Source organism: Cydia splendana, chromosome Z, assembly GCF_910591565.1.
Source record: "Cydia splendana chromosome Z, ilCydSple1.2, whole genome shotgun sequence".
Taxonomy (NCBI): domain Eukaryota; kingdom Metazoa; phylum Arthropoda; class Insecta; order Lepidoptera; family Tortricidae; genus Cydia; species Cydia splendana.
The window spans coordinates 36,042,089-36,103,036 of record NC_085987.1 but is presented as its reverse complement, the minus strand read 5'-3'; the positions used below and the strand labels follow the sequence as shown (position 1 = coordinate 36,103,036).

General features: G+C 37.6%; 2 protein-coding genes across 3 annotated transcripts; one reads left to right on the top strand and one right to left on the bottom strand.

The window, feature by feature from the left end:
• Positions 1–249: 249 nt before the first annotated feature.
• On the bottom strand, positions 250–36,000 carry LOC134804615 (leucine-rich repeat-containing G-protein coupled receptor 4). Of its 2 annotated transcripts, XR_010146158.1 has the most exons (9): positions 35,592–36,000; positions 6,035–6,199; positions 5,392–5,598; positions 5,036–5,224; positions 4,714–4,944; positions 4,400–4,621; positions 4,094–4,292; positions 1,462–2,883; positions 250–1,033 (listed from the first exon to the last, which is right to left on the bottom strand). XR_010146158.1 is itself a non-coding variant. In XM_063777717.1 (8 exons), the coding sequence occupies exons 1-8, from the start codon at positions 35,925–35,927 to the stop codon at positions 2,477–2,479; spliced, it is 1,956 nt and encodes a 651-aa protein (XP_063633787.1). In that variant the 5' UTR covers positions 35,928–36,000; the 3' UTR covers positions 250–2,476. The 2 variants fall into 2 exon arrangements, 1 of the variants encoding a protein (XP_063633787.1); XM_063777717.1 differs by having other exon boundaries at positions 250–2,883.
• A 13,744-nt stretch (positions 36,001–49,744) lies between these two features.
• LOC134805207 (uncharacterized) lies at positions 49,745–60,206 on the top strand. The gene is made up of 2 exons (XM_063778515.1): positions 49,745–49,840; positions 58,821–60,206. Exons 1-2 carry the CDS (start codon positions 49,826–49,828, stop codon positions 60,171–60,173), a joined length of 1,368 nt encoding a protein of 455 aa, XP_063634585.1. The 5' UTR covers positions 49,745–49,825; the 3' UTR covers positions 60,174–60,206.
• Positions 60,207–60,948: the final 742 nt, after the last annotated feature.

Genomic DNA, 60,948 nt, shown 5'->3' with positions numbered 1-60,948 from the left:
CAATATATTCTAGGCTCCGAAGTGCCACTTTTGAAAAAAAAAACATGTTTTTAAATACGTCTACGTCCCAGCCGCTCCTAGTCGCTGCCGCCGCTACTGAAAGTACGTGGCATGCCTGGCGGTCGCTCGCGTTTGCCGCGCCGCCAGCCGAGCCGTCCCGCCAGTCGCCTTAGACCAATCTCGTGGCCAGGCCGTAAATGCCAGTGTGCCTAGGTTCCAACTAGAGGTGAGGAGGGTAGAATAAATTGAGCATTTTGAACTTTTATTTATTCGAAACAACAACTAGTAGATACAAGGTTAATAATTATATTTTGGAGTAATGAGTTCCGGACCACGGTTTTGATTTTTATTAATAGATAAGTTACATTTTAAGATACAAAACTTTAGAATTTTCAGATTAGGTACATGTATAGGTATTTGATTAATAGGTATACATATATCGTTTTATATATCTATCATCAATTATTCCGGCGTTGGCGGTATCGTATCTAATTACTCTCTTAAAGCTATTGTTAATCGACAGTATAAATAACACTAATAAAATATTTAAGCTTAAACTAAGTAATAATATTTGTTACATAAATTACTTTTATTCCCCTTCAAGAAAATTCGACAATGTCAACTACAAGTTACTTACCATATTACCGTAACGCATTACTTCGTTTAATGTTCTCATAATTTACATAATAGAATTCTTGTTGGGAAACGCATGAGAATTAAATCTTTGGTTTTTCTTCTATCCTTGCAAGCCTTTGGTGTCTCATAGGAAAATATACTAAGACGCATTTGTATATTATTCTCGAGCAAAAATAACAAATAAATTTGTCGTAGAATTAGGTTATTTCCTGTACTTGACTAAAATACTTTTCTGTACTAATTTCCTAATATTTGAGTAGCAATGTAACCCTACAAATTTTAGCACAAGCCTAAAGTATTTACATCCATCCATCCAGAGCCAAATGCTAGGCTCCCAGGGCCTTTAACGTTCGTGAGAGGGTAGATACATTTTTCAGTCAGTTAATGGTCATGGTACCTTAGATAGGTATAGATGGTCAAGCAAATCTTGTCAGTAGAAAAAGGCGGGAAATTCATATTTTCTATGAGACGATATCAGGGGTGCGAAACTCCTGACTTCGGTCAAACTCGGCTCCGCTCGGCTCAGCATTGCTCCGAGCAATTATTAGGGTTGGCACCACTTGAGTCCCTTTTGCGTGCACGACCACAGATAAGATAATCACTTGATTTTTGACAACCCTAAATAACCGAAAGGGATAGTGCCATATATTAGAAAGGAACAGCATGACCGACCCTGAACCGCTGTCAAACTTCGTTTTTGTAGGAAGTTTCCTTTCTGTACGGTAGTACTATTAATTATTCTGTGACGATATCCCTTCGCGCCTACATTTTTCAAATTTGCCGCCTTTTTCTACTGACAAGATCTGCTTGACCAGCTATAGGTACATGGTCAATAACTTGTACATCTGCATTCCTATATTACTGACCTGCTTAGTATTAACTTGTATGTAAAATGTAAAAAATAATTTAAATTCCTATAATTTTGTGCAAGTAGGTGTGCTGACCTGACAGTAGTCGCTGGTCTTATTTCGTAGATAGTTGTAGGTTTTCTAAAGTCTAGTTCTTTTTAATGAAGCTGGTATGAAGTTTTTCACTTACACGCTTTTACTTCAATTCTTATACGTATTTTTGATTATATATTTTAATTCAAATCTAAAAGGCTAGCCTAAATTTTGTAACACATCCGGTATCAGATTTTCTGAATTTTGTTTGTTTAGCTGATGATTATCCAAATGGAGCAGATCTAATAATAATTCAGTTGAACGGTAGCAAAAGAAACTCCGCTACGAAAAAACACAACCCCATGAAGTTTGGGCAAAATATTTCTACTAAAGTTTGCTGTATAATATTTTACAAGGATTTTTTTTTCTGAGACGTGGAGTCTTGCAGGGTCTGACTAGACTTGGTTAATTTTCCCTAAAGATGCTCTTAGTACAACTTTTTTTAAATTTTGATATAATTATAGCTCTAGTGAGTCCACTTTGGCTGTACGCCGGACGTAAATGAAAGGCAAGGCTCTATCTATCCTTCAAGAGCTAGCAAGGCACCTAGCTGGCGGCTGTAGTCCGAGTGGCGCTACTAGAAAACGGTTCTTCACGAACCGCCCTGCGTACAGTATTCATGTTGTTACACTTATTATTACTTACGTGCTCGCACATTACAGCCACTTAATTGACGCTACGTAAATACCTAAATCAGTAGAACGCATCATCAGTGGTTATACAAATACTACTACTTATATACATCTCAGCTGTAAAAATGTAGGAAGTAGCTACTTTTGGTAGTTATATAATAATTAGTGCACTCGGCCGAGTTAGAGTCACTGCCCTGTTCGGGCCGGGGTCGGTTATCAGTACGTTTTGTTAGGGCGCAGCACTGAGTTCCCGGAGGCGGGCGCGGTTCACTGCGCGGGCGCGTTGAGGTCGCGCAAGCGCAGATCCGCGAGCGGGTGCGGGTGCTGGTCGTCGGGCCACTTGACAACGACGTTGGTGGTGGGCGGCAGCGTGACGGGCGGCTCCACCACCACGGGCAGCCCGCCCTCGTGCTCGGGGAGCACGTGGCCGATGAGGGCGCCGACGCGCCGGTACGCGGGCGGCAGCGGGCGCTGGTCGTCGTGCGGCAGCAGGTGCGCCACCACAATGACGGCGGCGTCCTGCCGCGGCGCCAAGTCGTTCAGCGCGCGCATGTTCAGCACCGGCGCCGCCATCTGCGTGCCTAGGCACGTCGACGACCCGCTCACACGAGCGTTCAGGTTCTCCAGCATCATCACCATCTCATTCATCCGTTCGTCGCATAACACCGGATTATCTGTAATGATAACGACAATATTTTTTTGGGTATAATTATGTACATTTTTTAAATATAATTTATTGCATTTAACGAAGCATTGCCAAAGCTCGAAAGGAATACAAAATAGTTCAGTCATCATCAAAAAGTAACGGATCAGACTACGCGTCAAAAGTATCTATTCGTACCCAATTCTCTATAAATGTATAATATTTAACTTAACAAAGAGACATGTCTCTATATGTACAACAATTAGACTGTGACAAATACTTTTCAACGCGAAATGATAATTATTAAAATCAGAAAACACGGGGCAAGGCGCAGCTAGCGTATAAGTACATAATTTTAAATAGTTATGTATATTGATCTTTAGATCGCCACTTACGGCTCGGCCACGACATCGAGCGACTTGCGACGGCGGCAGCGATAACCATAGGTTGGAGCGTGACACAGCGATCGGACTTTTCGCTCCAACCCATGGTTATCGCTGCCGCCGTCGCAAGACGCTCGATGTCGTGGCCGACCCGTTATTTTGAATGTATATATCACGCACACGCCATCATATTTGAAAGCTAGCAAATATAAACCATACTTGAAAGTACCAGGGTGCTTTGACAGCGTACGTTGACGCTATGAGCACGTTAACTCACGACACCTTTGAGTTCGTTGCATTCAAAGCGTTAATATATACTTAACACAAATATAAAATTAGATCACTTTAGCGTCACTTGCACCATTCCACTAACCCGGAGTTAACCGGTTAAACCTGGAGTTATCATGGTTACTAGTACAATTTGACACTGGATTAACGGTTTAACCGCATAACCCCGGGTTAGTGGGATGGTGCAAGTGGCGCTGAGCAGATTCAAATCTAATCAAGTCGCGAAATGAAGCGGGTATAAAACACATATATGTAGGTACCTACATATTTAACTAGTTAATCGGGTCGCCAATGCATTTTATAATTATAAAGTGACATGCCAATTCGCGAAGCTTTTGCAGATTGAAAAATTGAACATGAAATAGAATAACGTTAAAAGTGTTTATAAATACGAGAACATGTTAAGTATTACATATTATTATAAGTAGTACCGGCACAAAATTGGAGGGATTAATCTGAAAGCTTAGTTAAACAATTACACTGGCAAATAGAATCTCATGGATTCGTGCTTTATTGTTTATTTCAATCGTAGTGTAAATAATGTCGCTCAATCTCAACGTGTGAACTTACCTTGAAGGTATATCTTCAGTTTACTGGGGACACCGTTTATGGTACACCGCGTTTTGGACACGAGATCGTAATTGATGGAGCGAATCTTGTTGTACGCAAGATCTGCCATGCACAACGACGGCAGCCCGTGGAAATCTTTGTCGAGGGTACTAATGTTGTTGTGGTGTGCGATTAGCTCCTCTAGAGATGGCAAAAATGACTGAAACGTAAAAATAAGGGAATTACACGAAGGCATTAATTTCGCATTCGCTCGCTTAGCATTCTGGTTTACTACATAGTTATATTTTATTCTATGAGCCAACAAACCTTTGAGGTTTCTTCCAGCGTGGCGATGTCGTTGAACGATAAATCGAGAACTTTCAAGTCCTCCAGGCCATTGAGGTCGTCTGATGATATCTGCTGCAGCTGGTTGTTGCTTAGGTTCAGTCTCATGAGGCCATGGAATCCGATTAAAGCGCCCCCGAGGGTTACGAGATGGTTGTGGTCCAAGCGCAACTCCAGCACTTTCGTTTCAACGTCAACTAAGTTCTGAAAAACAAGGAAGTTAATACGTTACCTATTAGATAATGACCATTAACCGAGTACATCATATTACAAAATTAACATATCATTACAGTTACCTCCATGTTTCCAGTGATGTGATTAATTTTGTTGTGCGAAAAATCGATTACATCTAATTTCTTTAAGCCTTTAATTTCTTGCAGAGAAAACTCTGTTAAAGAGTTATGCGTTAGGTTCAAATAGCGCAACGACTTAAGGCTTCTCAACGAACCATTGAGTGACTTAATTTGATTGTACGAAATGTCGAGATATGCCAAAACTTCAGCTTCCGCAAATTCATCTTCGGCCAACTGAAAAAATAAGAAATTCGATAAGAATGCTTATACGTCAGGTAAGAATGCCAACTCATGTCCATGGCATTTGAATATGTCGCATACTTACGCTTTCAATTTCATTAAATGAGAGATTGATCTTTGTTAGCTTTCGAGATTTTTGCAGAGCCCCATCCAACAGTTTAATGTTATTGTCGTAGAAAAATAGGGAGTCCAGCGTAGGCATTTGCCTTAGGTCCTTGGGCAAACTTTGCAGCTCGTTTTGTGCGGCATGTATGAAGGATATCTTTCTTGATTTCTGTAAAAATTATGAGCACAAGCAACAAGAAGTGAGTATTAGTTCATACAAATTGAATATTCCACTAAGTAGATGACATAAGTAGCGTTAGAAAATTCATATTATTCGGGTTAATATGGTTTCCCGTAAGTTTCGTCTAATAATACCTACTTAATTATTATACTTACGATTGGTAATTCGTTATCGAGGGATTTCAGGTTGTTAGCGTTAATGAATATCCACTCCAACTCGTCTAGGTCTCTGAGCGCGCCGTTTAGGCTGTTCAGGCTGTTGATTCCAAGATGAACGTGCTTCAGAGCTTTCGGTAAAGCGTGCCTCTCGATCTTTGATATCTCGTTGTTGGCTATTAACAAGTGTTCGAGTTCTTGTAAGTCCTGGAACATATTTTCTTAAATGAAATATTATTTAGGTACTTATCCTCTCGAATTGCTTATTTACGATTTCACCCGCAATAATAATCTGTTAATCACAATTAATTGAAGGTCCTTCTTTCTTAGGGGAAAAAATTAAATGATAAGGTATATGTTAATCGGGATTTGTTTCGTGAAGGCAAAACATCGTGAGTAAACCGGACTAATCCCAATAAGGCCCAGTTTCTGCTTTGGGTTGGAAGACCTGATGACAGTAACTTTCGTAAAAACACAAGTTTTACAGCACAAGCCTACGCCATTTCTGGGGATTAGTTGCCGGACCCCAGGACCCCATGAGCCGTGGCAAAAAGCCAGGAAAACGCGAGGAAGACGATGATTCGGGATTTCTTTCGTGTAAATATAATCAGTTTCAATTCTCATAAATAGTAGAAATAGATACTTTAAAGTCGTCCTCGGTGAGCTTGGAGATTTTGTTGCGGCAGAGGTCCAGGGTCTTGGCGTGCGGCAGGTGCCGTACCACGTGGCGCGGGATCTCGGCTAGCGCGTTGTCCGACACACTGAAGTAGTCCACCAGGTCTAGCCTTGTAAACGCGTTCTCTGGCAGCTCACTGGAAATACCAAACACTGCATTCATTTATTGAATAACCCGATAATCCTAAAATGACTGTATTCTATGTAGGTATCTCAAATTCAGGTTAAGGCCTTGATCCCGATTGAAGACAATACACAGTACAGACACTAACTTACTAACTTATTCCAGTCCAGCTTAAGCCTGGCCTGTTAAGGCCCCGTGGGTTCAGGTTCTTCTTTCACTCTCACTGAGTGTAAGCGTGAGCGAGATGGCTGTACGTGCGAGTGTGCGTGCCACCATGCTCTTGAATTATAAGTTTTTGTAAGTTTATTAAAAGGTAATCAATGAGTTCGATCAAAAATAAAATATCGCATTTTTATTAGAAGCAAGTTTCATAGTTATTTTTAGCTATTGTGCAAAAAGATTTCCGAGTGCGAGTTAAGTGCAGTTGAACATGAGCAGAGTGAGGCTAAAAGTATTGTTAAGCAATGCAAAAGAGAAAAGCTTATGAACTTTTAACATTTGCATTTTTGAAATAAAATATTCCACCAGTGGCTACTAGTGTCGTGTTCTCAACAAGCCTTATGCTGGTACCAAATTAATTGTTGAATATATCATATCTGTAATTACTGCTACATCATTTGATGGCTCAGAACAGAGAACGATTATATTATAATCTTTAATAGATAAAAACCGACTTCACAAAACAGTTTAAAATGCCAATTAAATTATTTACAACCATAGTCACATAATAGGAATTACAATTAGCCCGGTAATCATTGGGAGCATGCGATGATGCTACTCGGTACGGAGTAAACCCGAGAGTGAAACATGTCGAGCAATTTTCGACTTAAAATATGTGAGTGATCCGTTTTATTATACATATTTAATATGGCTGTCTCACAGTCTCATGGTAGTTTTGTTATTAAAATTGTTTGATATCTTGATGAAAATACCTAGGTACAATAAAACACTATACGTTAAATATGTAAGGACGGATTTCCCACGATCCCTGGGAACTCCTAATATCTTATAGACATAAGTACATATATGCTTTCAATCAAATAAATAAAATTCAAAATCGGTTGACTAATGAAATGACTGAGTTCTGAGGTAGCAAACAAAAAATACCGGCCAAGTGCGAGTCGGACTCGCGCACGAAGGGTTCCGTACCATTACGCAAAAACTGGCAAAAAAATCACGTTTGTTGTATGGGAGCCCCACTTAAATATTTACTATATAGGTACTGTTTTTAGCATTTATTGTTATCGCGGCAATAGAAATACATCATCTGTGAAAATTTCAACTGCCTAGCTATTATCACGGTTCATGAGATACAGCCTGGTGACAGACAGACGGACGGACAGACGGACAGCGGAGTCTTAGTAATAGAGTCCCGTTTTACCCTTTGGGTACGGAACTCTAAAAACATACAACCGAATTAAGAACTTCCTCCTTTTGGAATTTTGAAGTCAGTTAAAATTAATGTTATTATGGTACCTACAACGAAATCGAATAATTAATTGTATCGTCCTTTTACGTACTAGCTATTTGATATGTAGTTGTAGATACTCGTTAAATCAATTATACCTACAGACATGTCGTGATAGTAGCTATCAGTTGCATTGCTTTGAACTCGAAAAGATGCAAATCAAAGTTTATTTACCCTAATCATCATCTAATGATGATTTGTCAAAAATATTTGTTTTGACACAGGAAGTATATGGACTTTATGGACTTATAAAAATACTCGGGAGCAGTTAATTGGTTATTTAAGAACGTTCTGGTTCTATGTACTAAACAGATAAGCTAAGGTACGTACCTAAATCGACGTCTAGCCATCGGTATCGTTATGAGCCACAACTATCTATTTATGATCACAGACATTTAACTCACTTGTATAACGTGAATACATTTAATCCGTCAACCGTGAGATAAATAGCAACTGCATATCAGTGAGCGTCACCGGGCTCAATAAAAGTCCAGGGTAAAAATAATTCTTGTGACAAATATAACTTTTATATCGCTCTGACCTGTGCCCTCAAAGTCTAGTAGAAATTAATTACTATAATGGATACTTTTCTATGGCTACGCGCAGACTGTACTGCATCTCTTTTACGAGTATCACGTGACTCTTTGCTTCGACATCGAAAGCAGAAGAGCGATAATATTAGAATTTGTGTTTTAAATGTGTAAATACATATGTAGGTAGTAGGTACTTACCTACTTCGTGACAGTCACTTGTCGTTTTATTGTGCTTCTAGATCATCTCACTGCACATGGCGAGTCGTGTGCTAGATATTACCAGTGCGTTAGATACTGAAAATGCCATGTCGCGCGACGATGTATTGACTTAACAGGTAATACTCTGGTTATGCTGGCCCTGCATTGCATGTCAGCCTGAGGCTAATAAGGAAGAGTAATAAATATTATTTTTTTAAGTGCGTATACCTACTGTGTAGGTAAATTGTGTCTTGTTTTGGGCATATATAATTTGCGATTCGTCTTAAATGTTTTAGATAGGGTACGCTGTAGATTGTTTTTAACTTGTGATAATGGCACTTTTTTGGCGGTTCCAGTTTAGGTGTTGACTATGTAGTTTAATTGTTTCTAATCTGTAGCTAAGTGGGTACATAAAGGGCGCGAAGCATGTAAGTGCGTTCAGTAAACACTAATGTGAAGGGGTCAACGTTCCGGGGTTATCGGTGCAGGGGCGGCGCCAAACGGCCGCATGGTCGTTCGTCGGCGTCAGCGCCGCGCCGGCCTGTACGTATGTAGGGTCACCAGATACCTACTAATTTCAAAAGTCCTGGCATAATTCCTACTTTTCGATCATAAGTTCAGGTAAGTCATTGTAGTCGTATGGTCGTGTGTGTCTTGTATGTGTCTCTCATCACGTTTTTTCCGTATTTTGGCCAAAGTTGTGACAGTCAAACAATTGACGAAATTCCTAAAATGTCAAGATCACTCCTATCGTCTGATAACCCTACGCGTGTGTCCTCATCCTACGGCCAGTATAACCATCCACTGTCTCTCGTCGCTCAATTCCGCATCATTTAAAATGGGAACTCTACAAACTAAGGCCATCATTCATTAGTACAAACGACATTCATGATATCCGGGAGTCGAAGTGTTTTGGTAGGATAACAGCCTGAGTTGGAATACATATTTAAAACACTATACTTACCGCGCCACTACATGCGCGAAATGACGGATAGTAATGGCTAAATTAAGGTTGACTCACGCTAGACCGGGCCGCGGCCGGGCCAGAGCTTCCTGCGCGTCGTTTTCTATGGAAAGCTCCACGTGATCACCGATCAGCCGTCATAGAAAATGACATGTCGGACGCCTCGTCCCGGGCACGGTCCAAAACACTTATTATAAAATAATATTAATGTTATGTACATACTCGTAATATCAACGTGACGGACTAGTAGGTATATCAACGTGACCGACTGGTAACAACGGAACCCTACTAAGCATGTCCTGAGTCCTGACATACTTTTGGCCAGATTTTTATATTTTTGACCGTGCGAGCACGACGCTTCTCTTTCAGCTTGGGCAAAAATGCTTTTGTATTCCGGTTGTTGTCCTCTACAATATATCTCTTGAAATTTTGTGATCAATAATTATAAGAGTCTCTGCGGAAAGAGAAGAGTCATAAAATGTATTGGTTTCCTTTATTCCACGACTTTTCCGCACAGACTATGGGTTATTTTCAATATGTCGGAGCCATAGGCTAGGCTATCGTATTATTCGTGTTATTGGGGCCGCCCCGTATTAAATGCCTACAATTACTTTATTATTACAATCGATAGAAGCAAAATACCTACTTGGAATGAAGCAAAGAGGACTTATAACTAATATTTGCGAGTGCTAAAGCAGGCTTATTTGAGCCACGCAGACTCTTTAGCCACGATTAATTATTACCTACAGTTAAATAAGTTTATCTACACACATATCATGAAGCCTCTATGATGCATTCAAGAACTGGAAATTACGTCCAGCATAAAGATAAACTGTTTTGTAAGAAATTTCTTATCTGTAAAAATGTTATTATATTGCATAATATAACATCTATATCCTCGTCTCTTCCCGTTACACTGGGTTAGCTTAAGTGGCGCCACTTTGTTCGCTGATAGGCGTCGTCACTGGACAGGCCCAACTGCTTCAATGTCCCTCCGGACATTCGTCAGCAAGGTAGTAAGTGGTCTCCCTCCCTCCCTTTTTGTTGCAGCTATGGCTTTTTTCACAACGTGATTTTTGGGTCATCACACACGTAGGTATGTCCGAACAACCTTAGTCAACAAAGCCACTTTAAAAGTGCCCCGAATGAACGAGAGCTTTCACGTAAAAAATTACGCATCGAAATAGCACCATCCGTCGGAGACCTACGATGCCACAGACAAACAGACAGACATTGGCGTCAAACATATAACATCCCTGTTTTTGCGTCGGGAGTTAAAAAGCGAGCTAAGTGAGGAACGGAGAAAAGGAGTTCAAATTATCATAGATCTATTGTCAAGGGTAGTCGATCTCGTAGTCTGAAATTAAAATTAATACGACGTAATTTTGTAAGTTACATAAGTACCTATTGAACATGGCCGAGAAAATTCAGCAATATAAAATCCGCTTGTATAGGTAGAGGACAGTAGCCGAGATGGTAGTTAAAGCGAACGATGCATAATTGACGTACCCGCTTAGGCCAAAGGGTAATTAAATTACAAAACGAGACCAGCAAATACAATGAAGCGAACCGCGCTAGGAGGCGGAGGAGAACTGGGCGTGATTGCATGCTATATCATTTCCTCCAACCGAAAACGAGGCAGAGGCACATACATTATATTTCACTTTAGAATTTACTCTAATAATAAAGTTGTTTTATCTTTATTTTCTAGTAGGTACTCTAGGTAGGTAGGTAGGTACTCACCTTCAGATATATCGGAGCACTCTAGCGCCTTGACAATAGAGCCGTGTTCAGATATTTGTGAGCATCTTGGCCGCTCCGATATGGGAACACCCAAATATTCCGTAATATGTTTTTCCGACTTTCATAACCTCGATTTTCATAATCACGATTTTTTATACGTCCGAAATATCGAAATTACGACTTTGAAAACCACGAAAGAAGAAAATCACGACTGCGCTATTTCCGAATATTTAAAATCCGATTGTCATATGAACGAAAGCTTAAAGTTCCGATTAAAAAAAAATCCGAAATATTTTTTTCCGAATTTGTCTATTCCGAAAAATCATTGATCGGCATTCAGAAATTCGATCTTTTGTAAACTCGGAATAATGAAATTCGTGATTTTCAAAAGGGAAGTAGTAATTAAATGGTCTACCGTTTTAAAAATTGATCTGCAAAAAAAATGCATTTAAATCATTTGGACGTGCTAGAACTGCTACCTTTACAGAAACCAACTGCTACTAGAAAAGTAGGTTAGGTTAGAACTGCAACCTTTACAGAAGCCAACTGCTACTAGAAGAGTGGGTTAGGTTAGAACTTCGACCTTCACAGAAGTCAGTTGCTACTAGAAAAGTGGGTTAGGTTAGGTTAGAACTGCGACCTTCACAGAAGCCAACTGCTACTAGAAAAGTGGGTTAGGTTAGAACTGCGACCTTTACAGAAACTAACTGCTACTAGAAAAGTGGGTTAAGTTAGGTTAGAACTGCGACCTTCACAGAAACTAACTGCTGCTAGAAAAATGGGTTTGGTTAGGTTAGAACTGCGACCTTTACAGAAACCAACTGCTACTAGAAAAGCGGGTTAGGTTAGGTTAGAACTGCGACCTTCACAGAAACCAAAAGCTACTAGAAAAGTGAGTTAGGTTAGGTTAGAACTGCGACCTTTACAGAAACCAACTGCTACTAGAAAAGTGGGTTAGGTTAGGCTAGAACTGCGACCTTCACAGAAACCAACTGCTACTAGAAAAGTGGGTTAGGTTAGGTTAGAACTGCGACCTTTACAGAAACCAACTGCTACTAGAAAAGTGGGTTAGGTTAGGTTAGAACTGCGACCTTTACAGAAACCAACTGCTACTAAAAAAGAGGGTTAAGTTAGAACTGCGACCTTCACAGAAGCCAACTGCTACTAGAAAAGTAGGTTTGGTTAGGTTAGAACTGTGACCTTTACAGAAACCAACTGCTACTAGAATAATGGGTTAGGTTAGGTTAGAACTGCGACCTTTACAGAAACCAACTGCTACTAGAAAAGTAGGTGTAGATTAGGTTAGAATTGCGACCCCCCCTCCCCTAGAAACTTACTGCTTACAGAAAAGTAGGTATAGGTTAGGTTAGAACTGCGACCCCTACAGTAAATAACTGTTTTTAGAAAAGTAGGTTTAGGTTACGTTAGAACTGCTACCCCCCGTAGAAACGTAGGTACCTTTATTTATTACCAACAAATTCGAAATATCGTTATTCGGCATTTAAAAAAAATGGCATATTAATAATAGGAATCGCGTCAAATCGGAATACAAAATTTCGGAATAATGATAATTCGGAATTCGTGATTTCAAAAATCGTAAATGTTAAATTAGGAGTTTCTCACTATCGGAATTGTTATATTCGGAATTATGTGGTTCGGAATTTAAAAATATCGTCGGTTTTGCTATTCGGAAATATAAAACTTCATGATTTTCATCGTTCGGTAATTACGACAATCGGAATTTTAATGGGACATTTAAAAATCGGAATAATAAAATTCGGCATGAAATATTTCGGAATTATGTAGTGTACCCCTCCGATATATGTGATGGCGACTGTGCTAATTCTACCTATCAAGTCATACAACACTTAAGGTCGATGCATATTTGGATCTAAATAAGATAATTCTGTTATTTAAACATTAATAGAGGCACCTGGTCTATTACATTATCTTCCTCTTATTAAGAAAACTCAAATAGTAAAATTCTATTATCTTTCTTTTCTACTAGGTACTACTTCTACCAGGTTCTACCTATTTAAGTAAGTCATAAAATACGTATTTACGTTAGAGCACAGAACACCGCCTCTAGAAACCTAATATTGGCCATTTTGTTCCCGACGCAAATCACCAAACTGTGAGGTGCGGGAGGGGTGCTCACGGCGTTGCGATTGGTCGTTTTAAACATGGCGCGCTGACACGTGTAAATGTAGGGATGGGACATGTTCATTACAGGTAGTGGGTACTGCTACCAGTGACATCGAAATTTATTGTGGTAAAATTGTTACCAATTTAGTATACTTAGAGTAAAGTTACTTAATAATTATACTTATTGATTAATTTAATATTTTCTATTATTAGAGGATTCTAAAAAACCCATACAACATATGTCTATCACAAACCAACACCGAGTTCCCGCGCACTTCTTTGAAGTTCATCATCAGGTCCATCTCGTGACATGAGACCTAAGTGCTCACCTAGAGGATTCTAAAAAACCCATACAACATATGTCTATCACAAACCAACACCGAGTTCCCTCGCACTTCTTTGGAGTTCATCATCAGGACCATCTCGTGACATGAGACCTAACTGCTCACCTAGAGGATTCTAAATAACCCATACAACATATGTCTATCACAAACCAACACCGAGTTCCCTCGCACTTCTTTGAAGTTCATCATCAGGTCCATCTCGTGACATGAGACCTAACTGCTCACCTAGAGGATTCTAAATAACCCATACAACATATTTCTATCACAAACCAACACCGAGTTCCCTCGCACTTCTTTGAAGTTCATCATCAGGTCCATCTCGTGACATGCGGCCTAACGGCTCGGCTGGCCTAGAGGATTCTAAAAAAACTTACACAACATGTTACCTATATATTATGTCTAAAATGGTACAATACGGTATGACGAAGCACGAAGTTTTCGCAACTGAAAAACCATCATCGTCTCATCACTAGTCGAAAGGGAAAGGGATAGCGCATTGCATTTTCAAGTTGACGAAAAGGGACGGACATACTTCGCCTCTGCTTACCGACCAGTATAAAATGAACCCCGCGGACAAGAAACATTATTCAATGAAATAATGAATTTCGCTTTCCTGTGGGATGTTATTCCATCTGTTTTGTAAGTAGAAGTCTTAGATGACTTGCCACACCATTTTACGCTGCAATATCCCATGATTTCCCAATGAATTCAATAGTTTACGATTTATTTTCTTAGACTCGTGCACACTGCTAACAGGTCGTAACCTTTGGGCGCAACTGATCGGAGCGGCGCACGAACAATCTTATATTTGACCTATACACCATACGGGCGGTGACCGCGAGTCGTCCTATAAGCTCGGTCTATAGGGGTTGGTCTGTGCGTTAGAGGCAGATATTATGTTGGATTAAATAAGAATATTTTGTTATTATGACCGTTCTGGCCTAGTGGGTAGTGACCCTGCTTTTGAACCGGTAAGGGTATTTATTTGTGTGATGAGTCTTGGGTTTTTTTTTATGTATTTAAATATGTATATATTATTATATACAGTACCTGGGAGACCGAGCTTTGCTCGGAAAACATATAAAAATTATAAAAACTCAAAAATGCGGTTTTCCCAGAGATAAGACCTAGCTAGATCGATTTTTCGCCCACGAAAACCCCGATATAGCAAATTTCATCGAAATGGTTAGAGCCGTTTCCAAGATCCCCGAAATATAGAGGTAAATATATATATGTACAAGAATTGTCCGTTAAAAGGTATTAGATTATTATATTATATATCATTGTCTGAGTACCCACAACACAAGGCTTCTTGAGCTTACTGTGGGTCTTAGTCAATTTTTGTTAAAAATTTTCCATGAAATTTTACTTATTTATTTAGACACTAGCGACTCGCCCCGGGTTCGCACGAGTTAAACACAAAACCCTGACAATTTATACACTTAAACCTTCTTCAAGAATCACTCTACTTATAGTCTATTGATAGATGAAAACTAGTGATGTACCGACTATTGATTTGGCCGACTAGCCGACTAATCGGCGCTCAAATGGCCGATTAGTCGGCCGACTAGTCGGCTAGTCGGCCAGATCATAGTTTCGTAAAAGTGTATGTGAAAAACAATAGTTTTGCTCCTTTAGTTGTGCTATTCATCATATTGACTTGGCTAAAAGGTGTTCTTTATAGGTTCAAAAACCTATTACAAGAATCCTCGTTCAATTTCTGTCTTTCTTTTATTTTGCGATCCTGAGCAAAAATTTTATGAACAAATGTTTTCGTATGTACCCTGAATAGGTATTTTAGTAAAATAGACATAAAACATATAGTAAATATTTACTGTTGATTTCTTTTTTTTTCTGTTTTTCTTTCACTAATAAAGTGCCGACTAATCGGCCATTTTTGCCGACTAGTCGCCGACTAATCGCTGACTACAAATGTGGTCGGATAGTCGGCTTTCCCGACTAGTCGGTACATCCCTAGTGAAAACCTTTCTGAGTTTATTGCGAACAGACAGATGCGGCGGGTGACTTTGTTTTATAAGGTGTAGTGATTATAACACAATATTTAATAAACAGACAGAGGCGGCGGGTGGCTTTGTTTTATAAGGTGTAGTGATTATAACACCATATTTAATAATTAAATAATAGCAGTCGGTTTTTAATAGCAGCGGGAAATATGTATGTATGTATAAGTACGAGTAGATACCGACGTAGGTGAGCCACAAGAGATCTAACACTTAACGACGCCTGATGTGCAGGTTCTGGGGACTTCCGTTGATTCATGATGGTTAGCTAGGTTTCACTGGTTTCAGGTTTTACTCAAAGAATATCAAGGGGTAACCCCTTCGAAATTACCTAGAAGAAGTTCCAAGATAAAAACATTATACATATATACCTATATGTATATAAACATCGATCGTAGGCGTAGTATTCGGTTAAAAATATAAATGATAACACATAGAGCCAGACCATTTGAACTTTGCATCGCAATAATTTGACAGCGAATAAAAAAACGATATATGGCAATGTTTTTAAACGACATACTCTATGGTATGTGTTTGTCAAAATCGTTTAAATATTCGTTGTGTTTTGTGATGAACGGGAAAAACATGGTGAAACCTTACAAAACCGTCGTGCGGGAGTTATTTTTCCGCATGACGAATAATTTTACACTAGTAAAAAATCAGCACGAGGCGATTCAAGCTCAAAAACGACAATGTTTACAAAATTTGGAGTTGATGACGGGTAAGTGGAATGAAACATCTTAATACTTGCACCATATGTAGATAATATAATATTGATTTAGTTAGACTAAGGTTTCACAGCAAATTGAATAGGTATAGGCATACTTACCTTATGAACTTCTTCTAACATTTCGAGAAACTCATTGGTACGAGCTGCGTTTCGAGCTCGAACCTACAACCTCCATGCTTATGCTTACGGCATGGGTACCTACTAGTTAAAGCTTAATTTTATTTTGAATGTATGTTTATTGTTTTTATGGTTTATTTCGTTTTTCCGAAAACCGAAGTTCGCAAATTGCGGGCAATTTCTCTGTCAATATAATTACGCCTTATTAATGGGAGTAAAAGAGAAAGATACCCGCAATTTGCGAACTTCGGTATTTGCGGTAGGCCCTTTTGTACCTATTTACCGTTAGGCCGTCGCGGATATTACAAAAGCTCAATAATTTTGATGAATCCAAATGTCACATTCTCCCAATATTATTTATCAAAATTAGTATATTAATAGTGACATCTATTGTTGGAATTAAATTTATTTAACCATAATGCACAGGTTAAAGCCCCATTCACACGAGAGCTTTTTCAACGCGCGTTAACAAAGCGCTTGAATCAGTCCACAGTGTCCACACGCTAAATTCGATTTAACGACCAACGCTTAAAGTCGAAAATCCAACAACGCTTGATAAAAAGCGCCACCGCCATGGTGTGAATAAATACACATGTATCCATTTGTGTAATTCAAACACTTTTTTAACGCGCGTTGAAAAAGCTCACGTGTGAATGGGGCCAAAATTTTTCATAAACGGTAAATATGGTATCAAGACTATTTAATCCATTTTCTGTGGTGTTGTTACATACTATTTAGCGCTGCAGACTTTCTGTGGTCTGACATAATAATAATAATTTTGTCAGAGATAATTATTTGTTATGCAACTTATGCAATATGTTAGCTACTTATTTGCTTGTCGTGCTATTTAAGAACGTTAAAAGGATTCGCCACAAAGTAAACGCGCCGGCAGGGCCGGCCTAAGAGGAGATGGTGGGACGATCTAGACGCATTTCTCAGCAAAGCTGGACGGATGCTGCAGTTAATCGGGAGGATTGAAAGTCTAGGGGGGAGGCTTTTGCCCAGCAATGGGACACCTTATAGGCTCGTTAAAAGGATTTCAAGGTAGGTAATTTTTGATGTACAAAAAGAAAGTCCTGTTTTTCTGAAAGTAATGTATTACAAATAAGACTATGTACGTACTTAAGATTGCGGTCAAGAATTAAACAATCATTTAAATTACTCGGTGCTCTTTACGTCGACGGCCGATCGTAAAGTCCGCTAGATCATGAAATTCCTAGGCATATCATGATACGCTGTCATTTTATGATCTGACTAGGCACCACCAGCCATATCGTTCAAACCTCATCGTTTGACGATTTGCCTAGCGCCGTTTAGGCATAGGCATATCGATTAAGTAGGGAGTCCATGTCCAATGCTTCAGCAAATGAATAAATTGTGAGAATTAAGGTAAAAACAACCGGATCCCTTTGTTTGACATAATTATTGAAAGTCATATTCATAATGTAATGGTTGTCAGATTATCATTAGCCATAATTCTGAAACCGTTCACTTTTCAGGAATTTTGTAAGGTTATCCTATAGATAGGTTAGTTTAGGTTAGGTTTGTTTTATGGCAAACCTGAAAAGATACGCGTTTCATAAAAAAAAAACTAATTATGACTAACGTAAATGCGGGCATATAAATACATTATGACTTAAAACTTTATGGGAAACAATAGAGACCCAAAAAAAACTGGTGACGATGTTTTGTCAAATGGAAGTTATTATGGAAGTACCTACCTAATCCGAAAGTTACAATCAATATAGAAAAATTCTCCAAAAGGATGATATAGATTATTTTATTTCTATCTTCGTCGGTTTATGGGATTAAGACAACATGTATAATCCAAGCCAAATTACGGCATTCTACTTCTAACGATTATTAATATACCATGGTGGTACACAAGAAGAAGACAGACAGACGTGGGGAAACTAATAATAAAGGGGCCCACTGATTACCAGTCCGCCGGACGATATCGGCCTGTCAGTTGTTTGGAGCTGTCAAATTTTTGTTCTAACTGACAGGCCGATATCGTCCGGCGGCCTGTTAGTCAGTGGTCGGCTTAAGGGTTCCTAGCTGACTATTAGGGAGCCAAATTCTTAACTAAAAACAATCTTACTCATTGTAATACCTCGTTACATTACATTCTTGCTTGCCTAAATATGTCTAATATTTCAGTATTTATTTTCACTTTTCACCAAATTTTAGTTTTGATAGCTAAATAGTTATTTGTACAACAAGAGATCAAAGTTTGATATTTCTTCGAGTGCTTATTTTGAGTCCCGTGCAAGCGAAAGATTCTATAATAGATTCACGAGCGTAGCGATCTTGAGCGTAGTAAGGGATTCTAAAGCGCACGAGATGTAAATAACTTTGATCTCGTGTAGTACACAATTTTTTTCACCCTAAGCAGTGAGAACATACCTAGAGGGACAGAGTTAATAGAACCCAAGTATATCGAACTTGTATTAGACCCCGCATGTTGAAATGACATTTGACTATAAACGTCACTTGAATGTCATTTTGTCTCACTCAGTGAGCAAAATGCGATTTTGCTTACTGAGTGAGACAAAATGACTAAGTGAGCAAAATCGCATTTTGCTCACTGTTTTTAAGAAGCAAAGTACCCTTGTTCGAGCTGCTGAGGTGAAAAATATGTTATTATAGTTTCTACTCAGAATCACGAGCTCTTTAATCGGTCCTAAAAAGGGTAAAAAGTCTCCCATTTTTTTTCTATTACGTTACTATTTCTCATAGAATTTGTACGATGGTAAAGGAATGGAACGAAAAAGGTAGGTACCTATGGCATTTTGAGACACTTTTTTCTTCTATTAGAATAGAAAAAGCTCTTGATTCTAAGTAGAAATAATATACAAATATCCAAATTAAAAATAAAGTGTACTGTAGAAGTTTAATGGAAATGGCCCGTTTTGGGTAACAGGTTGAGAAGAAATTAAGTACATACTACCTATAGTGAGGACTCAGTAAACCGGGCCCAATCAATCCGATATCCGAAGATGCACGAAGTATGCATTGCTCTATCTTAGTTTATTAAGTATTTTCCTTGCGAGATAACAAATGTTTATTGTATTGTGTGTTTATTGATTAGTAATACCTACACATGAATAAATTGACTCATTAAACCTTGAACATAGATTAATTTTGGTGAAAATGTAACATTTTAAGAAGCATTGAAACTCTTCCCATACAACCATTTCCAGTCGCCGTTACGACGCGGTGTTGACACATCTTGTGTCGACACCGTCTGTTTCGGTCACAATTCCAGTCGCAGAGTCGTCGCCGTGTCGACACAGTTACCAGAAATGGGGAAGGGTCGACACATGACACAAAGTGACATAAAGTGTGGTCGCCGTGTGCACACATTGTTTCGGGTTTGCGACTACTTTATGCTGCCTATAGTGAGGACTCAGTAAACCGGGCCCAATCAATCCGATATCCGAAGATGCACGAAGTATGCATTGCTCTATCTTAGTTTATTAAGTATTTTCCTTGCGAGATAACAAATGTTTATTGTATTGTGTGTTTATTGATTAGTAATACCTACACATGAATAAATTGACTCATTAAACCTTGAACATAGATTAATTTTGGTGAAAATGTAACATTTTAAGAAGCATTGAAACTCTTCCCATACAACCATTTCCAGTCGCCGTTACGACGCGGTGTTGACACATCTTGTGTCGACACCGTCTGTTTCGGTCACAATTCCAGTCGCAGAGTCGTCGCCGTGTCGACACAGTTACCAGAAATGGGGAAGGGTCGACACATGACACAAAGTGACATAAAGTGTGGTCGCCGTGTGCACACATTGTTTCGGGTTTGCGACTACTTTATGCCAAAATCATTCGTTCATTCGTTCATTTTGTTCCTGTCAAATGGAAACTGTCAGATGAAAAAATACTTAAATAAAAATAAGTGACATTAATACGCCATCTCTAAAACGGATTACAAGACGTAATTATATATTGTTTGCATTTATATTACAATAGGACTTAAATTATTATGGGGAATTAAACTGCTCGAGTGATTTGATAAACTAAGTGTAATATAATCAACGCGCCACCACATTGTTTTAGTTTAGCCGGAAATGAAATTGTTTACTTCTCAGTGCCTGTGTTCATAACTATATTATTTGAAGCATTTTTAGTACTTCGATGCGTATACTATACTTAAATAACAGAAATAACGCTTTACATACTACGAAACTTGTTAATTATGATGTATAAATATGGTTTAAGGCTGAGAAATATTGCAGTCACAAAGTAGTTGCAATGTTTCGACTTTGTGTCGACTCTGTGTTGACACATGACACGCGCTGTCAAAAGTAATAACAAAGTTACTGGTATGTTACTGGATTTGCAAAATGGCTCCTTGTGTTGATTTGTTTTCAGATATTCTCAAAGTGTAAAAATGCCGTGGTAAGAGATGGGCATTAATCGATTAACTGTTTATTCGACTAATTAATGGAATAAAAAACGTGAATTCTCAAATTTTAATCGCGATTAGTTTAGTCGACCTAACATAGATTGAAATTGAATTAATCTGAATATTAATCGAATAAATTATCGATTAAATCTCGATTGAAAGTTGACAGGGGGCCATTTTTGTACGTAAAAATAATAGAAATGTTTGCATGCAGATGGTAGCAAAACACTTTGTCATAAAAGTCGAGATGGGTGTCGATATATAGGTTTTAGGGAGTGCCGATTTCGAAAATAATGACCATTTTGGAATTCGAAATGGCGGCCATGCACTGTGTCATAAAAGTCGTCATGGATGTCGTTTTATACGTTTTAGGGGGCCCCAATTTTGAAAATGATGACCATTTTGGAATCCAAAATGGCGGCCATGCACTATGCCATAAAAGTCGTCATGGGTGTCGTTTTATAGGTTTTAGGGGGCGCAGATTTCGAAAATGATAACCATTTTGGATTCCAAGATGGCGGCCATGCACTATGTCATAAAAGTCGTCATGGATGTCGTTTTATAGGTTTTAGGGGGCCCCGATTTAGAAAATGATGACCATTTTGAAATCCAAAATGGCGGCCATGCACTATGTCATAAAAGTCGTCATGGGTGTCGTTTTATAGGTTTTGGGGGGCGCAGATTTAGACAATGATAACCATTTTGGATTCCAAAATGGCGGCCATGCACTATGTCATAAAAGTCGTCATGGGTGTCGTTTTATAGGTTTTAGGGGGAGCAGATTTCGAAAATGATGACCATTTTGGATTCCAAGATGGCGGCCATGCACTATGTCATAAAAGTCGTCATGTATGTCGTTTTATAGGTTTTAGGGGGCGCAGATTTCGAAAATGATGACTATTTTGGATTCCACTTTTATGACAAAATACGTAGCCGCCATCTTGGATTATAAATTGATCATCGTTTTCGAATTCTGCACTCCCTAAAACCTATAAATCGACATCCGTGACGACGCAAGTTATCTTTATTTTCAGATCTAACAAATTGCTACAGAATACAAAGGACAAAAAAGAAGCGAGGAGGTAATGAAACAAGCAAAAATACAGATGATTCCTCGACGCAATTGGGTGATTCTTAAATTGTGTCCAGATTTTTTTTGTCATACAAGTTTATATTTTTCACATATTACTCTCACAAGTTCCGTGACATTTCGACCTTGTAATTTTTTAAGTAAATGTTTTTGTTTATCTATGAGGATCTCACTAGAATAGTATAATCAAGGTATGTTTATATTTGATGAATGAAATAGTAACGCAAAAAAAAAATATATTTGTGTCTTATATTCCTGCCGAAGACTTTTATTTTACCTTTTCCTTCTACACAAGTTTGGCCAAGTAATAAGAATTTAGGGCTCTCAATTTTATTTTGACTTCTACAACAGTAAAGCTACGAGGCCATGTTTGGTATCGTTTTCGTATAAATTCGCAGTACCAAATTTAGTTAAGGTATCACATTGACACCATTCCGAAGTAAAAACATATAAACTTATTAAAATACTTTCTTTTAAACTCCTCTTCACGCTTAAACTGCTGAACAGTTTTAATTTAAATTTGGTACACATATATTTTGAGTCCCGAGACAGGATATAATAAGTTATCTCAAAAATCATCCTTTAAAGATGTGAAATGAGGTGTAGGGGGGAATTCAGAATTGACTTCTTGAAGTTAATACTGTTTAAGTTTAGGTTTGAAGTCATGTTTTTTCATCATTTTTAACTAAATCAAAGATGTAGACCATCCCAAATTTCATATAAATCGGTTCGGCGGTTATTGATTTCCCGTACAAATTTACACGCCACTTTTCACACCTTCAAAAGATGATTTTGGTTATAAGATCAATCCTATGTCCTGTTCCGGGACGCAAACTATTTCTATACCAAATTTCAACGAAATCGGTTAAGCGGTTAAGCGTCAAGAAGAGTTTCAAAAAAACCGGCCAAGTGCGAGTCGGACTCGCGTATTAAGGGTTCCGTACATTAAGTCCGACTCGCGCTTGACTGCACAGTTCTAATAGGTTTTCCTGTCATCTATAGGTAAAAAACTATTTTGTGTATTCAGACGGACATACATACAGACGCACGAGTGATCCTATAAGGGTTCCGTTTTTTCCTTTTGAGGTACGGAACCCTAAAAAGATTTATTTTTATTTTGTGGAATGGTGTCAATGTGATATCTTAAATGGATTCAGCACCCCAGATTTATACGAAAACGATACCAAACACGGCCTAGCACCTTCACTGATATAGATATATCAAGATAAAATTGAGAGCCCTAAATAAACTTTCAAGAGCGGATATCTCAAAAACTATTCAACATTTCGAAAAAATTGACGGAATAAACTTGTAACAAATTAAATTAACTTTCATTTTGTATAAGTGGCCATGTCGCTGAGATGCATAGTTTCCGAGATATAATCGAAAAACGGGAAAATGGGACCTTCAAAGCCCCCTCTCTCCCCCCCGCTCAAGGGCTACGGCCGGGGACTTTTGATATGTTCACCTCCTAACTTGTCAAACCGAGTTACGGAGTCAAAAATTGTGTTCCGAGCATTTCCCTCTACAAATTTTGGAGCATTCGTTGCCTGACCTAAGTAGCTTATTGAATTTCTTTAAAAACTTTTCTGTAAAAGGTTGACGGGTGTTGGGTGTTTATATGGTTTCGGTCGATTATTATCATTTGCATTGCCCATGATGACTTACTAGAATTACGAGCACACGAGACACTAATAGTAGTTTGACAAACCTTGGTTTTCAAGAGGTATTTTATATTGACATTTGCTGTCACAAATTTGCTGTCAGATTTAGTCGCAAACCGCACACAAAGTGCACACAAATGTGTCGACACCTTGTTACGGAAAAGTGTAGACACGGCGACGACACTTTGTTTCGAAACAATTCTAGACACATTGTGTGGACTCTGTTACGACACATCTGACATTTAGTTACCACTTTGTGATTCTGCGACTGGAATGGTTATATGGGTTGTACATTATATCGGCGGTTTTAATTTATGGCCACTCGTTTCGAATTTCCTCTTTTCCGCACTTGTATCGTAAATAACTATTTTAATACAGTTGCTCAAAAAGTGCTACTTTTCGTAGCTGTTTAGCGTTCGCAAAGTTGGTTTTTGCTAACTAGTGCTTTTTAGTTTTCCAGTTTTTTTTAATTTAATTCTGATCGTAATCGATACGTCCACAGCAAAGAGTTTGCATGTTCAAATTTGAACAAAGTTTTAAAACTGTATATAATTTTTGTTTTGCCATTAAACATTAATTATTACGTACAAAAAGTATTATCATATATATAAAATCGAAAAACCAGAACGGGATAAAAAACGAGGGAAGAAGAGAGATGGCGCCTTACAAATTTCTAAAAAAGGTTTGACACCAAGTAACATTTTAGTCCTATAATTTTAGTTTTTATCGCTAAAAGCTTGTATAGACGTCGTATTAAGGTTTCAGAGATGACCACCTGTCGTATAAAAGCGCTTGGCAACACCTTTTTGCTCTATAGGCTTATACAGCTAATATATTCTATAAGCAATTGATGTAAAGGTTTACATCATCATTTTATAGAGCCGTTACAGGCGTGTACTATAACAGGTTCAAATATAATCACTATAGAGCAATATTACTATATAATAGTATTTGGAATCACTTTTATGCAACTAATTTGCGCTATTAAGGTTCCCTGCCAAGCCGCTATAGTTTTGTGTTTTAATAGTGACAAAAACCCAACTATACAACGATTTTAGGATATAGTGGCTTTAGAGATGACTGCTATAGTACATAATACTTTAGTAGTTTGCGCTATTAAGGTTCCCTGCAAGCCGCTATAGTTTTGTGTTTTAACAGTGAGAAAAACCCAACTATACAACGATTTTAGGATATAGTGGCTTTAGAGATCACTGCTATAGTACATAATACTTTAGTAGTTTGCGCTATTAAGGTTCCCTGCAAGCCGCTATAGTTTTGTGTTTAAACAGTGACAAAAACCCAACTATACAACGATTATAGGATATAGTGGCTTTAGAGATCACTGCTATAGTACATAATACTTTAGTAGTCATATGAACACTATTATAGAACTGTTTTGCTCTATAGTAGCGTTTTTGGGACATATTTATAGCGTTAAAAAGCGCTTTAGTAGTTTTAAAATCCCTATTATATCTCATCGCTGTAAACGTCACAATGACTCTTTTATATCACAAAACTGTTGTATAGTGGTTTTGTTTTTTCTTTTAAAAGACAACAGCGTTATAGCTGAGTTTTTATGTCTTTTATAAACCGAGTTAGATACATAAAGGTAGAAAACGACTACTTGTAAATGATCAATTTGATCTGTAATGGCTACTTATATCTTGCTTATATAAGTTCAGGCCTAAGCCACATAATGTGGTTCCGTACAAAATATTTTTATATTTTAATGAATTGATAAAAAAGACCCCAGTGATATTAGTGATTGTAGGTGAGATTTATCATCAATGATTTAATACAAGCATAAAATCGTGACGGTTTAGATATTTATCGACATCCATTATTAGCACATTTTTTTTACCAATCTCATTGAAAAAGGAAACAACAGTAATGACTACATCTAAATTAAAAAAAAATCCTATATCTTTCTAAAGAGTTTGTAGGTGCAACTGGGTCACAGCAAAATTCTTTTGGAACCCTAATTTTAATCATGATGGCGGTGAATATTTCGTCCTAAGTTCTATAGTTAGCCTATAAAAGCGTCGGATTTACTTCTTGGCTGTATAGTAGTAACTATGGTGAATATCATAATATTTTATTAAATTATTTTATTAAAAACATAAATAAATCGAGGGGGCATTTAAAATTCCTCATTAACCTAATACTATTCTAACGGTAAAACTTCCGTCCCATATACTTTTTGCACTAAAGACCGAATTATTCGACATCTAAATGGCGCATATTAATATAACGTCTTTATTTATCACCATTTTACTTAGTACCGTTTTTGTGAAGTAAACACACAGCAAGTAGTAAAGGAACTATGAATTCTACAATAGTATAAAAAAGCACTATAATAGAATTTCAAATACTACTATAGTATAAAACAAGCACTATAATGGAATCTCAAATGCTACTATAGTATAAATTAACACTATAATGGCGTTTCTGACAACAAATTAGCACAAGAGTCATGCATTACATCACTTTTATAGACCTAAAACGTCACGGCTGACACTGCTACAGGTCTACTATATCACTGAATGGCACTAAAGATACGCCATTTCGGCTTTATACAACCTTCTTAGGTCTTTTATAGGACCTTAGGTGGTATTTAGGAAACGTTCTATTGACCACTATAGTACCACAAATTGTTACTATATATATATATTCACGAATAAGACGGACGTATGATTAGAAAAAACTGTTCTAATCTATTATCTACATATGAGAATAGACTAGAGCATAAAAACTATCGCTTTCGATGCGTATTTAATTTACAATAAGCAAAAGAAATTTTCATAACATTCTTCATTTTACGACGATCGACAATTTTCGGAAACTCTCGGTTGGTTTCGTTTCGAAGTTCAAATAACCTAAATTATGTTTGTTTAGTTGGTATGCAGTGATTTCGGCCTTTTTTACTCGAAGTAAAATAAAAAGTGCTGTCAATGTCAACCTGTCTTATTTAGATTCTGTCATATTTAGACTTATCATATTTGTATTAATATATTACTAATAATTTGCATTTCGTTGTTTTAAATTTCTTTTCGAGTTATATTATTCAGATTGACTTTTACGGTTTCGGCAACCATTACCATTCGTCCGGGGAACGGGCTGCCGAGAAAGCCCAAAAAATAAAAAGTTGATACGTAATATGAAGTCCATCAGTTCAAGGGATGACTTTAGAGATATAATCAATTCGGGAACTGTTTTCTCGCGTAATATGATACGACTCGACCAGGTAAGATTTTTCTTCTTGCTGAAAGTCACCATCAGATATATTGGAGCGGATGAGGTATTCACAAATATCTGAACAATGTAAATTACATATAATGTAGTTAAAGTGCATGTTCAGATATTTTTGAGCGACCTTGGTGGCTACGATATATATCTAATGGCTCCTCTACACAATGGGCCAACGCCGGTCACTCCAAGGGACGCATTTATGCTTTAGAGGGAGCAAGTGATATTGCTATCTCATTCTACCGCATGGCTGCGTCCCTTGGAGGGGCCGGCGTTGGCCCATCGTGTAGAGGAGCCATAATGGCAACTACACATTCATGAAGCAAATGTACAGTCAGTATGAAATACATAGATAGTGACGGCTAAAGTAGCCAAATATATCGTAATATAACTTTGTTGCCATAGAAATAAGGATGTTTTCCGATATATTTGGCAATATATTTGGGTATTGGAGAGACCAAAGCGGCTGAGCTTCCGTGGCTCGGACACAGAGAGAATGGGAGAGGATCGTGCCGTGAAGAGAGCGTACTTGGGACAACGAAATGAGAGACACCCGATTGGACGTCCTAGGTACCGCAGAAACGACGTCGTTGCTCAAGACCTGCTCAAACTCGGCCATAGCTACTGGCGAGAGCTATTGCAAGACCGAGAAACATGGCGTGATCTGGTGTCGGAGGCCAGGACTCTTTATGGGTCGTTGCGTCACCGTAGTAAGTATTATTAATATCCGGAAAGGAAAATGGGGACTACGTTTGTATGAAAAGGCGATTTATGGGCGGTGGTCGTCCACATTTATCTTAAGGCGAAAATTAATCTAATGAACGTTTTTGCTGACTGGACTGAGCTTATAAAAATAAATAATAATTTAAAAAAATACAATCTTGCCTTTTTTCAAATGACAATATTTATTGAGAAATATGCGAATTAAGTTATCCAAATAACGGTTACAAATAAGAAGTCCCTATCACAGAGTTATGAACCCTGGCAGGGTTGAATGCATAATAATGTCGATATTTAACTAAACATAAGACAAAATCTTTATTTCATTTACGCGAGCGGAGCCGCGGGCCCGCCTAGTTACAAGATATAAAGTAAATATTTATTACTTAACGTATGCGGAGCGAAATTTGGACAAAGTTTGTATATATAAAATATAAAAACACAAAAATGTAAATAAAAAATATGTGTTGTCAATGTAAAATCAATATATCTGTCAATCAGTTTGGTAAGTCTCATAAAGATTGGGTGTTTAATTTTGTAATTATGGTAAATCAACAAGAACGCCGTCGTCAAACAGTATGTAATTTCTATAGTAGCCATCCCCTATGGCCGAAATCAAAGGTGGTGGAACATTTTGTGCAAATGGGTGAGAGTCGAAGCACTATTTACAATATTCTGGCGTCCTTTGCCTTGAAGAAAACCACTGCTAGAAAGCCTGGTTCTGGAAACTATTCCAGCTTGAACAAGGTTTCTGAGAGAGCTCGATTAAAGAAAATTACGGCCGGCCGTGTCGCAAAATCTTATAGAGAGCTCGGAAGAAAATTTAAAACTGACGGCAAAACTGTTAAAAAATATCTTAAAGACATGGGCATCGATAAGCGATGTAGAAAAGTTAAGCCCACTGTCTCTGAAAACCAAGAAATCACTCAGAAAGTACAGCTGCGTAAATTAGTCAAATAAATATTTTACGCTATAAACAATGTCACTTGCGTTATGGATGACGAGTCATATTTCACGTTAGATGGAAACGAGTGGCAAGGCAATTACTATTTTGAGAACACCAATGGTCCAACCGATGAGAACGTGAAATATGTTGAGCATACAAAATTTCCTAAAAAAGTTTTGGTATGGCTTGCCATCAGTCGACGCGGAATGTCTAAGCCTGTATTCTTTGAGTCAGGTTTAGCTGTGAACGCCGACCGCTACATAGAGCGTTGTTTGCCATTAGTGCGGGATTTCATAAATACGAGTCATAGAGGAGAAAATGTAGTGTTTTGGCCAGACTTAGCCTCAAGCCATTATTCCAAAAAAAACCTTTAGCAAAATGGCGGAGTTAAACATCCCATACGTACCGAAGACATCAAATCCACCTAATGTTCCGCAACTTCACCCTATAGAAGATTTTAGGGCAAATCTAAAGAGGCGAGTATATTGCAATAATTTTTGTCCCAAAAATGTACAGAGTTTGATTCGAAAAATAAAATCGGAGCTGAATAAAATGCCGACATCTGTGTTTTCGACAGCGATGGACAAAGTTCCACAGAACTGCCGTAAAGCATCTCGCATGGGAGTAAACTATTTTTTACATTAAGCCTTGATATATACATTATTATAAGAACATCATTATTTTAAAAAAGAATGGTGTTTTTTTTATTTAAATAATATTGAACTATGTCCAAAATTCTCTCCGCATACGTTATTATATAAATAAAACGTTATATAATTCGATGTTTCACAAAAAAAATTTTTTACAGTCTTTTTTATTATTTGGCTGAATGTTATCATTGCCACGTTGGCTGTCGTTAACAGAAAAAATGAAAAATGAAAAAGTAAAACCGGCGCCCGCCATTTTCACTTAAAATTTAGTTCTACCAAAATAATTAACTTAAATTGCAACTGTAAGAGTGTTTTTGTATGAAATGAGTTAATGTGATTATTTTTTGCAATGTATCAACGCTAAACGTAGTTTATAGTGCTGTATAATATACAATATCGTACAAGTTCAAGGAAAATTCATAACTGTAAGTGTAATACTCATGTAACCAATATTTGTTTCATTATGATTTTTTCGCAATAGTACATTACTACAGAGGCCGGGACGAAAGGGGTTGCCGGCCGAAGACATATAGACGGCCGAGCGAAGCGAGGCCGGATAGGTCTGAGCGCGGGCAACCCCATTTCCCGCCGAGGTATGTATAGTGCTTTTCCCAAACATGCAATGAAATAAATAAAATAAAAAATCCACGAAACCCAAGTTTTATTTATAGAAAAAACTAAAAGTAAACTACACCCAAAATATAACCAACACGTACCTATATCATTATCACGCGTATGTTTTACACGAGTCGTGTATTTTTACTATCCGTATATTTTCATGTATCTTTGATTTTTTCGCCTTGTATCCGCCTGACTGTCGTTTTCGTCACATAAGTTTACATAGTCTTTCATGTTGATATCATGTTTCACATACATCGTTGCTTTATGCATGGAGTAAATAAGTATAATTTCCACAGTGTTGACGAGTTTGTAGTTACATTCATTTAAAATATGCCACAAAACTGTTTCTAATAAACTGTAAGCCATTTTTCTTAGTTTCACAAATAATAAAATTGCCATAAGCAACCATATACATACTTCGTCTTTGACTTGGCGGCAGAGGCAGCAAGTTATTAAAATCAATTCTGCTTACGCTGCCAATTCCAACACCTACGATTACAATTAATATTAATTTCATTATTTCGTCGGAACTCATATTAAAGTCAAAAAATCAACAACGCACCATAAATCCAATAAAACAGAATGAATATTTTTTAACTTTAGTAACTTTACCTCCATAACAATTTAAAAAATATAACTACGCGTGTTTGAGTAGACCTTTTTACCGCTAACGTTTAGATGAAATATTTTAAATGTTTTTATTTGTGTAGTTAAATTTATAATTTAAAATTATAAAATTATTGAATGTATTATTTATTAAGTTCATGTTGATTTTATACAAATAAAACTGCAAATTATAGCAAACATTGTTTTTTGTTTTTTTTTTTTTATAGGCGTAGTGGCAGAGTGTCATTACGAACCATAAAGCAAATACTGCCTCTAGTTTTTTTTTATGGATGAATGCCACGATGCTGTGTCACAAATATCTGTGAAATGAAAATTAAAAAAGAGGACTTTGCCGGCCTAGGCCTGCAAGATGTGTATGAAATTCCATTAACGACCTTTTGTCCTAGCCGCACCTGAAACGTCATACTTCGCAGCCTATTATAAGGAACATAACATCAATATTTCATTGCATGTTTGAGAAAATGTATTAAAAAACGTCGTTCAATGTACGTGTGGAGTAAATAATAACACACTTTCCATACTTGCATTGAATACATATATACAATTTGAAAAACCTACCGATAGGATATATGTATTATGTGTTCGAGGCACCCAACTAAGTACAACCTATCAAAATAGTTCAACATGGTTCAACTATGAAACGTAAAGGAATCGCCGTTAAATTTTAAATATTGCTCTTCATTACTCATGCTCTATTGTTGTTCTAAAAAGTGTGCAGAAAATGATACTTTTGTGCACTAGAGCATTTTACTCTGGCGGTACAATTTTTTCCATTGATATTTGGTTTAAAATGGATTTGTTATACAGTTTCCATTCTAATATTTTACTCCCCATTTCATAAATAACGATAATTTTGCCTAGATTGTTAATTGAAAGTACCCTCAATAAATACTGTCATGTTTTAAAAAACACATGCATTTTACTTTCCTCGTATTCGAAATGAAAAGCACTGCCTTCGAGCGCTAAACGACTCGGCAGAAATGAGTCCCTTCATCCCTTGGTTAACAATCTCCTATTGTGAGGTCGTTGTGTGAGGAAAGCCCCCTCTGCAAATTAGTTTCCGACCAAAGTTTCGGTATCAGCACCAGCAGGTTTCGGCGTAAAAATCATGTTTCAGCCGAAGGTTCGGTTCCTGCCAAAATAGGCCGCGCCGAAACTTACAGCATTGTACTTTCGGATCGCATTTGGCTAGTTTCCTATAGTGATCTCAATGAATTCTTATTAGTATTTCGAAGCTGGCTGATGTTTCTTATGTTACGTTTAAAAATAACCTTTTTTAATATCTCGATTCTAAATTACTGATAGGTTATTTATTTCGAGGTAAAGACTGCTATTATATACGTAAGACCCCATATGGAGTACCGCTGTTGGCCTGTCACCTTTAGGCTTTTGGGCAGGACTCAGGACTCTCAGGAGCATCTAGATACTAGCTTAGGCCCTCCGAGTAAGTTGTACGAATTGTTTACGATCTCAAAATCACAAGCGATATTGAACCCATTAAGTCTACTTTGTCTCTTTATGTCTGTTCTACCACTTGTACAATGGGCTGTGCTCTGAAAAATTGTTTGATATGATGCCTACAGTCGCTTTCTACTCCCTCATTGCTCGCTGGCGGCAGGGCGGGCGTTTGCCCTCACACCTTGGCGCACTATGCGGTTTTAGGCAAACTTCCCTCCGCGGACGCTCTGGTTATAGAATGAACTCCCTGCCGGGGGTCTGTCGGGGGACTACAGTATGAGGTTCTTAAAGAAAGACCTTGTACCTACACAAAGTTTTATAGGGTCGGCAAAACGCGTATAAACCCTGAAGCCCAGATGGGCATTTTCGCGAGAAGAGATCCAATCAACTTTTTTTCTAAGGTAGGTAAATTTAATATTTTTCCTACTCAGAATAACGAGCTCTTTAGATCTAGGAGAAAGAAGATAGGAGAAAAAAAATGTCCCAGTAATTTTATTTACTGTCCATTTTGTAACCGCCGTACAAAGTGTTTGAATAATGGTTATGGATTGGAAAAACAAATAGTGGGACGCTTTTATTTCTTCTAGTACGATCGAAAGAGCTCGTGATTATGAGTAGAAAAAAACTTTAAAATTACCTATTTTAGAAAAAAGTTGATTGGATCTCTTCTCGCGAAAATGCCCAGTTGCAGGCGGTCATAGGCTATGGGCTATGTGACCGTTTATCAAAATCACTTTAAAAATAATCTAAATCGATGATTAATCCTTAGGTACATATGTATATTTTAGTTTTTGCACCTGTGCCGGTTAAACTGTTTTAATATTTTTGATCCCTTTTAAGGCAGTTTACGAAAACACTAATCGACTTATAATTGTTTATTAAACACTCTTTATATACACACTACTACACACACACTACTACTACACAACACACACTATTACAGAACACAGTGTAGTATAAATAGACTATAAATCCTAAAACCTATACTCTGTATCTTTAGGTATTTAAATAAAAGTAAATAAATAATTTGTACATTTTCGGGTAGTTATAACATTTAACCAACCAAATACAAAACCGCTGGATCTGGTACAGAACGACCTGACTTTAACCTACATTATTTGATAGTGTAATGTTTTCATCTACCCTCAACTGGCTTAAGGAGCCATTTGAGGGTAGATTTTGTTTACTTTTATTTAAATACCTAAAGATACAGACTATATAAATAAATAAGTAATAAATAAATATTAGAGGACATTAAATTCTTACACAGATTGACTAAGTCCCACAGTAACCTCACGAAGGCTTGTGTTGTGGGTACCCAGACAACGATATATGTATATAATATATAAATACTTAAATACATAGAAAACAACCATGACTCAGGAACAAATATCTGTGTCATCACACAAATATATGCCCTTACTGGGATTCGAAGCCAGGACCATCGGCTTCACAGGCAGGGTCACTACCCACTAGGCCAGACCGGTCGTCAAAATATAGTGGATTGATTTTACTAAACACTACCTAATAGCTCTAGAATATACAGTTTTTCGCAACAACCTCTAACTTAATTGGGTCGACGGTCGTCTAAGGCACAGACATACTACCCGTTCGCTTCAAGTTGGCAATCGGCGACCGTTACATAATAATGTCACAGGTACAATTACTAGTATAACGACAAAAAATATTTCGTAGTTTATTTTTTAATGCTGACTTTATTTAATAATTTTTGTGGTTGTATGAAATGTAAGTAATCATAATAAAAGTAATTTTAAAGCTGCGGTATCCGAGTGGATAAGGCGTCAGAGGGGGTGACGCGGGGAAGCGAGCCGAGAGGTAACTGCCAACTTGAAACGAACGGGGAGTACCTACGAGCTGAACTGATTGATAATTTCAGCCCATGTGTGGTGCGCTTGACGATGGTGTTTTTCGAAATAGCGTTATGAACTGATCGTCAATTTTTTATAAAATCGAATGAATGTTCTCGGTGTTATACACGATTCTTTTACACATTCTTTTTAGCTCTACTAGGCGCAAGCGAGGCTTTAGCTAATGAACGCAGTTTAATGTGTCAAGCCTTTCCTTACCTACCTAACTACGTGTACCTAACCTAACCTAACCTATTGTGAATGGTTAAGTTAACGTATACCTATTCTTTTAATTCGCCCTGCGATCCGACACGCCTCGGTCTACTATAGTTAGAAAAGTTTTCTATTTTTCGTAGAAATTTACATCGTAAGCGCGGTCTGGAAAACCAGTCTCGCAATTATGTTGCATTCTGTTCTGAAATGAACTTCTAGCCGACGCGTACCTACCTATATATCTTTCAACCGCATCCATTGATTATCATAATTCATAATTGATTAGGACTTTGGTATTTATAAGCGATGTGAAGTAAGAGTTGTATCTTTGATGATTGTCAATAAGTACAAATCCTAATTGAACGTTTATGCTTGCTAGCAAAAGGACGTGTTAATCGGGTTAAGGTTAACATAGCAAATATAACGTTTGGGCTAAATAAATTACTTGTTATCTTTGTTTTGTCATGATTTTGTTATTATCAAAAAAGTCGAGAAAAACACAACAAAAAGAACTAAAAATTACAGAGACCGAGCAAACCAACGAAGCAATGAGACTATTTATGCAAAATCTCGAAGCAGGGGGTCTGCTATCTCGTTTAGAACCCTCAAAAGCAACGTAACTGCAATAGCAAACAAGTACTGTAACTTATTAGTACACCATTTGTAGGTAAATACTTATAGTGAATACGACACGTCCAATACGATATCATTCAATTTTAATGCTTTAGACGCGACCTCCGATAACCCTGGCTAACTATCGACCAGCCTCTCCTAGATGTCGTCCACACACGATTCTACTAATGAAAGGTTATAAAGTGATTAAATAAATGATCATCTGCCACCTAAACCGCGACGACATTCCCAATAACACAAGTTACTAGTTTACTTTACCTGTTACCTAAACTTTAAAACGACAAGACGGTACTTCACCTCTAGGACATGAATCGATTTAGAGTCATGAAAATCTCAAAATATTAATTGATTGATTGATTGAACGAGCTCACAGGTCACGGACAACTCAATAATAGGTGCCTTATGACTTATCGAAAACTAGAAAATACTCACATATTATATATATATACCAACGAATTACTCAACTATCGTAATGACATCGATCTCATTTGAGTGGGCATTAATAATTGTTGTTACGGAGCTGATAACATGAATATGGGTTCAATATAACAAAATTCACACTAAAGGGAAATTTACTGAGACGCCGAGACAGTAGTCTGTTGATAGAAGTACGTAATTGTTTACTGTGGCGGAGGCAATAGATGCATTTGTTCTCTGGGTGAGTATGGGCAATATGGGTATACAAAGGACGAGCGTGGTGTGGTGCACCACCAGACAGCGACCGGCCGCCAACCCTGGCGAGGGCGCCGCCCACTGCTTTGATAACGACTCGATCCTCATCGTTGTTGTCCTCTTCTTATCAGAAACCTGTTGTTTACTTATACATCTCACACGGTATTTTGTAGCGAATGACATGAACACAGATCTTAATTAAAATTAATTTCAAATTTCTAAATTACACACAGCGACACGATTTGTGAAATTGATGTTGGAAAAGTAAGAGTCCGATTTAGTTAATTATATCGTAATTAAACTTGCCTTAGATTGTCATTATTCAGTTTCAGTTTTGTGATAGAGAGGCCTAGTTCCCGAAAACTGTGATCTGCAATATCCGGCAGCTGCGAGTGGGATATGTCGAGTCCAATTTTTGTTTCTGGGCTGAATTTATTAGTGAGGGCTTTGGAGATTTCTTCGTAAGCTTTGATCCGGTGGCAGAGGACGAGGATGGCACCGGTGTTGGAGTCCTCCCGCCGGCAGGTGCACGGGGATATCTCCCTGCGCATGGCGCAGTGGAGGCTGGCACCGGCGCCGAGCTGGCCGGCCAGCGCGCACAGGAGCGTGGCCGCGAGCACGTGCTTCTGCGCGACCATCGTGCGTACCGTGCGGGGCTGATCGCGCTACTGCCGCCGCGAAACTCCGACGTCCCGGCCGAGCGCTCAAACAAAACACCCCGCGCCACTCTGCTCCATTGCGTGGTCGAGTGGGTGCGAGTACGAGTGGCCGCGGAAATCGAACTTTACAATTAGCTTCCGATAAGTACATATTTATATATCTGCACATAGGAAAGTTTTCTAGCAAGGCACCAGATCAGGCACCAGGCACACTCAACTTAACAAGGGAAACCGAGACACTAAGTTTATATTATATACCCCCAAATTATATACAATTTAATTTCCTACCTAATTTATTTAGCGACTTATGTAGCGACTTTCATATTCATTGTCACTATGACAAGGTACGAAATGGGGCGGAAATTAAATGTTTGACTGTGCTTACATTGAAAATAACAATTTATTTGCAAATTCGATATAAGTAATAGTACTTAATACAAAATGTTATTAGAGTTAGACCAGATAAGTCTGCAACGATATTGACAACACACGCAGTGCAAGTGTTATTTAAACATTATAATTTAATAGAAGTTTGACATTTAAAAAAACACTTGCACTGCGTGTGCAATTTTATCATATCTTATAATAACTGGTTTGTTAGTTGTTGAATTTGCATAAAATTTCCTACAAAAAAGGTTATTCAAACTTTTGCGCTAGGATCAATATTTAAAAACGGGACCTTAGAATTTATTTTCTCTCTTTAATATCGTTTTTAATATTGATCCTAGCTAAAAAGTTTGAATAACCTTTTTCGTAGGAAATTTTATGTAAATTATTCATGTAATAAAACTTTTTTTGCTATTGGCCATGGTTTACGAGTTATTTACGAATGACTAAAAAAGGGGACCTTAGAATTTATTTTCTCCCTTCAATATATTTTTTAATACTTATCCTAGCGAAAAAAAGTAGCACTTATTTTATAAGAAATCTGAAACAGATTATTTACGTAAAAGATATTTTTTTTTGCTGTGGGCTACCGTTTACGAGTTATTGACTAAAAACAAAACGATTGTAGAACAAATTATAAGTAACTTTCCCACCTTAATATGAGATCACTCTGACCCACGCTTAATATTATTTTTTATCTCCCATTTTACAACAGATTTGTATAATAAACTATATATTTTTATAAACGTAATAAGTGTAGCTTTACGACTATATTTCTTGTTTTCAGATTCCTGCTACACTTATTAAAAAAATTGGTAATTATAAAAAATTAAAAATATGTTTTTAGTGTATTCTTTTGTTTTTTGTTAGAAAGTGCATTGCTTTTGTTCTAAAAATAAATTCCTCATCCATAATTTATCCGAAAATGATATATCACATGCCCTAATAGATATAGTTTTAGAGAAATGTTGCTCCAATAAGTAAAGCGCGGCAGCATTGAACTTCCCCTCCCCCCCCACTAAATGAGAGGTGGCTCTCGACGGCTCCCGGTCTGTATCTGCTCAAGACCAGCTAAGAAACAATTGTGCCAAGTTTCAGCGCATAGTCACAAAGTGCAAGGTCCCCATACAACGGTGTGCAGTAACAAACCAGCTATAATATGAAGTCGTATATAATATATGTAATTAAGATTATCTTTCTAATTAATTAATTAACATTTGTTAATTAATATGCAATAACCCTGTTTTGACTATAATTGTTTATTTTTCATATTAATGATATTATCATACCAACTGAATTTGTATGCCAATATGCAGAGGCACGACATAGTGATACTATATTTATTTTCATCACACTTGCTCGAAAAATATTCTATTTCATGCAGGTGTACTGAAGGATAAAGGCCTAAATTGTTCCCACGGGAGTTATGGATTGTGAAAAAAAAGCTATGTCATAAATGCAACCATGTAGATTATAAGTACGAGTAAAATACTTTGTTTCAAGGCCCCAACGTTGTCTGTTCTCTTTGACGGCGCAGCAACTAGTATGATTTCTCTCTCCTTGCTCTTTTAAAAATGCCGTTTGTCAAAAAAGGACAACCATACTGTTGACAAGAAGGACTTCAAATCAAGGTGTCCCCTTTTTAGGTGGAACCAAGTTGTGTATGTGTGCGTAAAAACGTATATATGTGCTCTTTTAGGGATGTGAAAAGTCGATTTTAATCATGTTATATATCGATAAACGCTACACAGCGGAACGAAATGGCGATTAATTGAAGCTTCAATATCTTCGTTAAACATAAACATAATTAAAATGCTAATGGATAATGAATATATTATAATATAATAAAATGATTTAATTATTGCGGAACACATATTTTAGTAGGTATTTATGTATTTTCATTAAATATCTGAACTTTCCCTTGGTTCCCTGCTGGAGCGTGAAGATAACATTGTGATCTGATAACCACAATAAAGAATAAAACGTTTTTTTTTTCATTTTAGGTATTGTTAAACCTTTGAAGTAAAATTAAAAATGCAAGAAATGTCGATAGTTTATTAATTTTTTGTTAGAAAGTGCATTGTTTTTGTTCTAAAAATATATTCCTCGTCCTTAATTTATCCGAAAATGATATATTACATGCCCTAATAGGTATAGTTGTAGAGAAATGTTGCTCCAAGTGAAGCGCCGCAGCGTCAAACTTCTCCCCTCCCCCCCACCAAATGAGAGGTGGCTCTCGACAGCTCCCAGTCTGTATCTGCTCAAGACCAGCTAACAATCAACTGTGCCAAGTTTCAGCGCATAGTCTTAAAGTGCAAGGTCCCCATACAACGGTGTGCATGTGCACTAACAAACCAGCTAATTGTGCTTAACACGAGCCTACGGCTGTCGCGAATATACTTAGGGGTTGTGCACAAATCACGCGAGGTGTTTTCGACTACTCTTTGACCCCGCTCCCCCTTGGTGATATTTGGTGAGGTTTTTGGCTATCCCCCCTCCCCCACACAACCTCACGTGTATTTTTTAGAAATTTTTTCATTCGACCTAATTTTAAGATAAATACTGTGGCTCTAGTGAAAAAGGGTACAAGTCTTGGGCAGCGCAGGTATAAAAGGGTGTAAGTCCCACGTAACACTTATGCCCTTTTACACCTAAGCCGCGGAAGACTTGTACCCTTTTTCACTAGGGCCACAATTATTTATAGTATTGTATATAGAAAATCTTGTTTATTTTTCTATTTTGCGTTAAATAGACTCGATATTTTGAAGCGCAGAGTGAAGATTTATGTACTTAACGAAACCGAGAAAAAGTATCTACTCATGTGGTAGGTTTTTTTCTTAGTTTCGTTCAGTAGAAAAATACACATGAGGTCTCCTTATACCCCCCCTTCCCCAACGTGATCTATCGCGATTTTTTCGTGACCCCCCCTCCCCCTATCGAACCTCGCGTGATTTGTGCACAAGCGATTAAGAAAAGTAAGAAAAGGGGCCCACTGATTAACAGTCCGCCGGACGGTATCGGCCTGTCAGTTGTTCGGAACTGTCAAATTTTGTTCTAACTGACAGGCCGATATCGTTCGGCGGACTGTTAATCAGTGGGCCCCTTTTCTTACTTTTCTTAATCGCTTGTGCACAAATCACGCGAGGTTCGATAGGGGGAGGGGGGGTCACGAAAAAATCGCGCCCCCCCCCCCCCCACGTTGCACAATGTAATGTATGTAATGTGTGTAATTCTTCTGGTTTCCTAATTAATAGTTACTATTTTCATAAGGCTGATATTTAACTGATCACCAGATTTAGTAAAATTTAATACCAAAAAAATCTATTTTACCACCCTAAAATAATAAATGATCACCAAAATTATAACACCATTTGAATGTGAAATGATTACCAATTTTATTACATTTTACTACCCTATTAAAGGAAATGACACCAAACTAATCATTATTAACCCAAAATTAGTAAATGATTACCAAATTCCAAACCCCATTTTAATGTTAAATGATAACCAAATTTTTACATCTTGCTATCATATTAAAGAAAATGACACCAAAATAATCATTGTAAACCCAAAAATAGTAAATGACCACCAAAATTAGAACTCCATTTTAATGTAAAATTATAACCAAATTATTAAATCTTGCTATCCTAATAAAGCAAATTACTCCAAAATAATCATTGTAAACCCAAAAATAGTAAATGACCACCAAAATTGTAACCACATTTTAATTAAAAATGTGCAAATATTTAATATATCGTTATCCTATTAAATTAATTAATCCACTTCGTCACCTTTTTCTAGTACCATTTTATTTCTGTAACAGTCGCAGTTCTAACCTAACCTAACCCACTTTTCTAGTAGCATTTCGTTTCTGTAAGGGTCGCAGTTCAAACCTAACCTAACCCACTTTTCTTGTAGCATTTCCTTTCTGTATGGGTCGCAGTTCAAACCTAACCTAACCCACTTTTCTAGTAGCATTTCTTTTCTGTATGGGTCGCAGTTCAAACCTAACCTAACCCACTTTTTTAGCAGCATTTCGTTTATATAAGGGTCGCAGTTCAAACCTAACCTAACCCACTTTTCTCGTAGCATTTCGTTTCTGTAAGGGTCGCAGTTCAAACCAAACCCAACCCACTCTTCTAGTAGCATTTCGTTTCTGTAAGGGTCGCAGCTCAAACCTAACCTAACCCACTTTTCTAGTAGCACTTGGTTTCTGTAAGGGTCGCAGTTCAAACCTAACCTAACCCACTTTTCCAGTAACATTTAGTTTCTGTAAGGGTCGCAGTTCCAACCTAACCTAACCCACTTTTCTAGTAGTATTTCGTTTCTGTAAGGGTCGCGGTTCAAACCTAACCTAACCCACTTTTTTAGCAGCATTACGTCTCTGTAAGGGTCGCAGTTCAAACCTAACCCACTTTTCTAGTAGCATTTCGTTTCTGTATGGGTCGCAGTTCAAATCTAACCTAACCCACTTTTCTAGTAGAATTTCGTTTCTGTATGGGTCGCAGTTGAAACCTAACCTTACCCACTTTTCTAGTATCATTTCGTTTCTGTGAGAATCGCAGTTCTAACCTAACCTAACCTACTTTTATAGTAGCATTTCGTTTCTATAAAGGTCGCAGTTCAAACCTAACCTAACCTACTTTTCTAATACCATTTCGTTTCTGTAAAGGTCGCAGTGCTAACCTAACCTAACACACTTAACTGATAGCAGTTCAAACTAATAGCAGTACTGAACTGAACTGATAGGTTAGGTTAGGTAGGTATGCGGTGCGGGGTACGGGGGGTTGAGTGGGAGGGGCTAGTAATTTTGGCATCAGTTTACTTTATTTGGTAATTTGTATACATTGTTTGGTAATCATAGTGGTTTATTTAGGTGAAAATATCGCATTAATTTGGTCTTCAAGATTTGGTGATCATTAATGATTTTTGGTGATCATTCAATATATTTGGTATTTGAATACAATTTGAAGTGCAGTCGTAATTAAAACGGTGGTACTTTTGTATTTTTAGGCCTTATTATTTTGGTGTTCAGAAAATTTTTTTTGGTAAGCATGATTTTTTTATTTAGGGTACCAATAGTATTTTATACAATCGTGATATAATAGAGAGTTTTTCAGTCGAGTACCGTGTTTAGGCAACGACACGCCATCAACAAATGCGCGGAGATCAACCTGGATAGAAACCTAAGACACCAGCATATCTACATCAACTCAGACAGCCAGGTTGCTCTGCTGGCACTAGAATCCCTTGAGTCAAACTCAAAACTAGTCCAGAACTGTAAAACAAACCTAAATGCACTGGCTAACTCCAACAAGGTCACACTTAGATGGGTATCAGGCCACTCCGACATTAACGGAAACGAAGAAGCGGACGAACTTGATAGAAAGGGCGCAGACACACCCCTGGTCGGCCCAGAACATGCATATTCTCTGCTCAGCAAGTTAGAAAAAACGAGAGCAACCGAGTGGTGGAAGTTCGTTAAAGGACAAGAACACTCGAAAGCTCTAATCAAAGGGTTCAACAGCAGAACTGCTAAGGAGCTTTTAGGACTCAAAAGGCACAAAACCTGCGCGGTGACCAGAATACTGACTGGACACTGTAAGTTGAATAAACATATGTTTCAAATTGGGAAGAAACAAGATGCGACATGCAGGTTCTGTCAGGAGTCAGAGGATACTGCAATGCACATTCTCTGCTCTTGTGGACCACTAATGTCAAAAAGAAGTACCTACCTAGGGCGACACGTAGTGCAACCCTATGAGGTACAGAACATTACGGCCCAAAGAATCTGGAACTTTCTGGATGCAACGGGCATTAGTAATGAACTTTAAGGGGCCGTCACAATAGATCAATGCTGGTCGATGCGACACTCAAAGGCCCACAACACCACAATAAATAGGCAACGAAGCTTGCTGAGTTGCCTAAGTAAGGTACGAGATTGAAAAGCTTGATTATATCACTATTGTATACAATACTTTTTCTACTAGTCAACAAAAATAATACTTTAAACTAGTAGTATCATACAAACAAACCAAACCAAAAGTATACAGCTAAGATTCGCGAGCAGCCGCGATACCTTCATACTGGTACGCGACCCGGCCGCCGCGCCCCGCGCCCCACGGCGGGCTGGTCAACGACACCTTCTCCTAACTCATGAGGCCCTGGTACTTGCTCCGCGCTAAATTCAATTTTTAGACAGTTGTTTTCTCGTTTTTGGCCACCGTAGCCTATGGAGACTAACAAGCAACACTAAGTGGTTTTCGTAGTCTATGGATGTTGCTATATTAAGGGTGTCACATGCGCGTTTCTGACTTATGAACCAATTGTTTCTACTATACAACCTAAAATAATTAATTTGAGCTATGGTTTTATTTCGTCCTCTTGATCGCGGCGAGCTGTGATTGGTCAATTTCATTATAGTTGACTAAACTGTATCGATATGAATATTATAGTTGAGTTGGGAGCCCATACATTAAAAATACCCAATTGCAGTTTGATATAAGAAATCCTAATACAAGAATTACAGTCGACTAGTAGAAAAAATATTTTTTGGTGGTCATTATATTTGTAGCCTTTTCATAAAGCGATTTTCAATAAAAAAAAACGAGGTATAAGTACTTGATGCTTTTTGGTAAAAGCAACAGTGGACTCAATCCGTCAGTAGCTTCCAGACTTCAACATCATTCTCTCTTCACTAGTATACCATAGGATAGGTAGACATTTCACTTCTACCACTTACAATCTTACATATAATATACCTCATAACATTAAACAAAAAATGTAGAGTTTACTTTCCTACACTTTTACAACGGCGTTCACTGGGTAGGTGTCGTTAAGTGCTCATTGCTATTACGATTATAACAGGCTTATATTAAATTTATTCGGATAAAAGGCACCGAACATAAAGTAGCCATCAGGTATATAAGACACTGACAGAGCGGTCGAGGTGCTCATAAATATATCTGAACACGCCTCTATTGTGAAGGCGTTAGAGTGCGTGTTCAGATTATATGAATGCCTCGACCACTCCGATATAATATCTGATGCCGCCTGCTGTACATATGGTTATTAAGTAGAGTCCGCAATCTCGTGGCGCTGTCAAATTGATAGGGCAGGTTGGGAAGTAAATAGACACCCTAATTTAAGAAATAGTAAGTGAATCGATTATATTGCTTATTTATGTTTAAAGTGAAAGACGATGTCTAGCGACTTATTTTAGAGTCTGTGCGGAAAGAGAAGAGTCGTGGAATCTAATATGGGGCCTACTGGGCCTAATACATTCCACGACTCTTTTGCTAGAGCTAAGTCAAATGAACGGGTAAGCAATTCATAGGGAAAGCCAGGTAAGCAATTCGTTGGGGCTATTCGATAAACGACTAAGCCATTTAAAGGCTTTTTTCTGGGAAGGGGTGAACGGGTCCCTGTGAATGACTTTTTGTTTACATAAATATAAACCTATTTGTGCAACAACTGCACGTGACACGGATAGTGTCATTGTCAATGGCTTATTAGGCCGTATTAATTTATTAAGATCTAATTATATAAATAAAACATTTCAGTTGAATATATTAATTTTAACCTGATTATTCACTCCCCAACCTACCCCGATTGTCTTGACAGGCTGACAGCGCGACGACATTGCGGAGTGTAGTTCTGTTATAAATTAGACTTACTACCCAATTTATGAATGTGCTCCCCCCCTATAACTTGGACCATGGGTACAAGTGGTACAACTACAAACAATATGAAAATAAATCGTGAATGTAGAACTTAATTCAATCAAAACCATAGCGAACATAAAAAATACGTAGTACAGTCGACCTCAAAGATACGTTTACACTTTTCGCCTTATTACAAAGGAGTAAGGTGCAAAAGTGTAAACATATCTTTGACGTCGACTGTACAAAGCGCAGCGAAGGTACTTCCTTTTGTTTGTTATGTACATGATACTAATAACCTTGTGGACTAATCTCCATGGTAACGTAATATGTTTAAAGTACCTAGAGTCAGACCAAGAATGGTCTGCAGCGGATTTGATAGCCCACGCAGCAAATCCGCTGCAGACTTTTTATGGTCCGACTCTATGCAATTTTTCATCAATGTTTTCTTATGAAGTTATCACGCAAAATTATCGTCCGTAAACCGACTTTACAGACAACCATATTATTTTTTTTTTTTTAATTTTAACAGTTCCTGTTCCTATAGCAGAGCATTAAACAAATGTAACCATGACTCGTCTCTACCCGGACGCGAAACGTGTTCTCAAAATACCTACTAAAAGGTATTTATATATTAGGAATGTCCCAGCTAGGTATATTTGAATAAATTATCTACAAACGTATTTAATGTTGTTATATTGTGTTTATAAGTTCGTCTAACTTTCTGTTCCGAAACTTATGATGAAGTTCAAACTAATAATTTTCTTGCGTAACTCCTTCCCTTTTGATCAATGAAGTATGTATAATAATATACTCGTATAAATTAATAGCATTTTATTTTACCTATATTTGGCTCACTAAACAAGTTACAGACAATTGCAAAATATTCAAGAATCCTACAAACTTTTGATCCAGAAGGCAGTTTATAGGACAGTTTATGCAAATAATAATAAATATTTTTATTAAATAGTTCGTGTAAAGCATGTAGCTGAGGTTTGGGACTAAAAACTAGTTTATATACTTTTTTGCAAAATTACATAATACAATAAAACCAAGCCTTCAAGTACTCGGGTAAACGGTAGACTATAGTTTATTTATTTGCTAGGTGACTCGGTGAGCCATATGTATGTATGTATATATGTACATACGTACAAAAACTTGAACGGACGCATCCGGTAACGCACTAACAGTAAAGTGGAGTCCAGACATGGTGATCAAATCGATCGATTTGATCAGAAATGAAATTGGCGTCAATTTCCAATTTAATCACCAATTAAAGATTTATGGTGATTTAGAGCCCTCTAAATTGAATTTTATCGGTGATATCAGTCATAATCGGCGGTTGAATTCGGCGAGCCAAATTGGCGTTTGCGTCCGCACGGCCTGATTTGATCTAATTTAATCAGATTGGCGAAAAATTGTCCCCGTCTGGACACGCCTTAACAACCCCTCTGGTGTTGCGGATGTCCATGGACGACGGTAATCGCTAATCGTTTACCATCAGACGATTCGTCTACTCGTTTGCCTCCTATCTTATACCTTTAAACGAGCAATTCTGGTATATATTTATTTATTTATTTATATATATATATATATATATATTTCGGGGATCTCGTAAACGGCTCTAAGGGGCTATTCATAAATTACGTCATTTCAAATTAGGGGGGGGGGGGGTCTGGACATCGGATGACGGTAGCATGTCGTAGGAGGGGGGGGGGGTCAAAAATCGTCAAAAAACGATGACGTAATTTATGGACAGCCCCTAACGATTTCGATGAAATTTGCTATATGGGGGTTTTCGGGGTCGAAAAATCGATCTCTGGGAAAACGCTAATTTTTGAGCTTTTATATGTTTTCCGAGCAAAGCTCGGTCTCCCTATTATCATACAAAAAGACACGATAATTTGGGCCCTCAGTGGTTTTGTATGGCGGTTATTATGGGGTACCTATATATCTGAATGTACCTATACGATATATCCGTATACATCAGAAAACATAAATCTCGACTCGAATGGACCATAATGGACCATAAATCCATGTAGGATTTTTTCACTTGACTCAATTGGATTCCTAAGGTTGTAAATTTTTTTTATCGATGAGCACACAACTGTGATTTTAGTGCAGAGCGTCGCGGTTGAGTCGTCCTTCTTGATTATTGTCCGTAAGATTAATGCGAACTAAAAATACTATGACTATGACTATGACTAAAAATTTATGAAACCGACTACAAATAGTCGCACGATAAGTGGGCTTCTAATATAACATAATACTCAGAGCTTTGTCGGCTGAGTTCGCGTCTATTGCAGTTTCATTGCTTTACATATAGAGATATACCTAATATATCTCTCTTTGTTAAGCTGCTTGAGAATGGTAGTTTTGACGTAGTTTGATCCTCTACTTATGATTACGATGATGAAGTAGACATTGTCATTACTGAGGCGATTATTGAGCCAAAGTCAAAACGCTTAGTGTCTGCGGCTTACTTAGCAAATACATGCACACAAAGATGGATATTGTACACATATATTAACATTAAATCACCTATTTGAAAAATTATACTTCGATATTTAGTACTCATTTATAATCGGTATTCAACGCATCATCTTATGCAAATCACATTCGTGATGTTCTTATGGGTAAATTTAAAGATTATAGGTAACATATATTTGGAATGTGATCTACCAGCTACAAATAACAATGTGCAGATACACAGAATGTATACCTATATAAATAATATAATTTAATTATCTTAAGTAAGTAAAGGTTTTTTTTCCATTTTAATTTTAATGGGCCTTATTTAATATGCTTCGCTTGTCATGAAATTAAATTATATTTTGGCATTAGCTATGTAAAGCATTCGTGTGGCAACTTCCCAAGTGCCTATATTTTATATCTAATTAATTGACAGTCATAAATTATAGAAAGATAGAGAGAGAGAAAGGCTGATCGAAAATATATCTATATATAAATATACATATATATCTAATACATATATATCAAGTCCCTTTTGGATGAGATTAATTTATAAGATAATTGAAGAACGGAGAATGGAGTCTCCATGTAAAAATTGACTAAGTAAGTATATGTAACAAATACTATATAGTATATTATAGTCTTTAGTATAGTCTTTCCTTCTCAGTAAAATACGTAGGTACCTTTACCTATATTAGTAGTCGCTACGGGAACCAAGGCATCTTATTTATTCTTTATTAAGTGAAAATAGCGATACATAAAGCTTAAAGGTACAGCAATAATAGTAGAACCGTTCATTATTGGTCCGCCTACCCTATGCATCATTAAAACGACAAAAGAGCGCTTTATGCTAAATGTTCATTTCAACAATACTAAACTTAGATGCTACACTATGCTTAAGGTTTCATTAGATATTCTAAATTTCTAGGTCGCCTGGTTCCGATGTTTATGATTCTTATTAAAATTTGTGTAGGTAAATAGTGATATAAATTAAAGAAACTATTTTGATAAGTATAGTAAATATATGTAAGTATACGGAACCTTACACTGAGCATGGCCTGTTTTTTAAATAATTCTTTAGGATCTTTAATGATTGAAATTGAAAATTGATTATCAACCATTTTCTCTTAAAATTTCCAGTTTAATTCGTTAAGCTGTTAATTTTTTTGATTAACCTACTGAGTCCCCCTTGACATTATTGCAGTTTTGAATTTGGAACCTTCTTACATTCCATTTTAATTCTAAATTCCATTTGGATTTAATCCTTTATAAAGGCCTCAGGGACTCAGGAGGTTTAGGTTTGGGTAGACACTTTTATACTGAGCTCCACTCCGTTTATTGTTGACGATGGCGCATCAGGTGCCCATCTAGCGAGTGGCGGGTCACCGCCTGCCTTGTGTGGCAGCTGTCTTGCAGTAGCCTACAGTCGTCGTTATCCACCCAAACTTAAACCATAGACCAGTACCTACACTTTCCATAATTATCTACCTACAATAGCCTCCAATGCCTGTTCGGACCAGTTCACGGCTATCTTTTGATGTACTTACCCGTGAATGGGTTCCAGTTCCATCATTAAAGTGTCAAAAGGGTCTCTACGTGTTGGCTTCGGCTCCGCGCACGCATCCCCAAGGTCCGGAACAGCATTGTTACGTGATGGGAAAGACATACAAATAATATCCTGACATGGAACTGATCTGTTGATGTAGTCGGAAGGTAGCCTAAGGAAATTAAAGATGGAAAAACAAAAACAAATCGAGTTTAGGCTCATTAGAAAGATATCGAGAAGTACCTACTTGATAGGCAGATAGGCATGCAAAACAGAAGAAGTACAGTCAGCAAAAAAGTGTGTTACAATTGTGTTTTTTTTTTTTGAAGTTGTAACTAATTTTTAATTGTCTTTATTGACGTTAATTCTGCTTACGCCAACTTTTGCACACTTGAATTATTTTTGTAACATCTCAATCAGAAAGAGATTAACGTGCTGTAAAAAAAAACTTTAAAAGCGCCATCGAATTAATGAGACTGCGAAACTGAATGATCGTCGTGCATTACCATTCCATTCACTCATTCATTCGGAGAACGATCCATTGACGCACGAATGTGATGTTGTAAATATCCGTAGATACATCTTACAACTGTAACAGGCACTTATCGCAGTCCTGTGAGGTTACGTAATATCAACCTGCTATTACGTGCTTCTGTCAATAACATTAATACGTTAGGAGAACATAAAAACCAAGTACTATTGACAATACCTTGACAATTCTTTGATAAAATATTTTTAACCGACTTTCGTAAAAAAGAAGGTCATCAATATATGGACTGTAGTCAACTAAGAAACTGAATGATGCCCATCCTCGGCTTAATACAGTTGCGAGTAGCTCTGTGAATGTAAGAACATAGTAAAGAGCTGCAATTTGCCATGAAAATATAAATAGTTGTTTGTTTTTCAAGGGGGCAAAGTTGTTGTTTAACCGCTCATGCAATATTGATACTCGAGCAAGCGAAAAATTGAACCACGAGGTTAGCGAGTGGTTCGAAAAGTGGAATCTTGAGCGTTGCTAGGATTTCAAGGCACGAGGTTTAATAAATTTTGCCACCTAGTGAAACACAACATTTTTCACCACACCAACGCAAGGAAAATACCAACTGTAAAACATCAAACAAAATGAAATGATATCAAATCCAAATGAATGTTATTAAATATTTATCATCAAAAATCCAAAACCATCATTTAAAAGTCCATTCTATCAGCCAACATGAGCAAACAACTCAAAATTTGCATAATATTACTTTGCCTCACAGGTGGATAAAATGCAACTTTCTTATCAGTTTTTGAAGTGCAAAGTGAGCCTTTCCGAGCTGGTTTGGTGAAAATATATTTATAGTATGGTAACAGCATATACCCGGTGTAACAAATATAAGGTAAAATAAAAAGGAAAGGCTTTTTAGTTTACTTGGATGAGTACCTACATATTAATAATGTAGTGTATTCCATGATTAGATTAGATTAGATTAGATTTAGCTTTAGCATGACAGCCCATATTAAAATATCGAGAGCGGAGCGATTTTAAATACATATGTATGCATGCGTCTGACCGTCTGTCTGTATATCATATTATAGTAACGAATTGCAACGGAAATCGACTAGACAGACGAGTATTTCACTATTTTTCTATAACAATGTCTCGGAGCTTTTGAGTGGCCGATAGCGTGAACCCGTTGACATAACCTTGGTCGGCGGTCAGCGCGTCGCGGGCCACCGGTGGATCCCCGGTATATAAGCGCCCAGCCACCGGACCCGGCGACATTACACGCATCGCCAGTTTTGGGAGCCGTGGTGACTACCGCCTCACAATGAAAACATTCGTGGTACGTAACCTTTGTTTACTTTGCTCAAGGAATTTTCACCGAAAAATATGTCTAAGTACGACCGACTACCAAAAGGAAGTTATTTTGTTTTAGTGATGACATAAAAATGGGTTCAGGATTATTGTTTACGGTGAAGGTTTTTTGAAAAGTTTTATTAAACTTGCAATATTAAGTAAATTTATTAATTCTTACATGTGTATCTATAGATCGTGTAGTTATTCAGTAGATAATTCTACTGAGAAACTAAAGTGAATAAAATTTCAACCGGCCTAAAAATTTAAAACGCAAAAATGGGACTGTTTCATAAAATACACGCACGTGTAGTGACCGTTGAAACCTACGAGACAAGTCATAAAAAAACAGCTAAGCATCAATAGTAGGTAATACAATCAATTTAAGTGTTTATGTTATCTAGTATGATAGCAAATAGACAGTAGGTGTAGGTATAGTCATTACGCACCAAACTTACGAGCGAGCGAAGCGTCTCCGTTTCAGCTTGTGAAAAATCATCATCATCATAATTTCAGAGCTTTGCTCTTGTAGGTGGAGTAATCGCCACTCATTTCTTTCTTGTGCCAGTCTTTTATGTTGTGAAAAATAAGCTTTCAAATGTCCAGCCAGTTGAATTACGCTACATGTAGCATTTCTCAACCGAGCGTTGTGATATTTTGTCAGCAGGTCCCATATTTACATGCATTTTTTGTCAATGCAGTTTTTAGAAAATTATCTAAGTGGAAGTTCACGAGGTCTACAGCTCACAGAGCCACTATAAAGTTACATAGATACAATATAATATACATACATCAGTGATTTCCTCGCTTTGTAGTTACAAATGACCAATGTTACTACAGGAAAAACAACTTAGCTAAAGTCCCTCTTGTTTATAATAGTGAAGTACCTACATGTAAAATAGACGTTAGTTGACGAATTGCGGATATGTAGGTAGAAAAGTATTCAGATAGAAGTTCTATCAAAAATCATACATTTCGATCTATTTAGCGAAGCGTTGAACTATTTTGGTTCTCAAATCATATGTCTCATCAACATCATGCTTTATCTCATTTCCTTAATCTCTTACAAATTAGGTAATCAATAAATACCAGTTTTTAATTTTTAATTTTAATTTTACATCAAATGGTGTGATATCATATCATGAAGGCAGTCGCGAAACTAATGATATGCTTATGGCGATTTGAATATATGTCTAGCTATGCTAAATCGATTCCGTGTTGATATTTATAGCTTATTTTCAATAATGCGCTGTTTTTGTAAGGTAATCTACCTAATTTTGCACGATTTATGTACGTGTGCAAAATGCACATAAATAATAAAAGAATTAACTGTTACTTTGACAATTTTCCTTATTACGATGACCGTACCAGTGATGGACACGTTAAATTAACAAGCGCCAGTGAAGGATACGTTGTTCTTTATTTAAACATTACAGTTAGAGTCGGACCAAAAAAAGTCTGCAGCGGATTTGATAGTCCACGCAGTGCAAGTGTCATTTAATACGTCATAATTTCATAGAAGTTTGACTTTTAATATAACACTTGCATTGCGTGGGCTATCAAATCCGCTGCAGACTATTCTTGGTCTGACTCTATAAATTGACTGTTGCAAAATAAATACATAATACATAACCAACTAAGAAAAAAATTGAATCATAATATGTAATTTTATAACAAAATCTAGTTAAATAGATAGAAAATGAACAATTTATCACAATAAATTGGAAATGAAATAAAAAAAATTAAATAATATAAATATATAGGTAGTCTGGCAAACTCAATTTGTCAGTAAATAAAAAGAAAAAACTATAGGTACTTATTTTTTTATTAAGATACTCATACGGTTTTTTTAGATGCTTATAGTAGGTACTAGCGTATCATTCTGTCTATGTCTCTATCTCTACATTATGATTCTCTCTATCGAAGTTTAACATGAGACAGTCCCTGGACAAACTATACAAGACCTCAAATATTCTAATTTTTTTTAACTTCCTAAAAGGAAATTAATATTAGTACCGTAGACCGGGGTGACTTTGGAAAATATGGGGTTACTTTGATAGATTTAAAACGGCCATAGAATTACCATTATTCATTATTTGCTGAAAATGTTCCTGTAACTAGTTAGATTACTATACAGGGTGATCAATCCAAATGGGTCAGTATGGAGAAGTCAGAAACTATGAGAGATAGCGAAATCCGTTCTTAGGAACCATGGCTTCGATTTTGGATTTAATAATAATGGCATTCAATTTTTTTTTTAATCTATCATACATAACCGGGATTCGAACCTGGTCAATATTCTTGTTGTTTGTTTGTATGGCAACTTTTAAACGATGCATGATAGGTGGGGGGTGCTCGACCAAATATCATAGAGGGCCCCGAGACAAAACAAACTACATTAAAAAAAATTCAAAATGGCTGACTTTTTTTTTTAATTTTTTCAATTTGGCATGCGGCGAACCTGGCGGCCCAAGATTACCATGTCAAAAAAATTTTTGGAAAAAATCCAAAATGGCGGCGGACACGGGCAAAGTCAAATTTCCAAGTAGGTTAAGCGAGCCCGAAGGGCGAGTTTCAGGCCGGGAGACCGAAGGCCGACCCCGGCGGAAGGCCGAAAGCCCGGAGCCTCCACCCCGACTCCCAAAACGCAAGGCCGAAGGCCGAGCTGCGTGAATGCGGTTCTTCCAAGCATTCTACCAAGTCAACTGCCTTGATGAGCGAAGCCGGCGGGCCGAATGCCCGACGGCGAAGCATCGAGGCTTGCGAAGGCCGAAGGCCGAGCTCCGCGTAGGGCCGAAGGCCCGAAGCGTCACACGAGAGGGGGAAGTTGGAGCTTAAACACGACCCAACACTTTTCCTTTGGGAGTCGCGTTTTGGGAGTCGGGGTGGAGGCTCCGGGCCTTCGGCCCTCCGACGGGGTCGGCCTTCGGCCTCCCGGCCTGAAGCTCGCCCTTCGGGCTCGCTTAACCTACTTGGAAATTTGACTTTGCCCGTGTCCGCCGCCATTTTGGATTTTTCCAAAATTTTTTTTGACATGGTAATTTTGGGCCCCCAGGCTCGCCGCATGCCAAATCTCACCGCGCTCGGACCAACTTGAAAAAATAAAATAAAAAGTCGGCCATATTGATTTTTTTTATGTAGTTTGTTTTGTCTCGGGGCCCTCTATGATATTTGGTCGAGCACCCCCCACCTATCATGCATCGTTTAAAAGTTGCCATACAAACAAATACTACACGCGATTACATAAAGAATATTGACCAGGTTCGAATCCCGGTTATGTATGATAGATTAAAAAAAAATTGAATGCCATTATTATTAAATCTAAAATCGACGCCATGGTTCCTAAGAACAGATTTCGCTATCTCTTATAGTTTCTGACTTCTCCATACTTACCCATTTGGATTGATCACCCTATATATTCATATTCACCTACTGTAAAAAAATCTCGCGTAAATATATATTATGGCTTAAAAACTAGAAATTTAAAGTCGCCCCTGCATTTGAAGGTCACCCCGGTCAATGGTACTATTCGATTCCATTTTTTTGTATTGTAACGTATTAGTTCATTAACACACTATTTTACTGACTAAATCGCAATTTTCTTGTTTCCCATACTACAAGACGGCTTCGTGACGTGACGTCAACCGTTTTGTTAGGAGTGTTTCATGAGTACAGTACGATTGTCAGACTTTGACTGTAATTTTTTACTTTTGTATTGCTTTAATGCAATGGGTCATATAGACATTATTTGATCCCCGAAACAAACCTGGTCGACTGATACGATTAATAAAAACTTGTCATCTACTAGCATATTGTACCTACACACCATTTTTTATTTGACATATAAACTAGATTGGCAAGTACATCATTATAATTAATATGTTTATTCCATATGTCAAGTACTGATACCATCATTCTACTCTTCCTCGTTAAAAATTGCCCTGTATATCTATAATCGAAATCAAGACAGGCCCACTCTCGAGTTTTTACGTTGTGCATTTGGCACCATTCGTTATATCGCCTTTTTGATATGATACAGGTAACTTAGCTGTTAGACTTTTCAAATCAGTTAAATCTACCTTTATTTTATCAGGAATAATTACACACACTTGATATTAACTGAATAGTTATTGTTATTATTCTGTTATAAGTTACCATAAAAAATATTGTGTTTTAAACAATGACATGAAGCTAATTGGAAGGGCCCTGAAAAATGATAAATGCTGTGACATAATGTTTGCATCATCACTATCATCAGTGGATGCGCATAGGTCACAACCGGTGAACTTGACATTTAAGTTCAGCATTTGTTAATTTTATTTTTAGTTATGAATTTACTTATGCTTGGAGCTTTTGAATAATCAACTATGAAATAACTTTACTGCGACTAAGATTAGCCGACTTAGCCGTGAAACTTCTATCCTGGCATAGGTGGTCGTTATCAACCTTTTCTAACTTTTAAACATTATCTTGCCTTACTGATTTACTTCTTAGCATTTTGGAAACTTCTCATATTTTTGTATAGGAATCGAAATTTTCCATTTCCAAAATAAAAATTTCCTATAAAATTTCCAGCTTTTTGGAAATTTTCCGTAACTTGATCATCTGTAGTTGGGACCAACCTCTTTCAGGAAAAATTGTGCGTTCCAGAACAAGTGAACGATGATTTAGCAGAGTCATGCATGGATGCATTTTAAAATCGCGCGCGCCTCCTCGCAGCAGCTACACCTACTTAAAGGGGCCCACTGATTAACAGTCCGCCGGACGGTATCGGCCTGTCTGTTAAGGGGCCCACTGATTAACAGTCCGCCGGACGGTATCGGCCTGTCAGTTGTTCGGAACTGTCAAAATTTTGTTCTAACTGACGGGCCGATACCGTCCGGCGGATTGTTAATCAGTGGGCCCCTTTAGAACAAAATTTTGACAATTCCGAACAACTGACAGGCCGATACCGTCCGGCGGACTGTTAATCAGTGGGCCCCTTAACACGTTCCCTGTCCGGGTGCCCCCGATGTGGTTGTGGGGTCATGAAGCTTAGTTTTCAGGAGTCCCTGCTTCCACTATGGGTTCACAACTTCAAAGTGGAAGCACACTTGGGCGTGTGACTTTGTCATATCGTAATTAATGTCATTAACGGGTCTAACGCGATAAAATTTCATTATTTTACCTTTTTTCATATCATTTTGTATGGGGCCAAGTGAACGTGTTAAAAAGTCAAAACAATAAAAACCCAGTAATGCCCTTCCGAGCTTTACTCTGTTTGAAAAATCGACTCCGCCAGCGACTCCGGCAAACGAAAGAGGTTGAAACCTACCCTTTACAATCTACCTTTACACCTACACCTAAGTGTGTTGAGTCTATATGTAAACTTATACACTCAACACACACAAAGGCACCAAAAGTACTGACTTGTATATAGATACGTGTTGCATCTTTATAATTATGTGAGCGTAAAGGGCTCTACTCACCTTACAAAAACTATGCGACTTGTTGCAAGGTGAGTAGGGGACATAATTGCTTTGGTTTAAAAATGGTTTAATTATAAAATATGATTGACATTTCTATAGATTATGAATGATGACATGTGATTGACTTTTATGGTCGCGCTGGCGCTGCCACACTTTGTCGCTGCAAATAATATGTAGCTGCAGAACTCTAAGATGACCCGACCTTATGAAGTGTATTTGACCTAGGAACGAATTAAGCAACAAAATAGCAATCTTTTCTTATTATTTATTGTATTGACAGGCCCGTTTTATTGTTGACAATGACAACACCTAATTGAAAATGCTCTTTAGGTAGGTACAATAGGCGTCGCGTCGATCACTATAGTTCGCGGGTGGCGAAATATTTCTTGATCACATGTAGGTACCTAATGAGTTAATGACGTACCTAATCTACCTACTATCTAATATTATTGTTGGTACGATGCGATTACTAGCCTCGTATAAATTAACCAAACATATTATGTGCTCGTGTTAAACTAAATATAAAAATAAAATAGAGTTAGACCAAAATAATTCTGCAACGATTTTGATAGCACACGCAGTGCAAGTGTTATTTTTCACGTTCAAGTTGACAATTGATATACCGTTTGTATTCGGTTTGAAAAAATAAGTCACTGTTGTCAATAGACCGTCCTCGCATCCCCGCACCTCCACCATATAATGTAGTAAATGAAGCAAGTTGTTGTATGGAGACCCATGCATTAATTTCTCAGTCGATGAAATTTAGCTTGGTTATTGTATAGTATGAGCCGAGACTAACATTATAAATATCCAAAAAAAAAATACTCCTAAGTTAGGTAAAAACACAAATCTGATTATATATTGAACCGAGTAATTCCTCAGTCCAAAATTATTTTACAAAATAAGTTATTTGTATCAGTATGTGATACTAGAAAAAAATCTAAAAGTTTTGTCAAACATGAGAATATATTTTTATGATACTTCCTTTTTTTGACGCTCATTTTCATCGGAAAATTGCTCTGTCATTTTTTTCTTCTTATATGATCTTAGAATATAATTTGGCGCAGTGGGTAAAAAAATCCAAAAAAAATGCGTATCGAAATGTATGTATTATAGAACTATTAAAAACTGAGAGTGGAAAATTTTTAGATTTTCATTTTGTAGGTATAAAACGGCAATAAAATGGCATTCCAGTGAAAAAATTAGACTGAGCAATTTTCCGGTCCAAGACACGCCAAAAAATTTTATTTTATTAATACTGGTATATCTGCTGGGATATTTTTTTGATATTTCATATATTGTTGCAATACGTTACATGAATATGTCTGGTGAAGAAAGTTTGAACGGAGCATTTTTCCGTAAAAAGATATTAACGATTTAAGACATTAGGTATTTACTTTAATTCTATTATTATTATTCTTTGGAAATTTATACAATACTTTTTATTTATTGATACTTTATCATACTGTAAAGTTTTTTCTGGCTGAGGAATTACTGCGGGGTCCACCACCTTTATTTACTACACTAATATGTAGATTTTTTAAGCCTGACCACAGGCCCCTATTTCACCACCGTGACAGGTGCGACAATTGTCGACATCACTGTTACTGACGTCACAGGACTCCATAGGCTACGGTAACCGCTTATCATCAGACGGGCGGTGTGCTAGTTTGCCACCAACATGTTAAAAAAAAAATCCACTATATCGCCAGTTAATAAGCACTTATTTTGCGAAGCTAATGACAATTGTCACAAGAAACACGACAATTGTCACGAAATTCCGACACAGAACTCATTTGCTGTCAAGAATTACCGAAAGTTCTTTTAAATCTTGTGACAATTGTCATCATTATCATCATAAACATCGCAAGAGAAATACCTGTTTTTTTGCCGATATTATGAAGTTTTTTTAAATAATACAATGATGGTGACAAACAGGAATACGGCCTGGCCGATGGTAAACGGTAACCGTAGCCCATGGATGCCTGTGACGTCAGCAACAGTGAGATTTGTCGAATTGTAGCACCTGTCACCGTGTTGAAATAGGGGCCAGGAATATAATTATGATCAAGCACCATGTTGCGGAATTTCACTAAATCTATTTTTTTCATACTACATATACTGAATCAACTGTCACCCTTTACGTGAGAATAACAGCGCCCTCTTGACAATGATCATATTAAATTACTGGTCAGGCTTAAACAATCTACATATGGTGGAGGTGCGGGGATGCGAGGGCGGTCTATTGACAACAGTCACTTATTTTTTCAAGCCATTTATAAACGGTATTATAAAAATTGTCAACGTGGCTAGTGGCTACCTACTTTAAAAGCCAAAACACTCAAAACCCAGTAATGCACTTCCGAGCATTGCTCTGTTTGAAATAAAACTACTCCAGTACCAAATCCAAAAAATGTACTAACGCGCAAGCAACAAACGGAGGAGGTTTAGATTTACCCTTTACAATCTACGGTGGTTATCGTATTAATTTCATCCATATCCTCTGTCGATATAATTAGCATTGTATTAATTAATTTTCTATAAATCTTGACTAAGATATTATGTAGCATAAAAAATCATGCAAACCAATGACATCAAATGGGCAATCTTAACGCGTAAACAAATAACTAATTATCTTATTATTGTATTATATGCCTCTACAATGATATTAACTCAAATGAAAATGCATACATGATGTTTCGATGCAAGCACTTAGCTTCTATGTACTACAAAAAAATTACTAAAACAATGAAATCAAAACACCATCGTCGCCTTGGTGGTTCTCGGAAGACACGAGCTAGATCGTTCAAGTTCATCGCTCTCGCGGAGCTTACGCAACGCGTGCACTTCGAAAAATCCACGCGACACCGTGCATTAGGCGTGGGTGAGATTGACCTTGCACCCACACTTTCTATGCCGGATATACATCACTAAATAATACACAATAACATCAGCTTATTACGTATTAATTGACTGGTTGTTACAATATCTACTTACACGCGCTTTTGAGAATATCACTGAGTTAAATAATTATCATTCACTTTTTATGGAAGGCTGTAGTAAGTATTGAGTGAGGGCTTTGCCATTGACTACACGCTATGTGCTTAGCTATTATATTGTCAACCGAAAAAAAAGTGGTTCTCAGAATGAGGTCAATGTCGCTCTTCTTTGGAACTTTAATCTGGAATCAGACATCACAAGCCATTAAAGGGCACATTAAAATAATATGTTAGCTTAAAGTACGGTTATGTTGCATCAGACCGGGTATGTGAGTAACTAGATCCCATTTTACTGGAACGTGGAGCATTGCAACACTGGTTGCTTCGTGGTCAACGATCCGATGCAGCGGCTCGCTCGCGTGCCGTTCGGACTTATTACCAGAAACCACACTAAGCTCATACTTATAGAATCTATTTAATTAACAATTCATCGTGGATGAGAAAAATACTAAATATGAAAACTAAAGTTTATAGTGGTTTTTAATCTTCCTTTTTTTCACAGGTAATACTTGCTGTGGCAGGACTCGCATCAGCCGATATTGGTCTCGGTTACCAGTATAGCGCGCCCAAAATACAGACATCGTATGGCACACCATCCTACAGCATTTCGAGCGGCAACAGTGGCTTTAACACTGGCTACTCAGGTCAACACACGGGCTCTGTTCACAAAGGTCAGGCTTTAAGTTCCGCGTCGAACGTGTACCAAACCTCTGCAGGTTTGCAGAATGGATATCCAAGCCAAGTTCAAACCGCCGGTACTGGATATCAAGGAAACGTCTTGCAATCAGGCACAGGTTACCAAACTGGTACCGGATATCATCCTCAGATTAGCTCGAGTTACCAGACCGATAATACCAGATACCAAACTGGAGGAAACTATGCTGGGGCAGATTCTACTGGAAACCAGTATCAAACTAGTGGATCATTTGGAACCAGTGGGTCGCACCAAGGTGTTCAGGGCCTCAATCAGTACCAGTCGTCTAGCCAATACAATGCTAACTCAGCCAATTACCAACAATACTATAGTCAAGTGCAACAACAAGCACCTCAAATCTTCAAACACTTCTATGTTCACGCCGCCCCTGAAGAAACAGAGTTACCGAGACCCCGTCAGCCAGTGGTCCTGCCTGCACCTCAAAAACATTATAAGATCATCTTCATCAAGACGCCAGCTCCTGTTGTCGGGTCTACACAATTTGTACCCGTGCAACAACAAAACGAAGAGAAAACGATTGTATACGTTCTAGTTAAAAAACCAGAGGTACAGGATGACATTGTCGTCCCGAAAATTGAACAGAAGCCACCATCTAAACCTGAGGTATTCTTCATCAAATATAAGGGCAAAGAAGACAGCCAGGCTGTAATCAACAACATCGTTAATGAATATAACAGCGGAAAAGAGTCTGTCAATGTCGGGGGTGCGTTCCACTCTGGCGGTACTCTAGATTCGATCGCAGATGTCAAATACGTGCCGCAATCCGTGGTAACTTCTCACTCGACAGGCGACGGCGTTGGAGCATCAGTTCAAGCTTTAAGTGGAGCATCTGGATCTCAGTACGAAACCAGTGGATCTGTGGGTCAATCCGTAAATTCAGGATCCTTCGATAGTGGCTCATCAGGTTCCCGCTACCAAACACAATCCTTTGGAACTAGCTCCGTGGGCTACCCATCGTCTACTGCGGGTTACCAAGGATCGACTGCAGCCCCGATCCAGATCAGTTCAGGTACCGGAGGGTACGACAGCAACAGCGGGTTCTCGTCCACGGTATCCTCTACGGGCGGCCAAAGCGTGATTTCTTCCCACCAGGGTATTCCTCATGAATCTTATGGGACGCCGCAATTTAGCAACAATTAACAAACTAAACAAACCATTAAATATATATTAAAATATATGGATTTTTATTTTTAACTTAATTTACCATTAGATCCCTACTACGACTAAGGCGCCAATTATTAAAAAAAATAACTAAATATGTGCCGAATCATTTAATAATTACATTCAAAATTATTAACAGTATAGCTTCAGATACTTATTGTTAGATATATAGGTAATTGCAGTCAGTCAGTCAATCGACAGTTAAGTAGGTGGTACTTTTATAAACATTTATGTAATGGCATTTATATGTTTAATTCTGACTCAAGTCTGATTCCAGAATTTACGCAAGTACCTACTTAATACAGTAAATTTATACATTTAGCGTTTGCGTCAAATCCGGTAGTTCTGATTTTTTGCAGACGTATTTATGATGTTGGTCCAATGAATAATCCAAGTAGACGTGTGCGCCGATTAAGAAATGATCGGCGGCGGCGTTTGCCAAAAAATCGGCGGCGGCGGCGTGTTTTCGGCGTGAAATCGGCGTGACCTTGACTTTCAGGTTTCTCAAGAAAAATCATTAATTTGTTGTTTTTCTTGAAAATATGATCAATGCAGGTTGCTGGTCAGTGAACTACGTATAGTTTGAATATGCTGTGAGTAAAATAGGGTTTGTAAATGAATATAGGATAGGTATAATAACTTGATTTCCCTAACACAGGCTTGCATTAAGACCTTTTTTTTTTACGTTGGGGAAATGCGTTTACGCATGCCACCTGGCCCGGGGGAATCAGGAGCGATGACGGACTAACCAGTA

Bases quoted from the DNA above. Each gene is read 5' to 3' on its own strand.
- LOC134804615 (XM_063777717.1), bottom strand. From the start codon at position 35,927: ATGGTCGCGCAGAAGCACGTGCTCGCGGCCACGCTCCTGTGCGCGCTG. The intron at 6,200-35,591 runs GTTTAATTACGA...ATTTCCAGTGAG, and splicing joins ATAATGACAATCTAAGGCAA to CTGCCAGAGAACGCGTTTAC. The intron at 4,622-4,713 runs GTAACTGTAATG...CTTGTTTTTCAG, and splicing joins ACATCACTGGAAACATGGAG to AACTTAGTTGACGTTGAAAC.